Source organism: Lepeophtheirus salmonis, chromosome Z, assembly GCF_016086655.4.
Source record: "Lepeophtheirus salmonis chromosome Z, UVic_Lsal_1.4, whole genome shotgun sequence".
Taxonomy (NCBI): domain Eukaryota; kingdom Metazoa; phylum Arthropoda; class Copepoda; order Siphonostomatoida; family Caligidae; genus Lepeophtheirus; species Lepeophtheirus salmonis.
The window spans coordinates 23,924,115-23,996,203 of record NC_092584.1 but is presented as its reverse complement, the minus strand read 5'-3'; the positions used below and the strand labels follow the sequence as shown (position 1 = coordinate 23,996,203).

The window sequence follows — 72,089 nt, the reverse complement described above, 5'->3', positions numbered from 1 at the left end:
TGTTGTGAGGGTTGTAATATGGATTATCAATGTATTTAAGTGTCCTTATAGTAAGGCCATTTTCTAGATAGTGAGTATGTACACGACCAAGGGTACTTTTGGATATTCTCATCAAAAAATAAAAAGTAATTTGGCACACATGCTTCCCTTTAATATAAAGCTTCATCTTTACGTCTTTCTTCATCATTGAAGAAAAATGTCCAAGAACATACATTTCGAGAGAATCTTTGGGAATTGTTGCCATTTCCAAGGACTGATCCCTACGAAATGTAACTTTTTGCGGAGAAAACCACTTAGAGCATGGACCTCTCTTTCCACAGGATTCTTGAAGCACTATATTACAATTTCATCCCATTTCGCAAAAGTTGCGAACCATTTCGTTGTCTTCCTCATCCACAGAACGAGTTGTCGCGTCACAATCGAATGTCGAATATTGAAATAGGAGGCGGAAAAAATGTTGTCGGACATGATTTATAATGTTTGGAAAATTAATAATAATGGCGTCTAATCGTATAATAGTGTATAAATTAGTTATAAAGAACATTGCAAGAGATAATATTGTTCGTTGTCGATTAAAACTAGATCAGATCAACTCGTCTTAATATACATTAACAAATTTTGGAGGCTATGAATATGATAAATTATATTGAAAAGGTCATAACAAAGCCAATTAGAGTCACATTAACTAATGGATGGCTTTAAATTATAGCTAATTTTCTTGAGTATCTCATCCCATCCCTCAAATTTGTCTATAAACTATTTGGGCGTATATATTTATTAAGTAAATAAATAAAAGTAGAATTTCTCAAAACTTGATTTTTACTCAAGCGTCATTTCTAGTTCACTTACAACAATAAAATACATTCAGGCTTGTAGACACAAGCTAGTTGTTTTAAGTTCCCCCATATATTGTGCGTGTACACGTACCACTGGTAACCCGCCTTCAGTGAAATAAAATATATATATATATTTTATGAAATGAATGTTAAGTACATTTTGAAACATTTATTAGAAATGATATTCATATTATTCTTAGGTATGTAACATGCGTCAAAAGTTATACTTTTGGCAAGAGGTTTGCAAAAAATTACGCCCAATATACAAAGAAATAACACCTTAACAGCTAATGTGGATAAATTAGTAAATACTTTTAAGAATGAGATGTCCAATCGATTTCACGGAATTGAGTCGAATTTTTACTTTCTGAGGCAGCTGCCTGCAAAGTCGAACGAATTTTATGATAGACTTTATAAATTAATGGAAAAATGACCATTGCTACATCTGTCCCATCAAAACGTTTGTCCAGCAAGACAGGGAAAGTAATTTCAGAAGAAGAAATTGTTTAACCCCATCTAAAGTTAGTCAGCTTGTATTCCTTAAGACTAATTGGAATTACACACAGTGCGATCAGAATGAATACTTTAATGCAGTAATAAATGATGCGGCATATTTTTTAAATGTATTAAATAAATTTACGTATATCTAATAGTTTACTATTTAATCTAAAAATTTTTTGCTATATTGATTGAATATAGGTAATTTAAATATAGCCAGCCGTGGGGGATTTATTATTACAACATTAAATTCAAATCATTCTCTAAAACTATAATTCGCAGTTGTAAGTCTTTGAGTACATAGTTTTAGTCGATTTTATAGCTTTATCTTCGAGTTAGTTAGATTTGTGGGCCACAGGCAAAGCCAGTTGCAAAATCAAAAAAAGCCGAACATTTGAAGCTTCTCCCTACTCTTGCTTCTTGTATTTAAATTTAATTCATATGGTATTGTGATCAACCATTCAATCGAACAGGGTCAATCCGAATCAATTTGACGCTCTATGCGAAATATTAGCCGATAATATGTATATTCAATATTATAGTGTTACTCAAAGTTGACAATATTAATTGCTTTAGACATTTATTATATTCTGAGAAAATTTAAATACTTCTAATAATATAATAAATAATTAAAAAAATTACTTATTGCTTGCGTATGAAGGTACGTGGGCCATCCATCCAATATTAGTATGTACATGAATCTGTTTTAATTTAAAATTATTTATAAAAATAATAGATTTATATGGTATATCTTTAGTAAATTATTTATTTATTCTCCCTCAACTTTTTTTTTTAAAAATAGGCTCGAGTTTGTATATTCGGTATTGAAGTGCGCTCTCCGTTTCTCTGGTACTCCTTAGTATGAGTCACATTCAAATGTAATTCGTGGGAAACTATTGACTAAAATCGTGTGGTCCATTAAAATCTGAACACTTTGTATTTTCAACTTGAACAAGATATACTTTATTGATTAACAATAGAATTTCAACAAAATTAATACCATATATAGATGTGTGTCTGAGTTTTTTATTAATTATTAATTTTATTCGTTAAATAATGTAATTATTTAGAATCAAAAGTAATTATATTTCTTTTACATTATTAATTATCTATCGACATTCCCTTAAAAAATAAACACAGCCATAATACCTTAAGTGAGTTCTTACATTGAATAACGCAGGGGAACAATTAGGTGGGAAATTTTGTACAAATGAATTGAACTTAATAATCGAATTTATCTATGAGTTAAGAAACCAAAAAGTTAACACAGCTTTCTATCACTCATTTGAATTCTGAAATATCTGGGATGATAGTAATTTGGGACTATTATTGTTCAGAGTCTTTTTCTATCCTTTTACCAAAAGTAGAATGAATAAATTTATATAAAAAAGTTTTTATGATTTAAAAGTGTTATTATTGATTCTGTATCCTGTTTTAAATACAATATATTTCCATTTTTAGGCTGAAAAATAATGAAAAACAACAGTCTTCTTTAGACCCTTATAACTTATTCATAATATGTAGTGATGAGGAATATCATAGCTAATTTTGTAGAAAGATATTCAATGAATAATTAAAAAAAAAAGATCTTATTTAAAAAATATGCATCTCCAAGGGTTTTGATATTTTTCTGCAAAGTTTCCTCAAATATCAAACTCTTTTTCTACGACTTTCTCTTTATTTATTGGCAGCTGAACATGATGACATCTGGCAAAGTAAATTATTTCTTTGAGTTTGCATGAAATTGCTTCTACTTTTAAAGCTTTTAGAGAATTTGGACTGGTTCCTATGACACAGTCAAATTCTGTTATTCTGACTTTAAAGCTTTTCTCTACTTCCAAATTAGAGAGTTATACTAATAACGTTACTTTAAGACAGAGATACAGTACGATTACCAAAGTTTAAATACTCGTTTGGCAGAAGGAGCAAGTTTTTATTCATTCCTCAGTGCATGATTTGTTAGTGGATAGAGCTGATGCTGGAATTTGATACCGAAGTCCTGTATTATTGTTGTAAATTGATTTCGAATATCAAAACTGACCTGGTTTTTTTTCTTTTTTAAATACCTGGTCTAATCAAACAAGAATTTACACACAGTTATTTTTTTGCTACTTTAAGCGGTACATCCAGAGGGTATATAAAAATAATTTGTTGATAGATATTGACAATAATTTGTAGAAGAATACAAATTTAATTCCCACTCAATTTTGGGAAAAAAATAAATCATTTCAGCTTATCTTTGTGTTGACCGGCTACATATCTAAGGAATTTTATTAATGCAGTCAAAAATAGCTTTACTCCGAGGATTAGATGATTTGAAATATTTATTTTGAGTTTGTGTAATTTGGGTGAATAATTGACGATAAATGCCTCGAAGTACGTTCATATTAAGTTTCAATTTACTTCAAAAACTATTATTCTATATTTTTCTGAAAGAAGTCATTCAATCATTTCTGCTTTTTGCATGTAGATCCAATACTTAAACTGATGTAACGAGTGGTCCATTAAAATTTGACAACTTTTGAACTTCAATATGATATAGTTTATTTATTCAAAATTGAATTTTAACAAAATTAATATTATATTTAGAATTGTGTCTGAGCTTAATTAATCATTAATGTAGCCGCAATAATGGCTTCGAATCGGCAACAAAAGGCCTGGGACCACCTGTAGATGCTATCTTCTGTCATAATGTTCTAGTGTTAGCTCACAGTGGCTTTGAAGACATTGGTGTTTGGACACTGCAAGCCTTGTCATCATGGCTTTAGAGAAACCAAAAATGTCAAAAAAGAGTTCAAAAGAGTATTGTAACAGAGGAGATGAGTTTCCTTCATTGCTGGTATCAAAGGGGGTCTCTCTACCCTCACAAGGCTCTTTCCAACCACTTCTTTGATAACTCTCTGGACAGTCTGGTATGAAAGACCGAGATCTCTTGCATGGCCCCTCATGGGCTTGGGGAGATTGGCCATGATTGTTTTCTTTAACTCCTCCGGATAAGTTTAGCCTTTTTAACAGAGCCCTTCTTTCTCTCCAACGTTTCGTACTTGCTGAAGTCGTAGACGGTGGTCAAGTTTACTAACGAATTACTTATGCTTTAATATATCAGAATATTAATGAATTTAATCATTAATTATTGAATTAGTAAGTGTTCAGACTTCAATGGACCACTCGGTATACAGCTATTCAAATAAATTATACAAGGCACTACGTGATAAAAGCACATTTATTATACAATGTACATATTATGTTCATGTCAACTGGAGACTTTAAGGCAACTGAAGAGCTTGCAGGAAGGACAAAATATCTGAAGTTAATAACATGAGCTGGGATTTATCCGTGTTGGCTTTCGATTTGAATATCTTAGACCGGTCTGGTTTTTATCATACCGAACAAATTCGATAAATTAACAGAGTACAGTTTAATTCGCCCTCAAAGCAAAATGAGCTAAATCGCTCTTATAAGTGAAGAAGGAATCTGTGTAAAGAAAAAAACTAAGTTTACCGATTAGAAAATGAAAAGTGTGTGGTCTTTACTTATTTTTTTTACATTATTTATTAGGTCGTGGGGGGAGGGGGGATAATATCTCCCTACAAAAGAAGATTTTTTCCCATCTTCGGTGTAAATGGATTGTAAAATGCAAAATAATATATATATATATATATGAATTTAAATATCATTATAATATCAGGGGTGTCTGCAATTAGGGGCTGGAGGAGCTGTACACCCGCCCCTCCCCCAAATGAATAAATACTAGTTGTGTATTTGGAACCATTATCACTCCAGAGGAAAAAAATTAACGGGAAAACAGATGTAAAAAAAATTCTAAAAGATAAGGTCATTCGACAAAATTTTTGGACATTTTTTTTTTAAACTACATAGGTTTATAAAAAATTTAATTTTTTGAACAAAAAATTTCAAAAATTCACGTTTCAATATGTAATTTTTTAAAAATTTGCATACATTAAATTTTTAGAATAAAAATTTCAAAAATCTATAGCTATCTACAGAAAATAAATTTTTTTTTTGAAAAAATTTGGGAAATTAAATTTCAAATATTGTTTTTTTTTTTTGGAAAAAAACAACAATAATTCCTTAATTTGGAGGGGGGATACAACCCAAGCATGGGACACCCACCATAATAATAAGTAAATATTCCATCATATTAATAAGGTTAATTTTGTCAAATGAAGAATAATAATTGCAAAATATTGATACTTAATTATAATAATCACTTCTTATTTCTTGTTTATACACCTAATTAATGTTGGTTCAATCGATTTACAAAAATAATGTATTTTTGTCATTTTCTTTAACTCAATCAAGTATTTTTAGAATTTAATTGAAATTTACTTTTGCAAAATGAATGAAATAGTTGAAAAACATTGCTCTTTAAAGTTGATTAACTTGGAGTGTTTGTCGACTCTGTATCATGTTCGTTTAATATTCGGGGTAATGTTTTACCTATGTTCATAAACTACGTAAAAAAGAATTTTGTTACATAAAATCAACAAAAGGTAAATTTTTTTATTTTATTTCTTTTAAAATATGACCCATTATTTCATAGATATTTGTGTCAATTGTATAATAATGTTTAATGTGCGATTCCAACTCTTATTTATTATAATTTATTAGTGGTATTTAGCTATTTATTACTTTTCTAAGTGATAAAAAAAATATGGTCTCTCCCTCCAATTGAGGAATTTTTCATTTTTACAAGAAAACTTAATATTTGACTTGTTTTTTGAAAAAATGAAACATTTGAAATTTTTTTTATAAAGTTAATATTTAAAATTTAGTTTCATTTTTCCAATTTTTTTTTTGTATAACTTTGTATTTTTGAAATATTTCTCCAACAAACTTAATATTTCCATTTTGTTTCAAAACAATTTATATAAGAAATTTAGTTTTTTAGATTTGTTTTTGAAAAATGTATTATGTTGGGGACAGCTGCGGATTTTTGAATATTTTTTTACAAAAATTTAATTTTTTGTAAATAACTGTGGATATTGGAATTTTTTTTAAACATATAATTATTAATTAACAAATGAATTTCAATAAAAATAATACTAAAAAAAGATGTATGTCTGAGCTCTCGTAATCATTAATGTAGCCAACATTAGGGGCAATGATGGCTTCCAGATGGCGGTGAAATTCCTGGGACCCACTGAGGATATAGTAATCTGTCATGCGTTCCAGACTCTCCCCATAGAGATCCCTTCTTTATTTCAAACGTTTTGTACTTGCTGACGTCGTAGACTGGTGTCCTGGAGACGCCAAACTACTTGAATTACGGGAAAGGAAATACGTAGGTCACGTTCAAGTGCAATTTTCTCAACTTGTGTGTAGGCTAGAGAGCTCAAATTTGTCTTGTTTTGTAACTAATTGTTTATGCTTTTATATATTAGATTATAAATTAATTTCAATTACTCTAGCTGCATTAATTATTGAATTAGACTTCAATGGACCCCCCTGTATATAGGCACTTAAATAAATTATACAAGCCACTACGTGATAAAAGCACATTTATTATGTAATGTAGATATTATTTTCATGTCAACTGGAGACTCAAAGATAACATAAGGTCCTTAAAGAGCGAGAAAATATCTGTAGTTGATAACATGACATGGCATTTATTAGTGTTGCCCTTCGATCTGAACGTACAAGACCAGTCTGAGAAGGTTCTCCTCTTTATAACATTAATTCATTTTCTCCAGCCGAAATCATATAACAGGCAGCTGATATTAACAACCATATTCTTTGCTCCTGCCTTCCCCTCACGTTCTTACAAAAACCATCTTTACTTATCAGAAAATTGGTCTCATTTAAAATTCACTTCTATAGCTGAATAATTTAAATTTATTAAAACAACGTCATATTAAGTTAAATATTTTGAATAAATCATATTTGTACAATTCGTACAAATATCGGTCCATAGATTCAGACAGAAAAAATTAGGTGTTTATATTTAGGTTCAAAAAATTAATCTACAATTTGAAAACGATTAAATTTTGGTCGGATGTCTGGACCGAAATATCGATTACCAAAAAAATATAAAAAGTTATGTCTTGGAACGAGTCTCCACTAAAGATAGGACCCAGATCCGAAGTACCTATGTATGGTATAAGTAAATTTGTATTTTCTCGAAAAGTTCCAAGATATGAGACACTAACCTGCTACGGGTATTCTAATTTTTTTTATTTATAGAAAAAATCCAAGTTGTATTATGGGTGCCTTTATATTTTATCCTATAATCAGTATATTATTGCTCCCAAATGCAAATATACTTCTAAAAATAAATACTTATACTTGAGTTGAAAACTTGGAATGACAAAAAAGTAAAATACATTCACTAAAACCCAAAGTATGTAGCCTGAAACATCAAGTAATTATAACACTGTATTAAGATATTTTTTGTAGCAATAATCTTTTATTTCTTTAACTATTTAAACCAAAAGTGCCTGAGATTCATGAATCCTATTTGTCTGCTGATTCGAGAAAAGTTCAAGGACACAAAACTATTGGAAATATGGTTTTATTCAGTTCGTAACACTCCACTAAAAGTTTACTTACTTCTTATAACATATCTTTTGCTGATTGTTAAATCTGGTAAGGATTATACGATTGCACAGTAAGGAAGATTATACAGACAGTTGCACATAAGTCACGAGAGCAAATTATGATGTATATGCCTCTCACTAATAATTCAGTCGAAGGAAGAATAGATTAAATGGCTAAAAACATAGGGGATAAATTGTCTAGCAATCTTGCTGCAACATAATTTAGTTTGGAGTTAGATGAGTCCATTTTACTGGGAAATGAATATTTTGTTCCATTTTGTTGTAATCCAATTTTTTATGGGGGTTGTTTTAGCAAATATTATTATATTATCATCATATTTCTTTCCAATTCCAAATGACGTCATGCCTCGTAAAAGGAAGATCGAGGCATTTGAAGGAAGACACTTCCTACTTGATCATCCATATCAAGGGATGTTCGAATAAGGATTCTGAATTCCACGAGGGGCGAAGAGAGGAGAATTCATCCAAGGAAAAATAGCAGATCTCATAAGAGAGTAAAATGAGTTACTTCTTTGGGAATGAGATACTAGGATCGTAACAATAAGGCGATCCCTTGACGATGAGTAAAGAAGTTTAATATTTCAAAATGAGATGACTTAAAAAATACAAAAGAGAGCAAAACTCCTTGGAAGTGAATATCTTTTAAATAAATCTTTTTTTAAATGATACATGAAATATCAAAACCCTTGGAGATGCATATTTTTTAAATAAGATCTTTTTTTTTTTAATTATTCATTGAATATCTTTCTAAAAAATTAGCTATGATATTCCTCATCACTATGTATTATGAATAAGTTATACGGGTATGAAGAAAATTGTCGTTTCCATCATTTTTCAGCCTAAAAATGGAAATATATCGAATTCAAAACGAGATACTGAATCAATAAAAACACTTTTTAATCCTAAAAACAATATAAGTTTAATTTTTCCTACTTTATATTTTGGGATTGTTTTAAGGGTAAAAAAATTCTGAGCGATAATAGTCCAAATTTACTTTAATCCCAAATATTTCAGAATTCAGATGACTGAGAGAAAAACTGGGATAAGTATTGGATTCTTTGCAAAAGCCTAAATTCCTTTTTTGGCTTGAGTTCATTTGTTGAAAATGAGAATTCCCCTGTAAGAGAAACAACCCACTTGTATTTTTGCACCATCCATGATATGTAGTCATCGTTGCTTCCTCAGTTTCTTGAAAAGCCGTACCTGGAGTAATTGCAGTGCTTTTGTGCAATCCCCAAGCAGCATCTGGTAGTATACAATTCATAGTGGTCGACTTCAAAAATCAATTAATACGGTTATCATAGCAGTAAATAAGATCCAGGCATATTCCTTGATTCCAGACTGTTTAAACAGCTTGGCATTTATAATGATCAACAGTTTCAACGTTTACTCTTATACACAAAAGTTATATGATTATCATTGGGAAAGTTCCTGAAACTTTTCTGTTCTTTTTTCGGATCTAAAACTGAGCTTTGCCATTATTTAAAAAAAATCAAGGATACCATTACTTATTGTAAGATATATTCACAAAATTCAATTAAATAACTTTCCTGTTGCAAAGAAGTTATACCAATCATTTCAAAGTTAGATCTGTTATCTCTACCTTCCTATCTAAGTGTAAGTTATTCAAACAAAATTAGCCCGCCATGAAATTTACCAGTTTCCAATCCACTGTGAATTGGATAAAGAAAATAAAATATCAGATTATCCCCTTCAAGTGTATTGTGCTCTCCTGGAAGAGTTGCAAAGATACATGACTAAACATAATAAGGATTTTTATAGCAAATTGTACCAGACTGGGTTGTTAATCCATTCTTAGAAGTCAGCAGTGAGGAAACTAGAATTGTAGAGCAAGATTTATTTTTAATCAAGAACAAGTGGTATAAGTTTGCCCATGAACCATCACGGTATAATTACAGAATGAATATAATTGGTACTATGAAGAGGAACTATAAATAGAAATATACAATGCAAACTCTAATTATTTTCTAATCCTAAGTGGAAACTTATTTGAGCAATTATGATCGATTGAGTCGAAATCCCCCTTCTCTTACTCAAACAATATATTCTTCGTTTTAAAGTTATATAACTATTATTAAAAGCCTGCAATAATTGATTTTAGAGCATCCGATTGTCGTTGTCTCCCATTTCGAAAGAGAAAGTATGACACGCAGGCAAACTTAACCAATCCACCTAAAAACTACATTCAGCTAAACCCAAAGGTGAGGATATCATACTAAGATTTTTGGCTTACGTATCTGACCTCCATCCAGTGTTATGAAAGAAGGTGAAAGTATATTGTATTGCTTTTCGATCATCAAATAATTACACAGAAGGTGCCTTTAGTGTAATTGCCTTGGGGGTTTTCGATCAAAAGAGCATGCTTAGAATCAACGAACGCGGGGATCTACGTCTTCTTATTAGTAAGCTTAAGCCTGATATTGAGGAACTAATATATCTTTCCCTACATTAAATACACCATTATTTTCATTTTGGAAGAAAAATGTGTTACAATGTGTTTAGGGGGGGGGGGCGATAGAAGTTTAAACGGAAGCCAAGGGAGCACTAGCTTGAAAAAGTTTGTGATACACCTTCTATCCAATACATGCTAGTCAAATAAGTTTTCCTATTCCTCAACTCTCCTTTTGTGGCTCTTTAGGTCTTATAACGTCTTACCTTCAAAGGTTCTAATCATAGGGGATTCAATGTCGGATTTTCATTTTTATCCGTCTCTTCTAGTACTCGTAGTAATAGGTGAAGTAAAAAGTAAGTTCTGAATGTTTTTTCGCTTTATTTTGACAAAAAAATTAACATAGTAATGATGATCAAAATAATAGTTTCAAACGGTTTTCTAGGTAATCCTCATCAGCTCCTGGGTAATTGAATAAGATTTCACATGCCAGTCCAACTGGACAATTTCTATGATTTTATTGACAATTTCGACTTACATATTCCCATAATGGAATAGTTGGACCCCCTGCTTTGCTATTGCATTTGATACTTTATTGGATTTATAAACAGGAAAGGATTTTTTTTGGCGGGCTGCTTTGCCTTTTTACCTTGGTCCTAGAGTTACTGAAGAATGTATCAAATATTCTATTTTATTCTTTCATTTTTGTTACGTTCTAACACAAAACTGGTTTCACAAAACACAAAGTGTAAATGAAGTTGTAATAAATCTCATCAAAAATGATTAAATCGATTAAACTTTATTGATCCTTTAAAAAAATTTGTTTTTTTTTTTGTGTGTTGGTTAAGTCGAGTCCATATTCTCCAAATTTTATTTTAGATGAAGGAATTTAAGTGTGTAAGAATATATGAAGTTGGAGTGTTTATAGCAGACTTCTTAGTATTAATTTATGAACATAAACAGAGAAGTATCTGTCCCACAGCACTCATAATAAAAATATTAAAAATCCTATTTGACTATGATGACCCTTCCTTGATGACCTTTGACTAATCTTATATTATTTATGTTGTACACACGTGCTGGCTTTGATGTGATTTACATGTTTTTTCTTTCTTATTAATTTTTTTTAGTTATTTCACATAAGAGTCTTGAAGTTTAAAATACATTAAATTATCGTGTTTTCCTTTTTTAAATTAATTAGAAATGGTCTATTCTTTCTTGATAATTGTTTGTTTATTATTATTATTCTGCATCAAGATAAAGTTGTATCTAAAAATTAGTACTTGAAAAAAAGAAGACTAGGCCTAGCCACACCACCATGACCAGGACAATGGAGGAAAGAAACATGAATGATGATAATTCAATATAATGCTTGATTGAAAATTTTTAAATATTTATTTTACCAGATTTAATTAAATTTTTGGTTTTTTTTGCATTTGGATTTTAGAGTTTTTTTATTACCCTTTTCATTTGCATATTCAACTTCCTTTTGATGCATTATTTGGACATCCTTAATAATAAAAATTATGAAACTTTAGCTGAAAAATTCAATGATGGAAACATTACCGTACCTAACTGTGTAAAAACAGAGTAATTGCAATTTATCTATGCAAAAAATTAAAACTTTTTATCACCCACAATCGTCACACTTTAAAAAAAATATATTTGTTTGTTTAATCTATTTGAATACTAGATGGCGCTTCGAATTTGAAAACATTGTTAAAACAACACAAAATAACAACGCATACCTGTCCATACTAAATAATTTGTCTTGTACTTGAAATAGTGACTATTGCCATTAGGTAGATCATGATAAAATTTTGGTACTTAAATCATAAAAGACTTTAGTTTTCATCAGTTATATTCAAATATTACTTAAATGAACTAGTGAGATTCGGAAGTTGAAAAATATGAAATATATTGGGTACAAAAATGTGAAAAAAATTATTAATGACGAAATAATTTAGTTATAACTCACAAAGCTTATTTATTTGCTAGACAGCAATGTACCTGGGATCATTCAGAATACGTACAATATATTATACATTAACTTTAAATTTATAGAAACTCTTTGAAAATTGAATAAACTAATAGTATTCAAATCAATGATAAACAATGTTTTAAATATTTAAAAAATCGCTGAATAACTAGTTTTTAAAAGGAATTATATACTACTTAGTCAATTTGTGAAATATTTTTAGAGCCGCCTTCTATATTTTTCTCTATTTTAGAAAAACAATCATATATTTTTATCTAGTGATTGCCTCACCTATATACTTTTCCTCTAGATTTATTCTCAAGAGAGTTCAGGCTTCCTTACTTATCGAGTCATAATTAATATATTGTTTATTCATGAGTAAAATTGCTTGCGAGCATAGTTGTAATAACTCACTAGTTACCACATATATTTATGAATAATAATTATGACATTTCAGGTGGGATTTTTATGCAAGTTACAGGGAAGGAAGAGAGTGTAATAATTTCAAAATATATTAAATCGTCATTTGTTAGTAGTCATTCAAGCTCTTTGGATCTTTATACTCTTGAGTGGAAAGTGAGCTACTGAAGACTTTTTCATCTTAATATACTCGTGTTCAATGATAAAAATGTGGAATAGGTATATTAAAAATAAAGACGCCAAAAAGCAACATAGTAACCCTAAGAAGTTAATTTCAAGAACCTACTCTTTTCAAGAAATAAGAAACGTATGTATTAAGTCATTCTCAGTTCTCGCTAGTAGTCCTTGAATTACAATATGGATTTAAATCCATTACAACTAGTCCATCTATGTTACTATTACAAGATTAGGCACCAAGAGAATGCCTTTTTTTTCTTCGGAAAGAGTTTCTAGATTAGTATAGACTGCCTCTCCTCATTTTGAAGCAAATCTCAAATAAGTTCATTCCTCGGAATCTGTTTCTTTAGTGAACAAGATTGACTGACTAAGATAATGAAGAGCTGTTATCCTAGAAGATCCGCTCTTTCAAGATAATATGAATATAGACAATTCCTCATTCTTATGAAGTTGAGGAAAGGGACCAACTTTTCTTTTCATGAATGTCAAGATAATTTTTATTGAGGAATGATTACTTTCTCGCTCCTTTAAATAAAGACAACAACAGTCAACATCTATAAAGAATTTATCTTCATACAATTTATATAAATCTAAATACTATTATGTTTTTACAATGGAGAAAATAACTATGTTTTAATATTTTGTTGTAAATTTTCTAGCATTTTTGAATTATATACTCAGGACTGATACTTATCACTTAGACTTGTCTTCTTAATGTTAATATTTAATGCGTACATGATGATATTCAATATCCATATGTTCCTTTTAAATGTTTGTGCTCTGAAGTTAATTGCTTTTTATTTATATAGTATTTACCTTATAATTGTTATTATTAAAAGGGGAGTTTAAATGCAATTATTTATTTTAGAATCCATCGGTTGTGGCCAATATATAATATTATTGACAATTAGTAAAAACAATTATTTCTACACTGCACATACAATTTCATAATTTAGGAAGAAGTGCATCAGGAAAGTGATTATGAATATTGCAACAGCTCTTATAAATATTCGATTAAAAATCGATAAGATCCAAGATCATTCTGGTATTTAGGGATTTCGATACTACGTTAACTCTTCATCAATTGTGCGCTCAAAAACTTCTTATCCTGGCGTCATGATGACTCTTCTTGGACTTGAGGCTATAACTTATCCCTGAAAGTATAAAGATACTACGATAACTCCCTAAATTATGTGATACGAGAACTTATGTTTGACTTACTACCATGAGGACTCCAATCGAAGTTGATTTTATTATAACTCTTCCAAAACTGTTATGTATTGTCTTTTATTTACTTTTAAATCATGACGTAGGGATTTGTTTTAAATAGATAGGTAGGTACCTTGTGTTTTACGAGTTTGTATATTTTAATACTCAAATGTATGTACGTCCTTTTAAATGTAATCCCTTACAGAATATATGTTTTAGTGTATGATTGTACCCCCAATCCAAAGGTGTTCTTATTGACTTTACTCCGGTCCGTTGCTTCCGTCTGTAAGTGGTGTTCGTGGAACATTACAAAAACTCAGGGACATAATTATTCGTCCTAGTCGATGAAGAGTTGCCCACCCGTGCTCGTGATTACATTTACTTACTCAAATAAATAAATACAATTTTTCCTTCAGATTCAAATACATTTTTTATTAGAACAAATTATTTTTTATTGTATTTAAACATTAATACAATAAAAATTATTTGAAGCATTGAAGATATTCTGATAATAAAGGCTTCCTCCTTACTCACTCTTAAGTTTTTTGTTAATTCTTTTGATTTATTATATTGATATCCAATTCTTTTCTTGTTCTCATGAATTTTATAATTTACCTCAAAGAAGTATTTTCTCCCATAAAGTTGAAAATTTTCTATGCTATACTTAAACATATTGGGTAAAAGTATGATTCTCCTCACATTCTACTTCGGCAATGCCTGAAGCATAAGGATCATGTTAAAAAATACTTTATTTGATTAAATATTGCAGGGTATTTTTAAATTTGAAAAACATAGCAGCAAGTTAGTTAGGGTAACTCCATCAAAAATGATGGACATTGACCTCATCCAGTAATTTTTGAGACAGTTGATGTTTGTTTAGCTTCTAAAAACGTATCATTAATGAAACTTACTACTTTGTCTCTGAGTCTTTCCAATCATCAAGCCAACATGACATCACGTTTAAAAAGTGAAGCTGAGAGCAGTCCATGGTAATTGGTTTTTTCCATTCATTTCTCTAGGTAACTTCCAATTCGTTCGGATCGTCTATATACAATCATCCACCACGTACAAAATATTTTCAATAAGGCCGTCGTGATAAGCCAATTTTTTTCACCATTTCATTCTCCATATTGTCTCAGTGCACCAATCGTTGACTAATGAAACAAACTAAGGCCTTCTTTGAGGAGCTCTCTGTATAAAGCTGTTGAAAAACTTTTCCATAACATAGACAAAGCATACATCTTCTGTGAAGAATCTTGAAGAAAGTAGGGGAAATTTTGAAATGAGGATTGAGGTTTTGGAGAGGCTTGATAACTGATTCTATTTCATCTTCAACATTGGTTATAGTTGAACTTTCAAAAACAAAATCGGAAGTATACAAGGAATTCAAACAGTCCATTATGTTCAATAAAATATCCCACTCATTAATATGATTATTGTCAATGATGTTTTTCAGTAGTTGAAATGAAAGTTCCTTTTTCCTGTACCTGAAAAATTGAAAATACATGATCATTAATACATGTATATTTTAACAGACTAAAATACTAACTACGTTCCTATTGATAAGTCTAAATTAATTTTAGGACAAAATCCGAAGAAAAATCAATGTGAATTTAAAAATTTAAGATTATGAAATAATCAATGGAGCCAAAGCGCCCATAAAACCCATAGGGTAAGCGAGCTCTGCCCAGTTTTAAATTTAGTATTGATATCAAAGAAATAGTATCGTCCATTTCGAATACATTAATTTCATTCATAATATTTTCTTTTTCTTTTAAGATCCGAGTCGAAGAGGGAGATGCCTTGCTCCTCACTATTTTGGCTAGCTTGGAAAAATATGTGATATTTGGAAACTGTATAGTTGTATCATCCTTGTTTAATATTTCTATAGAGATATCCAATAGTTGTTTGTATCCTCAGATACATTATAGTTTAAAATTAATTTCCTATTTAATTACCTAAATTTGTTGGCATTGTCTATCATATATTATCATTAAATCATATTTTATATATCTAAACAAATTCGGAACCAAAAAAAAAAAAAAAAACGATTCAAAATTATTAAAATATTCAAGTTTATAATAAAATAAAATAAACTATTCCAGGACCTCTTACCTTTTGACATGCTTCTTGTAATAGGTGATAACATGTTTTAACATTTTCAAATGCCTAGCAGAAGTTGATGATAAGTATTTATTAATCCAATGTAATATGCATTGTTAGTTAGGTTCGGTATCCTCAGTTTAAATGCAGTATATCTTGCTGCAGCATATGCCATAATTGCTCTAATATGAGTAGTGTCAATTGGTTCCTCTTCCATATTCTGTTGGCCAATATAGCTTGGACATTTTAAATACTAGCATTAAAAGCTTTTTCTTCTGTACTGTAAAATTTTCTAGATGTCATACCAAATATTTCGTATGCCTTTACAAAATTTTGGCTAAAATTCTGAATTAATTCTTGATTTACAATGATAAAAGACTATACGATGTTTAAAACAGGACAATCACTAAAAGTATTAATTATATGATTAAAAGTTATCCCACAATCCTTGCAGGGACGATAAAATCGGATAAGATTATTACATATTTGAAATTGTTCCTTGAATTTTTGGCTATCATTGATCCTCACTACAGAATAGGCAATCACCGTACCCCAAGATGGAGGATTACTTTAACCTCGGGGTATTCCTTAATTTCAATTTCATATACCCTGGATTGAGAGGCACGTGTTTTAGAGCTGATCGCTTCTGAGGGAATATACATCTTCCGGTATTAAAAATAGAATTTCTATTAGTGTCATGAATAGCATTATTTTCGATGGCAGTCTGTTCCAACATTTTTGGCGATAAAAGATTTTTAAAGAAGGCTCTCTTTTTGAGTTTTTATGCACTATATCGATGATATTATTTGAATCATAAAGAGGTTCCAATTTCCATATGCTTCTCCCACTCGCCTCCATTCCTTTGAAAAACAATTAATAACATCATTCGAGAGATCTGTACCAAACATAAAAAACTTAAAAACATGCGATTCATATATAAAATTCCTCCATTCCACACAAAGTTTAGTAATTATATCAACAAAAACTTTAATCTATATTCTAGGTCAAATATTTTCCAAAAATGTCAAGCCTCAACCTGACCACGAACGAGGTCTTTTCAGCGCTGTAAGATATTTACGACTAAATAAAGTGTTAAGCCAGTTTTCTTCTCCCTCGATAGCTCTCTCCACGATTGGAGTGCAGCTGTGATAAATACCATTTGAGATATTAGTTTAGTAGTGTATAGGTCTACCCTTTTCTGAAGCCTTAGCGTTCTCCAGGTTTTACACTATTTTCGTGCATGCCAGAGCAGAATATTCCAATTGGTATCTGGAGTTCCATTACTCTGCCACTCAATACCCAAAATATTTATCCTCTCCACGACGCTACGACCATTTATTTTAGTTGAAGGAATCAAAGGAGACCAATCACCTAAGGTTAAAATAAACGTTTTTTCTAAATTAATTTTCATTCTAGAAATTTTATGGAATCTGTTAAAAAAAGCTAGTGAGTCATTTATCTGACCAATTAAATTTCCTTCCACCATAAAAGTGATGTTGTCAGCATATAGATCCAACAGGCGTTTCTTTCCAGTAAAGCAAATGCCAAATCCCCCATACTTCCATAACCTTACACGACTCATTTTCTCCATAGTAGCCAAAAAAACAACAAAGAATGCAGAAACGGGCATCCCTGTCGGCAACTTATCCCAAATAAGATGGGGTCACTATTAAATCCCTCTATGGAAAGGGTGGAGGATTTGTTATAAAGAAGAGCTCAAATTTGGTTAAACAGCCGTCTTGGGAGATATTTCTTAACGGCTTCTAAGATAAAATTGTGATGGATGGAGTCAAATGCTTTACAGAAATCCACTGCTATTATACCAACTTCAAACTTCTTCCTTTTCCTAGTTGACTATTGCGGTCGGAATATTCCTAGAAATATCTGAGATACGTTTCCCTCTTAAAAAACCTTTTTGCTCTGTAGATAAACGTTTATTTAAAATTGGTTCCAATTGCCTAGCCAAGACACCCGTCAATATTCGATAGGCTTCGTTTAATATAGTTAAAGGTCTCCAATGACCTAAGCTCATTCCATCACCCTTCTTTATCAATGAAATGCCTCCACGAGTTAGGGCGGGGGAATTTTTCCTTTTAAGTTCCATCCCCTCCCCGAATTTCAAAAGATACGGGACTAAAGCGTCAGAACATAAGGTAAATTTTTTCTTTAATGTGGTCGGGGGCAGATGCTTTATTATCTTTAAAAGAAATGGTTCATGTAATGTCAAATATTTTTATACAAGAACACAGAGTAAGACTCTACTTTTTTATATCTAGGAAAATAATTAATGTGGCATCCAACGATATTCTGGAAATTATTATAAAATAGTTTTATAATTGATTTGGATTCTGTTATACTATTGCCGTCAATACATAATAAGTTTCTTAATCCTTTTAGCCGATATGTCGTTCCTAGGCAGCACGTTTTTTAATCACTTGAAAGGATTTTGTTCAATTTCAAACTTTCATCTCATTTCTTCTTCTGAAATCTCTGAAATTGTTAAGTCTTTGGCAATGTTCGATGTCAAATGGCGAGTGAAGAAAGAACCTTTTTTCATTATTTTCTGTATGTCATCATCGCTTTCTTTCTCTTTTTTAATAAAAAGGATAGTAGTGTCACAAATGATTGAGACTAAAATTAGATATAATTTTTTACACGAAAAGGAAGAATCCAAAGATATTTTTAATATATCTCTCAGAGAGGCTATAAAAATTTATGGTTGGATAACTCAGTAAAGTATTTTAAAACTCTTCTTAGTGAAGCAGGTAAAAAGTTATACAATAATAACTTATGATCAAAAAAACTTGACGATTTATGATTAACACACCAAGAAAAATTTAGTTATAAATCAAACATTTTAAATACATCGATTATGTTGAGTTGACGTATCAATTTAAACAAAATAGAAGCCTTCGGATAAGATTCGATTTTTGTATTCAGACTAACATTAAGATCTCCAATTAGCATTATTGGATCCGAATCACTTTTGAGATTGTTAATGATCGATTGATAAAACGCAGAAGACTTTACGTTTGGACCGTATACATTAATGACATTAAAACATGACGATTTGGAAGTTACCATTTACCAGTGCCGCCAATCACTTTTAGAAGAATAATTCTTGATACATTATGATTTCCCAAAAGATTTGGAAACGAATGTGATTATAGCCCCACAAAGGTTGGTTCCAGTATAGTGATAAGACTATTTTTTTGGAATACAAAAGGAACAAGAAATAGTACAAGAGGACGTGACTCTTGAACGTACGTCCTGTAGACAAATAATATCAGGTTTCATGGTTAACGTTGTCTTCATAATAGCATGCCTGGATTTACGTTCTCTTCCACCTCTGGTATTCAGTGAAAGGATTTTGTTCATGCCCATGTTTCTCCTGATATCATCTTACTCTGATGTTTGTGAATATTGCTACAGAGACATTTTGGAAAAAATACTATTATTTTGCAGAGCGGGATACATCAAGATAAAAAAAAAATGACATCGGTTGCATGGTACTCTCTTGTAGATACAAGTACGGGTATCCCTTATGTCCCCAACGAATTGTACTGATTTTATTCGTGTGCAAATGTCACCTATCTTGTGTTATGGAGGGACTCCAGTATCAGTTCTCGGTACTAAAACACTAAGGGTACAAAATAAAAAACTTAGAGCTTTCCAAAAGAAATTTATCGTTGTATCCAGAGGTTGTCCTACTTAAGGGGCATATTTTCTTAATTTCTACAGGATTAATATTAATCTGTTCAAGAAGAAAATGTAGTTTACCGATCCATACGCCATTTTAGATTTATGAGAAGCCCAAAGGGTTCAATCTAAATAATCTGAAGTTTTCGAAGATAAAAGATTCGCTGAATCTAATCAAAACTAAGGCCCTCTCTGCTTTGCAAAATCCAGCAAGCTGGAAGGTGTAAAACTCCATTTTGTTAAAAACGAAATTTATGGACCTCTGGATAAGGCAATAATTCGTCCATTCTTCAAACTTTTCATCAGCGATTCATGTAGTACCTAAATTCAAAGGAGACTGGTGAGTGTTTGGTGATTATCATCAATTATATAGCATGACGGATCTAGATAGATATACTCTTCCAAATTTTTATAACCAAATGACCATGAGACTCCATTATTAAAACAGCTATCATTACGCAATTTGGAGTGTATGAGTACTGGTGAATGCCGTTTAGGCTTCAAAAAGTAGCCCAGATATACCAACGACTAATCGATTTGGTTTTGAAGGGAATTAAAAATGTATTCGTGTATTTTGATGATATATTGATTGTTTCTCGAACAAGTAATGCACATCGGCAGTCCATAAACGGTGTTTTGGACTGGCTTAAAACTTCCTGCGTGGTACTTTCTCTCGAAAAATGATAGTTTTTCAGGGACTCAGTTGAATTCTGGGATGTTCTATTAACCGGAGGGTTTTAAATCGAAAATTGAAGTTATTGAAATAATGTGATCTCCAAAAATCAAAAAATGATTTAAATTAGATTTTTAGGCATGTTCCAATTTTATTCATAATTTATCAAAAATTTGTCAAATGGACAGTGATGTTATATCCACATTTAAAGAAAAAAAAAATCATATCAAATGATGAATGTCAAAGAGATTTTCAAGGTATTAAATATCCTCAAGTATTCAACTTTCATTCTGGAACCACTCGTTACCTTTAGCCCTTACAACAGATGCGTCTGATATTGGAATGGGAGCTGTTCTGGAACAGAAAGTGAATGGGCGATGTTAACCACGTAATTTTTGGTGTAAAGCCTTATCTGACACGCAAAAGAAATATTCAACTTTTGAAACAGTATTACTAAGTATTAAGGAAATTATTAAATATCTTCTGTGGGCATTGGATGGAATTTTTTTTACAGTTTCGCAGATCATAAGCCTTTTGTGTAGCTAATGGGCATCCACGTTCCCTCCTGGACTCTAAGACAATTTTGGTCATTTGCATTTGTAGCTGAATATTATTGCAGGTAAGAACATGCTTCAGGAAAATTAAACCACACTGAAGATATTCTTTCGAGAAATATCAATAACATCCCAATTATCTTCAAGATATCATGGAAGATTAAAGACTCCATCCCCCTAAATTGTTAAATTTTAACCTTACCTCAAGTGTGTTTCAGTAACTTTACTTGCAGGCTTTAGCAACGAAGACTCATTTCGTATCGTATTGCCCTCACCAGAACTTCTCTGACGAATTATTCATTCAAGCCACAAAGATCATTATCCAGGATTCAATGAGACATTAAGGAGGAGATCACTTTTTAGGCCTGGCTTAAGATACCTTTTGAGATTTAAAAAATCACTGGAGGATGCATAGCACGTCATCTAACGAATACGTTCATAACATCCAACACCACTTGCTCCTTTGATCCAACATCAGCGAGACTTGTCTTCATCCACGTTGATATAATTAGCCCGTTCACACTCGTCCAAGGACAGGGCAATGTCCTCATTATTATAGATCAATATAAATGATGGGTGAAAGTGATCCCAATTCCAAATATTGACTTGAGCTTTCTTGGACGGTTGCATATAAAGATTTGGAGTACCTTATATCATTGTTTCAGAAAGGTGGACACAATTCACAAGTGCAATGTGGACCCGCGTTTGCAAGACATCTGGAATCGTGAACAGGACAACCACATCATATCAACCTGGTTAAGACGGGCTTATTGAACGGTTTTACAGATCCCTAAAAACTTGGCCAGCTTCATGGATACTAGACCAAAAAGGAAAATTGGATGAATGCTCTACCTGCTGTTTTCTGGGGACTCAGGAATTCAGTACCAATGGATCAAATATCCAAATATTACCCCTTCCAATTATTCAATGGTCGCTCGGAATTTTTGGCTTCCGGCTTTTTCGATTCTTTTCGTATTCTTAAGGCAGATGCTAATGTGGGGCGATGCTACGAAACGATGGAGGTGATTCATGTTCCCCTACGAGTAATTCAGAGATAAATGTTGGACAATCGTTTGAGCAAGGCTGACTACCTTTTTGGTCAAATCTGGAGAATCTCTTTCTTCAACTTTGTTGGGTTCTTTTAAAATACTGGAGAGACACTAGCGTTACTTTAAATTGGACTCGGGTACTAAAGTTGACAATGTCTCCAAAGATAGACTCTGTTTCGCTTTTGGAATTGCCAAAACCTTTCCAGAAACTCCAACTGTACGCTGTACAAGATCCATTTCATAATTACTGTTTTTTATATTAATTAATTCTCTTTTTTCTTTCTTTTGTATAAGTCCTTTGAAATGACGCTCTCCAATGAAGAATCCGTGGAATAACAGTTGACAAGAAAGTAAGAGTTTTTGTAACTCAAATATGTAGTTACATACTAATTAAATACTAAATCTGGGAGCTGAATTAGAATATCACGGAGGAATGAAACGGTTTTGCCTTATTGGAAAAAAATACCGTATGATGTACATATACTATTATTAAATTTCGGAATATGAGTTCGGAATAGGATTGTGAGTTCAGTGAAGACCTAATAATGTAGTTGTTTGTGGATCACATATCATTTGATGATAGAGGATTGAATGTCAAAATGTTTTGATCTCACTAATTTATTCATAAAACGCCATTTCAACTGTAAAATTTAAAGTAAATCGCGTTTAACGTCTCATATAGAAATTTAATCATTCCTTCAATTTACCTTATATGCTTGTCTGTGAATATTTCAATTAAAGTCGAATTGTTTTTCATATTTTACCAATTTTGAATATACGACTATTTTTTTTTAATTTCAACCTTTGATTTCCTAGAAAAAAATACCTATTTTGCTCATCAATTTTATTGATCTTTCTTTATTAAAAAAGTATGAATGATTGGAAAATGTTATTTATGAACTTCAAAATAATTTTATGTTGGACGGGTCACGTATTGAAGCAGGTGACTTCACCTTGATACTCGATTGCTGATGAATTAGCAAGGAATTGAGTGATATTGTGTAATAAAATATTTATACAATGAGTCATGACTATCTCTCGTTATTATCTAACAAATCCTCTGTGCTACTCAATATTTTTCTTGGAATTAATTTATACTCTCTTTATTCTCTCCTCTAAATAATAAATAAATACTAACAAAAAGTATAATAAATAAATACTCTTTAAATAAGTATATTTATTTAGATTTATGTAAAATAATTATGTCTCTTTTTAAGTGGATTATTTGCAATGTATTCAATCAAATCTCTGAGAAAGCTTATTAAGTATTGAATAGTCTTTCTATTAATATCGGGAATCCTATTCTGATCTAGTAATGGCAGAGAATCCCTTGAAAAGTAAAGACATTTTTGTATATATTCAACACTGTTTACTATTAAGTATGTGAACAATTCTGAAATAAAATAAAATAGATTTGAAGTCAATAATTAACTTTCTTTGATGTAACCTTTCATTTGACTTCAGTGATGCCAATAAATCTTATCTTTTTTCAAAAGTGACGGAGAAATTTGATATTTAAGTGGAAAATTCGACTTCCTCCTTGTATTTCCAATATGAAATCCTATGAAATTTAGCAAATTGATTTGATAAAATCCCCCGTTGTAGTCTTCTTGTATATGAAATAGTCCTTATATTAGAAAAAGATATTAAATAAGAATCTTATCAATAATTATAATATGTCATTTTTATTATATTTTAACTAAATACTTTAAATTTGACAGACAAATACTTCAAGAAAGAAACAAAGTCTTGAAAAACCGAAATATATATTATAATAATTTTGAATACTATGTATGACATGAAAAATATTATTATTTTAATGTAATATTAATTATTATTTTTGTTTTTTCAATTCATTTTTTTAATAATAGAACAATAAAATAAGTACATTTATTAGCATTATGCTTTAGAAATGAAGGTTTGAAAATTTAATATCAGCGAATAAAGAAAAAAAAACACGGAAGAATTAATCATTTGAACCACTCAACCTACGAAAGTGTATTTAAAACTTGAAATGTTTGGTGTGTTATTTTGCCATATAAAAGTGAGGCAATTTTTGGTTCAGCATGACTAAAGTTGGTTCATATAACTACATAATGAGTTGAAATGTATTGTTATAAATTATCAATATAATATATGAAAATTTATGAGGCTCTCCCAATCGAGTATTTTTACTAATGTTATAAAATGCGTCATAATTGAAAGGCTTCATAGTTGGTATTTTTAATACCGAAAAAGGACAAATTTCCATTAAATATGGATTATACTCCATTAAATGTCTTTAAATATAAAAAAAAACCTAACACCTGTATTAAATACTACTTGATGTCAATGATAAACACTGATATTTGAATTAAATCTAAGAATTATGTACTAGAAATCCCTAAAAATGTGCAAATTTGTACCATTTATTTTTTAATCGATTAGAGAAAAGAAAAGTAGGATAGAGAAAGATAACTTTCGTGATGTAAATGGTGTATATTTTGGGCTTGTTAAAAAACAAAGAACAACGAAAATCAACATAGTAAGCCTGAAAATTTGAAAAATAATTTGTAGGAGAGCAGCTTAACTATCTTGATGTTCCATTAGAGCAGCTACCATCAGTTGTGGCAATGGAGAAAGTGTAGAAGGAAATAAACAATTACTTTGGCAAGAATTACTCGGATGTCGATCTTACATTCATCTCTGATTCCAACAAGGAATAACTCCGCAACAAATACTCAAAGTTATTCACAACTTTTAAGAGCACACACGAATGTTCAATCAAATTTTGAATATAATTGAATGCTGAAAAGTCACTGCTCTAACACTGAGTCCCTCAAAGCCCCTGAGTCCTCATTGCTGGTAAAACTGTTTACATTAATGATTAAAGGAGCTCGGATAGAACACACGTTTGATTATATGTAAACATATGAAATAACAATGGACTGGTATTAATGAAATATTGCAGGCGTGTTCATATAGAAATGAAATGGTATACAGGATGCACTGTATAAAGTGCTCCCTTATATATATTGATATTTGAAATAATAAGGAAGAGAGTGGCAACGAACCATACACACATATATGGATTACTAAAGATATAAGTCCATTCGGGGGGGGGGGAATGAAGCAATGAATGGGAATTAGCTGATAAAGTTTGCGATGGAAAGGAATGACAGGAACCAGTTTCAGAAAATATGAAATTGGCATATATATCGGATACGTAAATCAAGTAAAATATATCGTTCTTGGGAGAGGCAATTAATACAAATGAGATTTTGGAAAGAGAGACAATTGGTTAAAGAGAAGATAAACTGGCCCAAGGGATAGTTTTTTTAATTGTATGAAACAGATAGGCGATAATAGGCAGAGAATGCTTGTAGTAGGTAAATCAAAAAGAAGTCGATTTTAAAATCAGATAAAAAAGAGCAAGATAGAGTTACATTTAATGCCTCGATCGGGGAGATAATTAGAGGGATTAATAGGATTACAGACTATTCCTTATTTTGGATGAAGTACAGAGTTGTTACCAAACATCTTCCGATGGAACATGTTTCTTTTTTTTCAACAATCACTAGAGACATCCCAACATTTTTTGTTCGAGTGAACTATTTAATGGACTAAATAAATTAATATATTTTTTTAAATTTTAAATTGAGTCTTGTGCTGAACGATTTGTCATATTTTTATATAGGCCCATATCAAGAGGAAATAAATTATTTAATTACAAAGGTACAATTTTTGATATATATCAATTTAAATGCATAAAAACTACTTAAGTATTGCAAAATATTGGATTTAATATGTACAAAAAATAGAATTAATGTTTTAATTATATTAAAAGTGGAAATATAATTGTACTGAGGTACAAACAAAATTATAATATAAATGTAGTCGTATTTATGAAGGTTCTAGGACATTTTTGCCTTGAACGTGTACATATTTGCCTTGTAATGCTTTCACCTTGAGATTTTTTTGCTTTGGATAATAGTTGAGGGAGTACTAATTCTTCGTAGTTATAAATATTAAATATATATATTTTAGTTGAATTTTTACCATTGTATTCCAACTTTGAGAAATTAGAAAAAAAGGTAAACAAACACAATTCTTCAAAGCATTCGGAAGGCATCACAAAATGCAATTTAGGTGCAATAAATCCGGAATTTGGCACCAATTAATTACTGTAGAAGAAACTTGAATTATAGCCCCAAAATACTGTCCAAATATGGCCTTAAAATAGCATTTTCCTTAAAAAGAAATTTTTGACAAACAAATCTTGAAGACAGAACATACCATAAAAATTAATATAAGTATTTAGTAGTTACGTGTGAGTGTGCTTATGAATTTTAGGATTTTTTGGGACTAATTTTTTATACTATTAGAGAAAAACTTATCGTATAGCCAACGCCAAATTATCCCGGATAATGCCGGGTACTACAGCAAGTACATAATAGGCTATCGTAATAAAATCATTTCATTTGCCCATACTAGTCGAACTGGTTGAACAAATTTTTCATCTATCGCTTTTTGACAGCCAGCCACTCTACCCGTGTATATTCTCCAAACTACTTAATCCAGAAAAATTGAACAATAACTTTTTTTTCAGGGTAAAACCATTCTCGAAAATTGAAAGAAAACATATATTTTTATTATAAATTCTACAAAAATGACACCTAAACTTGGGCCATAATTTTTTAATAAAAACATAATTCTAGCTCCTTATTTTAATTTTAGAGGAAATGTCTGTATTAGGCTCTTACTTAAAGTAAGTTTTATTATTTGAAAATATTTGCTTATCATTTGAAAAAGATGGTTGTGTTGGAAGGGGCACTTATTGAAGCAGGTGAATAGTCTTTGATACTCGATTGCTGATGGAGTAGCAAGGAATTGAGGGATATTGTGTAATAAAAGATTTATAGAATGAGTCATGCAAGGACTTTCTCTTGTCATTACCTAACAAATCCTTGGTGTTACTCATCATCTTTCAGGTATTAGTAATTAGTTTATATTCTCTTTATTATCTCTTCTAAATAATAAGTAAATACTCTCTAAATATTGAGCATTGAATACCTGCAATGAGTCTTTCTTTTTCTCTGAAGATCTTGGATAATACTCCAACAAAGTGATGGCAGATAATCTTTTGAAAAGCACGAACATTTTTTTATATATTCCACACTGTTTACTATTAAGTATGAGAACAATTCCAAGAAAATAGACTTGAAGTCAATAATTAACTTTCTTTGATGTAACTTTTCTTTTGATTTCAGTGATGCTAATAAATCTTATATTTTTTTCGACAAATGACAGAGTAATTTTGATATTTAAGCAAAAAATTCTACTTTCTCCTTGTATTTCCAATTTGAAATCTTATGAAATTTCGCAAATTGATTGGATAAAATCCCCTAATGGTCTTCTTGTATATCTAATAGTCCTTCTACTTGCAATCGACTTAATATTTTATACAGATATGACTCGAAATCATCTCATTGTGATTGAGTCGCGACTGGGTATATACTAAATCATATATGTATATAAATTTAATCTCCTAAATCTAGAAATAGGTCTTCTTAAATATCCATTCTAATATAATACGAAGTAACTACTCAAAAAAATTAAAAATTATAAGTTGTAGAAAATGAAATGAAAAAAATAAATAAATATTCAATTTTTGAATATTTTCAGTTGTTAGAGGCAGACAAGCTCTTTAAATAACTTTGCTCTGAATGGATTGTGTGCTCCTTAAGACTTTTTCTTTAATCTGCTCTCTTTAGTGAGGTCTCTTAATAGACTCTAGTTCAATTGAAATAATTTTTTACTGGGCCTTCCCTACTTCACATTGCAAGTGAAAGAAGTGAGTCATGGGTCTTGTAAAATAAGTTCCAAACAAATTAATTTTTTTGTGAATAGGTATCGATATTTGAAAAAAAAAACCCAATAGGATATTTGAAATGTTTTCCAAAAAATTGAATTTTAGAATTTTTTTTTCAAAAAAATCATGTCCAAAAAAATTCCAAATACCGACTCCCTCCATAAAATACAATTCTGTGGAGGCTCCTGCTAGCACAATGGTATTTTTTAACTATTATTTAAAATATGAAAAAAAATTATAAAACACACATCTATTTATAGTATTAATTTTGTTGAAAATTCTATTGTTAATTAATAAATGATATCCTGTTCAAGTGTAAAATTCAATGTGTTTAGATTTTAATGGACCACTTGGTACTTTAAACATTTTTTAGTATACAGGACGTTAAGATTATATCGCCATTTGTTATGATGTAGTTATCGAAGGGCGTTTCCTTTCTTGACAGTAGAAAAGTTGTTGTATCAAAAACTTTAGTCCAGATTAGGGGGTCATAGCAACAGCTGCTCCAGATATAAAGAACAGTAAAAATTATAGAGGAAGAACCGCGTTGCTTGATGACGTTGATTTTTGTACATAACAACATGGAGATTTCAAATGTGATGCTGGAGATCGACCTGGAGTCTGGAAAACAAGATTCGGAACCTTGCAATGTTACAGACAGTTGCTCAGTTGTGTTCATCGCTAGGAACTATGATCTTAATCCAGTGAATTATTTTGTCTGGAGCTACATTGAATCTAAAGCAAATTGAACATCTTATACTTTCAAGAACTCTCTTATTTCCTTGAGCAAGACCAACATACCAAGTTACTACATTGGCAATGCCTATTACTCCTTCGGGGCCAGATCCAGGGTATGATTGATGATGGAGGCATATACATCAAATTATCACTTTCTCAATATTTTTTTTTCTTAATATAGATAAATATATCTCATACTTTTAATGATAATTAACATTTTATATTATACCACAATTATTATCATATTGTTTTATTTTCCATTAAGGACCGATAAGGACCAATACTTGGGGGGACAGATTTCATTGGGACAGGACTATTAGGATTGCAGTCTTACTATTTTTTTTAAAGACATCCAACACTACTCATGACCTTAATTATTTGCATTTCTCCCTCGTCCCAGCTGCTTGTAGCTGACCTAATGAAACGTCATGACAGCGAACCCGCTCTCCTCCAAAATATTCTTCAAATCTTCTTCAGGATTACCATATTGATATTCAGTTTCTTTTCTTTTAACGTGTCTTAAATGCTACAAATTAGCATCAACGGAGATCTTTGTCAGCGGATATGTCCTTTCTTAAAGGTACCACCAAAGTATCACAATCTCTCAGCGTTGATTTTTTGACATAGCCCAATTTTGCTGATACTCACAACCCTACATAATATATGATACTCTAAGCATTCGTGAACAAAGTGAATACTTGTTCATCCTTGTATATTTTATGTCTGCAAACTCATAATCAAAATAGTAGATGAAGAAAATAAAAGCAGTTTAGGATCCGAAATGAGGGTATTATTTGAGGCCAACGGAGAGCTACATTGTATGAGATGTATTTTTAATGATTGTATCTACTGTTTAATTATTATTCTTTTTTTTTAAATAAACCTTATAAAATGATTATTTTGCTGTTAATTTTAAGTAAATATATCAAAATTGCGGGATTTTGTTGTTATACCGTGTACTGTGGATGCAAAACAAAAAACCAAAATATAATCTGGTAATCCTCACAAAAATATATTGCATACCTGGGGCATTACTAGCCTTCATCATTTGGTAGGGACTTAGCCCAAAAAATTATTAATACTGTGATATAATTACTCATATAAAAAAGTGTATTTTATGTATATATATACTATCAGAGGGAAATAGAAAAGCAGACGAAGAAAAAAATACCAATAACAATATCCTCACTACCATTACGTCATTTTATCCAAGAATAATATTCCAATGTTCAAATGATTAATAAAATGATATAGGTAAGTGTATCTACTTGAAGTAAGTACTTTAAGGTTTTTCCAATTACGTATGTAGAAACAACAAGTGTACCTATGCATACGACTATGTAAGCTAAGCAATATGGAGAAAGAAAGCAGTCACATGGAAGACTTTTTGATGACAAATATAAAAAGACGTACTTAGCACATAATAATGATCGTATAATATACTTTAAAAAATGTATCACATATTTTCAAAAAGTATATATTATACAGTAGGAAAGGTGGGAATTTAGTTCAATAAATCATGGGGACAGAAGTTAAATAATGCATTTGCTGTTTTCTAAATAAAATATAAAAACTTATCCCTCTTATTATATAAGAATACACACCAACTTTCAGTCATAATTTTTTTAGTATGATAATATAATTGAAGTTTAATCACGCTTTAGGTATAAAGCTAAATGAACCTAAATTAAATACTCAATCAGCATTAATTATTCACATCTATGTATTGTTATATTCTTGGATTTAAATAAAAAAATAAAAAATACTCATCAATTTAAAAATAAACAAAATGATACTACTAAGAAATAAGTTCATATTTAGTTTATTATTAATAGCAACTAAATAGAATATTCATTTTGTAAAGGATAAATAACATAAATATGTACAGAAACTTTTGTATTGTTTCCATCAGAATAAAAATAACAGGGGAAAAATTAATAGTAGAATTATTCTTCATCTAAAATGAAATATACCACAATTCCTAAGATTTCTTTAAAATTAATATCTTCAAATACTCACTTTGCAAATCGTACCCCTCAAATGAAAAACCCTTTTCTTTATTTTTCAATGTGATTCAAAGAAATCAGTTGCAGATTCATATCAAAGTCCTTGTCTTGGATTAAAACTGCATGCTGAGTCTGATAATAGAAAAAAGGTGTATTACAAATTAATAAAAATTAAACGACCTAATGTTGAATGACAAAAACATGTAATAGTTCCTAGATATCACTGTAGGCAGTTTCAAACTTAGTGGCAATTAGTTATGACACTTCGCCATTCCTAACGCCCAATCCTGAGCATTGGTGTCGTCGACTTGAAATCGAATTAGAGCTCAGAGGAATAAGGTCTACGAGGACAAAGTTTGCACCTTTACCACAGAAATTCCTCCTGAATCATTCGATCTTATTGCAGATCTTGAGACAAAGAACGATTACGCCGTAACAAAAAGTTTACTCCTCAAAAAGTATGGATCGTAATAAGAAGAAAGAATTCAAAGGCCCGGTGATTTATTTTCAAGAGAACCTCACAGTATCTCTGACATTCAAGTAACGTCATTGGCAAGGTCAAAATTAGATAATAAAGTTATCAAGGTTCCAATTGGATCAATTATTCCTGAAATTACGGTTCGCACTGTTCATCCTTCTAAAAGGGCTCTAGCTAGGGCGATTCATATTCAAGATGATGATGATTTCTTCATGTTTTGTGACATCCTCGCTTCCTCTTCCCCAACTTTCTTGTCTCATAAGTGGAGGACACTTGCACGATCTTGAAGTCAATGGAGTGACTAAAAAATATCTAATGATCACCGTTCAAAAAAGAAAAAAAAACTTTTATTTGTGAAAATCATATTACGGTTGGATCCAAGACGACAAACTGTATCTCTGCACGATGTCAAAAAACTCATAATTCCTCACTTTTTTACGGCTGAGGTAAATTTATTAGAAAATAAACTGCTCTACATATGTGAAAGACTATTTAAATGGCATTAATTTTTTGGTTTATTCAGAAGCTCAAGTGTTTGGGGTACCTATAAGCCAAATTAAGAGAGTCAAGTGAGGTGAATTACCCCAAGGTCCTTCATTGGTAGGTTTTGGAGGAAACAAAAGGAAAAGCTTAAGAAAAATATATCAGACAATTGATTTAATTGGGTACAATTCAATAGTTTGTTCATTTTATGTAGCGGAGACACAAAAACCAATTCTTAGCCCTGATTTTTCGGAGCATTTTGGATATTCCATTAACATGAAGACGAATGCTCTAATGATCAACTACCATCATGTTTTGGAAAACGACAGGCCCCATGTTTCATATTTTTAAATAAAATTCCCAAGTCTTTTCAGCGAAAAGTATGACTTTATGCCATTGTGTGAGGCAAAAAATAAAGTCTTACACTATTGTTACCACAGGAATGCTATGCTTTACGCGAGTCAGTCTTACAAAATAGACTCAGGGTGTTTATATAATGAATATATGTACATGCTTCATATATTAATCCTTCCTTGGATAATTTTTTTTTTCCATAGATTTGAAGAATAGTTCTTTCTATTCATTATAAATGAGCAAACGAATTCCATAAAATATTCCATTCTTACCTCTGTTAAGTTTTATTTCTTTAGAATATACTCTTCAGGAATCGAGAAAGTACAATCACTGAACAAAATTCGATGTTTTAATCTTACAGCAACAGTTTCCATTCTAAATTATTTGAATTAGTACAAAAGGATCAAAAATTGATAACAATATTACAAGGTGTATACTATGGGTATATTTTTTAAAACATTTTTAAACTGGGCCCAGTTTAAAAAAATATTTTAAATACGTAATTTCATTTAATTGCACTATTCGTTGTAAAATAAGTCATCTCAAGATCGTCTTCCAAATCACAAATAAATAGTAAAGTGGACGTTACCCCATTTATTAATTCAGGGTTTTGTCAAGTTTTCATTCAATTTGTTTGTGTCAAATACATAAATTTTAATATACCAAAAATCATTTTCCTAATTCCTTTTTTTAATAAGTATTCAATATATGTTTTACCTTTTTCTGATAGTTCAATAATTCATTTTTTGGATACTTAATTTTTTTTTCTGCATTTTTGAATCGACAGTCAATACTTTTATTTTATAGCTAAACTATATATTCTTCTCCTATTTTGAGATATCATAAATAATAATATAAAGATTGACATGAAATCTTTGAAATTATGTCAAGTATGTTTATTTTTTTAAATTCAAAACAAATGAGAATAGTTAAAGAATTATCTATCAAAGCGGATTCGAACAAAGCGTAAAATAATTTTCTGAATTATCCCCGCCAGAAAAGAAACAGGAATGAGAAAGCAACAATAGAAAAGCCGAGGGTCTACTATATCACAAACCATAAGAGAAGACTCACACACTCTTTTAAAAAAAATAAACAATTTTTATTTTAAAAATAGTAGTGTTTCGAGAGCCAAAGCGTTTGGTTGTTCTATGTAATTTACATTGCATTTACGTAAAGAATTTGATTTTCTTGGATCATCCAAAGTTCATTGTTTTTTTATAAAACAAAAAACATCTAAATTCAAGGTGAGTTTTTAACATATCGACTGCTTTATTTTGAAATACAAAGGTATCGTATACACATGAGTCATTCTATGGGATATATACAATTAAAAGTCATATTTCGACATTAAATAACTATATATATTTGAAAATTAAATGTAAAAACAATTGATAAAAAATATAAAAGCTTTTAAACTAAATTATTTATTAAGTTGTCTTGAATAATATTATTACTAAAAGTGTCTAATTATACAATTTATAAGTAAAAATAAGGATTTTGTTGGGAAGTTAATTATTTCTCTAGCTAAAACTAAATAATAAATCTTATAGTACAACTTCAAAGATTTCCAGTCAAAAATTAAGGTGGATTATTATTAATTATTTCAGTTTAATTTTCAATTTTCTGTTGAATTTGTTATTAAATAGTAAGGTTGCATTATAAAATAGACGAATGTTTTCGTTTGGACCGGCCCGATATTTTTGCTTTTTTTTTTAAGTGACAAAAAATTTGAAAAATTAAGAATTAAGTATATTTAGGCTGGGAAGTAATAAAGAGGGATAAAGTACGAATATTTTGAAAATCATACAACCTCGTTTTTGCTGTGCTGAAACCTTCCATAAATACATCTTTGATGTTTGACTTGATTTGGAGACAAGTCAAGGAACAAAGTGAAGTAAGTCGATATACCTACATCGAGATTATGTATTTAGAACAAGTATAGGACATCTATAATGTAGAAAATGTTTTAAAACCCTATCAAAACCAAAAATAATACATTCAAGTCTCCAGTTTAATAAAATATATATACATATAATTTTTTTAAATGCCCTCACATAAAAAAATTGAGTGCTGTTAAAAATAATATTTCATACTGAATATATAAATGACAAGCACATTTACTTACTATTGTAATATTATAGATAGAATTATAATATTAAATAGGATATTTTTTGGATTGAGGCACGTACAATGAATTGAATATCTCTTGTATTTCCTATTTTCTTGTACATTAACAGAGGCACCATAGCTTTTAACTATGAAATAATACGTTTTCTATGCTATCACTTCAATCCGTCTTCAATCCGTGTCAGGAGCATTCCTCTTGGACATTATTGCCTTGAACGTTTTTACTTTGTCCTTTAACCCCTGACCAACTACCCCTTGTACCCTTTACCCCCCAATGAGAAGTGCGGTTAGTAATTTATTTATAGAATGCCAAAGTAACAAATGAATGTTATGGTTGTTTTAAGTGGTTGTTGAGCAATAAAACTTTCAAGTTCGAATCGGAAAGTAACTATGAGTTCTATAAACAATCAAAATTTTAATACTAAAATATACAAACATTTCAATTAAAATAGATAATTAGCCTGATTATTTAACCATAGGCATGATATATAAGATGCAATAAATATTTTTAGTAATGCCTAATCTAATTTCCTTAATCCCATGGGAAAAAGTTGGCCAAACATTGAGTTTTAGTAGATTATTTCTACGATGAATTTAGGGATGGATTTTATTGAACGAGTATACACATGATATTATAATAAATGTCTGAGAAGGATTTTCGGATAACTCCTTAAATACTGTGAAATAGAGACAAGTATATCCAAAATAAATAGGTTAATTATATCTAATTTTTAATATATGTCTTTTAAAATCGCAAAAATCAAATAGAATCATCCAAAATCTTCTCAAGTAATATCAACGCCATATTTTTAATGGAAAGATTCAAAATACTGACTTCGATGCATATAATTATTATCTCGTATTTGATGAGAAATATCTATTAATAATAATACTTATCACTAATATGTACGCCATTAAATTAAATCAAGAACTTCTTGGTTAAATTAATAATTACGTTTGTAAGGTTATTAAAAAGTTGAATGTTTGGTCGTATAGTTATTATTTATTGTAATAGGGGGTGACATGCTGTGGGTAGATTACCAGGGGGTGAAAGGCTACGGGGTAAAAGGACGTAATTGATTGGGTGTTAAATGTCAGGGGGTAATTGGTCAAGGGGGTAAGAGCCCTAAAACCAAACAAGCTAGACAATCCCAATTCTTCAAACCTTATTACGTAGGGTTCAAAGCATTGGGAAGGAATTACAGAATGCTACTGCTATAGTCCTTTCCAAAGAATTATTGGCATTGATAATCAGTCCATTTCTTCATCAAAATAGATCAGAATTGGAACCTCGTCCATGGAAATTCTTCATGAATTTATGAATATGATATATAAATATATTATACAGTTCTAAAGAACTTAAACAAATTGTGCAATTGCTCGACTAATCTTCCTAAGACATCAATAGAATCTGCTCCACAGAATGCTGAAACCGGAGATATCTTTGATGTGCAAGAATTTATCAACTTGTTTCGGACGATGTCATCTTTCATCAAAGTTCCTTTCCTCAAGGGATACAGAAGAATTAGATCATCAATTTCTATCTCACTACAGAAAAGTATAACTCACTCCCAGGGAGAAAACGTTATTTTTTTAGCCTTCTTAGATTTAATTCAATGTTAGCGGTATAAAATCATGTCAGTGGCCCAAAAGGGCATTTATAATTTACTGCTTACCTTGACAAAAGATCTACTGTCGTAATGGCGGCCCAAGGACTCCAAAGATGTTGGAAAAAGATCGTCACGAAGAAGGGTCAATATACTTATAAGAAAAAGAATGATCAGGAATAGAGGAGAAGACGGATTAATACACGAGCAAAAGGGTATGACTAATTTTTGATTGTGAAATATTTTAAATTATGGAGCAATAGATGTTAAAAATGTCCATGAAACATTAGAAAAAATTGATAAGCAAAAAAAACTGTCTTAAGATCAAATGTTTTGACGAGAAAAAGAATGGAAGGGAGGTCGTTTCTCGAGTGAAAATTATGAGCTCATCAAGGCTACAACAGGATTGAAGAAAAGAACATTTATAATTCCAAATGCAGCAAGGATCAGTCCGGATGAAGTATCTTTAGGTATGGAGTCTCTGGGTAAAGAAGTTGAGGCTTACTATCAAGCACCAAAATCGGAAGGACATAAAGGCGAATTTGCCAAAAATGTATTCAATGAGCCATTAAGGTCCATGAATACGGTTGTAAAAATGATGACTTAGATAGATATCCCTCAATTCATTACAAAAGATTAGTGAAACTAGAGAGTAGTCTTATTGAAAAACAATGGTAAAATTACATAGAGATAGGTCATAAGTATATTGGCTGTCTACTGAGGAAAAATGGATTGTCAAGGCCTTCCCCAAGTAAATATTTTGAAAAACTGAAATTGATGTACAAAACCAAGGAAGTAAATTGTCACTCAACGCTAAAGGGTGCCCAGTTATGAATATCAAACTTTTCTGAAGATGAAGGTTAGGAATCTGAGAAAGATGTTCAGTCACTGGAATTCAATCAAAATGACAATAGATAATAGGGAATCATATATTTCAAAGGAAATACCAGGCCCACCTGAAGAAATGGTAGGGAGTTTGAAGACAAATAACGTAGATATCAGAGATACCAAATTATTTACAGAGAATGATGGAGGGTCAAAAGACAAAGGCGCCAGTAAGGATTCAGATCAAGGAAGGGAATTGAGAGAAGACTGGCAAATGGTGCTTAGAAACAAAGGTAACGCTCTCAAAAAGCCAATGAAGATTGATGGTCCCGCATAAAAGACATATAAGGATCATGTGGAGGAGGATACAACGAGAAAGAAGGAAACCAGTAGCTAGTAATACGGTAAAACTTCAATAGATCATTTTTCTCATATACAGAAATCCCGATATGATATCTCAGAATGGAAGTTCCGCAAAAATAAAAATAACACAAAGATACTAAAACTCAAGCAAGGCAAGATATCTTTAGAGCTCACAAACAAAACAAATATTCGCTATATTTTCCCAGGATGTAAGATCTCTCAGAAATGATCAAAGAAGATGAAGATGTTTTTTTTTGCCTGAAGGCCCAAAAAAGTAGACGAGGAAAATTTTAAATGTTTTGAAGATTGTACAAAATGTGACACAAAAGTGTTTATACACTATAGAAACTGTATTGATAATAAAAGAGGCTTTGAGTAGAAAATGGCCTGGCATGCAATCAAGAAGACTGTAAGTTAAAAGTTTCACTTATGGTTCATTTAACATAATAGAGGTTACACTCCATTAAGAAAAAAAATTTTGTAGCAAACATTTATGGTCCAAATGAAGACATAGCGGAATTTTACGAAGAAATATACAACATACTAAGGAAACTTGGGAACATAAAAAAAATAATTATGGGGGATTTGAATCTATGTTTTGATAAAACTCTGACTCCATCAACTATGGAGGTGAATATAATCTTAAATCTAGGAACGTTTTGGAGATTCTGATGGGAGACTTGGAAATGCTTGATGCTATTAAATACTGGCATAAGGGCAGCTTTGTTGATATGTGGTGAACTAAAACCAAAGAAAGTCGCATAGATGATATGATTACTAGTCGGGAGTTGACCAATAAAATAAAAAGTATCAAAATAGTGAATAACGGACGTTCGGACCATAAAACGCTCACTTTAAGACTCTCACTTATTCGACAAAAAAGGAGATGGGGGCTTTATAAGAAGGTTTTGAACAACAGAAAATTCTTAAAGAGGACTTCCTTAGAATTGGATAAGGCTATAGATAGACTAAAAAATAATCCAAACAACAAACATATCAAATCCTTGTTAAATTGGCCCAAAATAATTTCAAAAGGAGAAATGGAGTGCGAAAGAAACAAACAGGGAGGCAAGATTAGAAAATTAGAAATTCGGCTTCAATCCACAGAATCATATAATTAACAAATTTAGCTGACACAATAAATCATATGTGAATATCGGAGACTCTTTTTTACAAAAGCTTATACATCGCCTTGGACAGATAAGTGAAGATTTATATCTTGTGGAAAAGCTTCTGAAAAATCTAAAAAAAAAAAAAAACACTCGAATGATTTCTTGGAAAAATTAACATGGAAGAAGCTGAGAAGTTATCTATACGAAGAACCTCACTGGAAAACGACATGGTATGAGAAAGAAAATAGTAAAAGAGGGTAGTTGATTTTTTTTCTCAGATATATTTCAAGAAGTATATCAAAAGGCATTTAAGTGAAGATAGTTCTCCGGGTGTTAGTGGGATTACGGCGCCTTTTTTAAGCTGTATTGTAACCAAATAGCACAGTTGACCTACCTAATCGGGAAAACAGGAATTATGCCCCCTCTATCTTGAATCACGGAATTATTACACTTATACCAAAACCTGATAGCTCCACTTCTGATCCAACAAGCTTGCGTCCAATAACTCTAACAGAAGTGTTATACAAAATAGTAACTGGTACAATTACTCAAAAGATAATGCCTACTCTAATCAGCATCATTCCTGGGGAACAAATTGGAGTCATGCCCAAAAGGTATATATATAAATATGACATAACTTTAAATACAGTCGGAAATATTAAAAATTCCATGAAAAGAGAAAATTTTAATACAATAATGACAATAGATTTTCCTAAACCCTTTGATAAAATAAATAACAAATTGAATCAAATTTTTGATTTCAAACAAAATAGGCAGCCTTTCTTATATAGATTTGGAGTTTTCTCCAAAGCAAAAAAGTGCAAAAGAAATTGATCATCCAGGACCCCTTAATCTCCATATCTTTTTCATTTGCCACTTTTACCTTGGATGGATAAAGTAAATAATAATAAACTGATAGGAATTGAATTTGGTGGGGGAAAAAATTGTAGTCAATTCTACGGTGACGACAACCATATCTTCATAGAGGTTGAATCAGAGGATGAAATAAAGAAGAAGGCTAGATATTCTTTACGACTCTATGAGCGGTTCAGGAAGAAATCTGGCCGGGAGAAGACACAAAGTTTCAATATTGGTACAAAGGTTTTTCTCAAAATCAATGGCAGGATATGGAGCCGTATACTCCATCAAACAGTTGGGAATATTGTTCACAAAATCAGGCACGGGCACGACATATTTTGATGAAAAAAAGATCAAAATTAAGAGACATGCAAGAATTATCAAAGCTTCAAACATGAACTACACCAAAAGGGTATGTTGGTGGATTTCTATGTGTTCTTAAATTTCCTTTATTACTTAATGGGTGACTGGAAGGGAATCTCAAGAATCGGAAAAGGGTTTCCAGAATATAGAAAATTAATTATGTTTCTCAAAGAAAACATTCAACGTTTATAAGTTCCAAGGAGTATGGACGGCTTTGGTTTGAACTCACCGAAGAATATTATTTACAAAATTTTTGGAAAAATGCTTGTCAGAATTTTATTAATAATATTTCATGAATGATCCATTTGGGATATATACCTGTTTTTGGGTTGCTTTTATTTGGTTCGGAAAATGTACTTTCCTCATCTGAATGGAAGGACGTGAATATTGGAAGTTTTGGAAGGAACTTATTTATGGGGAGATGATTTGAGGATGACAATCTTCCTATATTCGTAAAAGTGGAAGCACTGCTATGAGTTAGTAGAGGAATAAAGAGCGTGATAGCAGAAGAAAGGGCTGTTGTGGAGAGGTGGGCAATATTGAAGAATATTGTGAACAATTATCACCTGATGGTGGGACCAAAGGGCAATGACCCATACCAAGGGGCTAAAGTACTGAAATAAGCTAAAGATCAACATTGACAAATGAACACAAACAACTTTTAACCTAACCCGTATGAAGAGCTATATTTCAATTCGACTTTAGGAGTACTTCTTTCAAGTTTAGCCCTGAGTTATGTCCTATTTTTAAAACGCATTGCAACAGCTTGGGTGATAAAGAGGGAAAGGAAAAGATTTTAAACATTTATAGGTCTTTAAAGAATGTTGGAGATGGAGTATGTATAAATTTGCAAACTCATATCGACAACAAGTCTTTATTGTGCAACTATTTTATAGGGAAAACGCCGGGGGGAAGATTGTGCTCCTTGAAATATGGTGGCAGCAGGACGGTGCCAGCTGCCACACTAGCAACTTTACCCAAGAGTTCCTTCACATCGAAACTCCAGCCTTCTTCGATCGGAATTCTTGACCTCCTGACTCGCCTGGTTGTTTGCCACTTGACTTCGCAGTGTTTGGGCGTTTGAAGGGGATGCTGTCGGGAGTCCAATACAAGTCCAAGGACCAGCTGAAGTCTGCCCTCAAGAATGCCTGAACCAACCTCGACCAGAGCTTCATCGCTAAGTCATTGAGCAAGTTCCAGTCCAGGCTGGAGTTGGTAGTAGAGAACATGGGAGGCCATATTGAATAGACATGTGTCTAAGACTCTCATCTTTCATGTTAAATAAATTAATTCGTCGACCACTTTAAAAATTACAAAATTATTCAACTGAAAATTTCAGAGTGTTCAGTTTTAGACGCACACACATAGATGGCACTAATATATTTTTTTTCCTTCAATCCACATTTCTTCGAAAAATTGATGTTGGAATAAATATCTGACTAACACCTATTATTAACATCCCTTCCTAAGTCTCCAAACTTCATTTTCAGCAAATATTTGTTTTGAGAAACAATTCCTTCTTTGAAAATGAATACCTTCAATTTGGTCCAAAATTCGTAAATTCAGTACTTTTCTTTAGATATAAAATAAAAGTACCATACTGGAATGGAACTATTAAGCCCTCTTATGGCCACCTACCACCTAGGAACCACCTCTAAGTATATTGTAGTGTCCTTTTCTAGCAATCGTGGAAAAGGCTACTACAAAGTTTACTTATATTTTTTAGTTTGGATTAATATAAGATCAATATTTGATAAGCATTCCTTCTCAGGATACAATTTAGTGGGAGTCAAATGAGAACACCGCTGTGATCAATGGGATAGCTATTAGGCCTACCTTAAGTTGTTGTTTTGGAGTTTAGGGTTGATAATAAGAATCACGTAGTACGTTTGCACACTGCCTTATTTATTACTTAGTTCTTCGGAGATAATCTGGCGATTGATTCCCCTACATACATCATAACATATATTTATAGACGTTTGGGGTCTAATGCTAGTTGTTCTAGAACTCTCCAATTCGCCTCATCACCTGCTCCCAGCATGTGATGTTTGGCCTTGGTGATTACCATCATATGCGTATCATATTCAGACACACAACTCAGCAATAAACCTCTCAACACATCATTTATCACCAAACATAATATTAAAATAACAATAACTCATGATAGCTTAAATCTGATAAATATATATATACAATAACAACTATCGTTCACATCATCATACATAATACATCCATCTGGTGATACTACAGATGCTCCCTCCTTGAGGAAAAGACGACCTCGTCTTTCTTTCCCGATATACGCCCCTTCAGGATTTAACTCACTCCTGTACAGCTCTTCTAGCTCGTACCTTACAGAGCAACGTCACAAAGAATCCTGAAAATATAATGATTAATAAGGTTTCAATAACCACTATACTGTATATCCAAAAACGATTCTCTTCAACCCTGGCAGTTCTTGCCATTATCCTCAACTTGTCTATAGATATTGCTTTCTGAGGTTCCGTCAATAGTTCTAGCTTGTCCTTGAGGCTTGATTGTCCATTACCATAAACCCAGCTTTCATGGAGGTTTAAATCTGCAATAACATCTTCCACCTCATCCAGAATCATCATTTCCACGACCCTCATCTTGATCTTACTTGTCACTGGTCTTTCTCCAATCAAGTAATCACCAATCTTCACATTGCAATCATTCCGCAATGTGATCATCCATTGTCCGGACCCAAGTGCTTCTCGACGTTTTGTTGTCCTACCAGAACCACTTGTACATGACGCTTTGATCATTTGTGTCTTCTGCACATCCACGAATATTTTTCCATTGTTGATTTGCGACACAAACACGTCATCCGATTTATGTAACATTATGTCACATAATCCCTTAGCCAATTTAAAGTTACCATGAATCAATGCAGGCAAACAACCATTTTGTCCAATTCTGAACAACTTTAAATGTGGACACAGACAAAAATCTTCAATATGAATACAATCCACTAATTCATCTGTTTCAATTTCCTTATAAATACCCTTTATGTCATCAATCACTAAATATTTTCCTATTGGTGATCGATATGACATCCAAACTCCTTCTTCTATTGTCGTCAGGAGTTCCCTATACTTATATAACTCGTATAGATTATCTTTGTAATATAAGGGTAATCGAACCGCCACATCTAATCCGTTTGCCGTTCTTTCCAGTTGCACAGGCAGAGAGTAAAAATTCCCAATACTCTCACTTTCAACTGGACTGATTGATCCATCATGATTCCTTTGTTTTACCATATCCAAGATCTTCCCCACATCATTGATTGATAACAAGTCTGGTGTTAATCTCCTGGTCATACCAGCCTGTATTCCCTGATCCATTTGTTGATCTGTTCTGAGATTGTTGTCAACACCATTATCATTGTTTCAACCGCTTTCTACTTCTTGTAGCTGATTGTGAAGCATCTTGTGACATTCTTAAGGATATCATACTTTGTGGCTAAGTTTCTTATTGCTCCACGGATTGCCCTTAGTTCTTCTTTTGCTGTGCCAAGGTATCCAATATCTCTGATTCATATCTTGAGTGATCATCACTTGAGAAGAACTTTGTGAACAACCCCTTAAGCATCCAGCCTCCCAATACTCCGAGGCCCACTATCACTTGCCTTTTCGTTTTTCCGTCATTCTTATACCCACATAACATCATTACTTCATTCATGTGTGTGCGGATATATTCTATTCTTTGTTGTAGAGCATTCGTCAATGACTTGGGAATACGCACAATGTATACTTAATTGTAGTATGCATACTCCCCAGGACGTTTTCAATTCTTCTGTTTGTTTTAACCATTGGTAATTCTGTCCTGACCTCTATCAATTGTACTGAAGTTCCCACTCTACCCATTTCCTCGAATAGAATTGACGAGTTCTTCCTTTCCATTATAATTTCATTTTCTGAATTAACTTGAAGAACTTCAAACACAAAAGTAAGTGATAATAATAAAATAAGTAACTTCATATTTAATTATATTTAATTCTTTTCTTTTTTAAAGTTCAAATCACAATTAAATATTTATTACTTATTCCTTTTTAAGGAAAACTATTTTCCTCGCCCTCTTTCTCCTGTGGAACATCTGTAGAAGATAAATTAATTGTATCTTCTAGTTCTCTTTCAGTCTGTTCATCTTCTTCACTCCAGTCCAGCTCGCTCTCTTCACTTGACTCTATACGCGATTCCTTTTTACCTTGTGCGTGGGGGCTGACTGGTTTCCTTTTATATGACTTAGGCGTGTTTTCCCATCTAGCAACGCAGCTAGTTCATCAAAGGCGGCACTTAATAATTTCTTTGACTTCTGTTTATATTCAGGCGTTGCTTTTCGTTTATTATTCTTCTTCTCAACAGATCCTTGCATCTTATTGGGCGATTCTTCCATATTCTTTACTTCTTTTCTTATTTCTTCCGCTCCTGCTTCACTCATATATGCCTCCTCGAGTTCATCCATATTACCATTTTCCTTTTTATCCTCTTGTTTTCCATTCTCCTCCTCATCATCCCTTTTTTTTGGAAGATCTTCTATATCTTTATTACTTATGGATGTAGAAATCTTAGGAATTGTTTGAATTTCAGGAGAATCAGGATATGAAAATTGAATTACTCGATCTAAATTATTACTTTCGTTCTCTTCCGTTAGTCTAGAGTCTGAAGGTCTATTTCTTTCTGTTCTATAGAGAGGTGTATTAAAGGGAATCAATTCTTTAGAAATATCTTTTCCCGATATTACCCGTAGTCTGTCCTTAGCTACTTTTTTAGGACCCTTGTTTGTTCTAATCTCAACCATTCTGTCGTTTATTACCTTTAGAACCTTAAATGGTCCGTTTTGATAAGTAGCCAATTTACGATTCTTGTCAGTTTGTGGTGCCCACAAAAACACCTCATCGTCAACATTAATTACCTGTTGGACTACTTTTTTATTATAAGCCTCTCTATTCTTTAAATGACTTTCAAATTGTTGGACTCTAACTTTTTCTAACGCATCAGTAACTGTATTTACCAGTTCATTAACTGATGTAGGAGCATTTTGCATATTTGAATCTAATTGAACTGCAGGAACCACTGGATGTGCTCCAGTTACTAAGAAAAATGGAGAATACCCTAACCTCGGTACAATTAGGAACCTTATTTGAGCCAAGGCTCCCCTAGGCATTTATGCCATTTATTATCAGGGATATTTTCTTGGACCATTAATGTTCTAATAGCTTGTCCAATATCCTTATTTAATCTTTCAACCGGGTTAGTATGAGGTTGATAAGCTTGAGTTTCTGCTTTAATGACTCTAACTCATCGCACACCTGTTGCATTAATTTGGAAATAAATTGTGAACCCCTGTCTGTTACTAATTTCATACCCGTTCCATACCTTGGGAAGAATTCAGTTAATAATATCTTACAAATATTTTCAACTGTAGGTTCCTTCAAGGGGAACGCTTCTGGAAATTTAGTACATATATCAGTGATTGTCATTAAATACTTAGGATCACTGGTATAACCGTTGTACATCAGACCCATCAAATCCATGTAAAATACAAGGAATCTTTCATTGATGGCTGTAGAAGTTTGTCCCATTTTTTTCCAATGGTCTTTGTCTCCTTTCCTTTGCACAAACAAAGACTTCGCAACCTTTTATTTCATCCTCAATATTTCTATCCATATTTGTCCAATAGAAATATTGTTTAGCTAATAATTTTGACTTTGTCATTCCAGGATGCGCTGATAAAGGATGTACATGTACAGTCGCAATAACTGTACGAATATCTTTTTCCGGTACACAAATTCTCATATTTCCATTTTCCTTATCCTTCATATACAATTTACCATCAATTAAATGTAATTGATTATATATTCTAAGATAAGCTTTAATTTCCCGCGACAATAATTTATTACCTTGTGCTTTAATTTCCTCAACCGTTTTGTTTTTCGTTAACAAACATTTAATATATTTCATGCAAGTATCATCACTTTGTGACCTATAAAAATCTAGTTTTATAAATTTATCTGTTGAGATATCATCAATTTCATTTTCATTGATTTCTTTTCCCTTATCTTGTACCTCAATCATCTCTTGCTCTATTACCTTGATCCTTTCTTGTTCTTGATCAAGTTGTTTTTTCCTGCGTCGAGTTGTTACCGCAGCAACATTTGCAATGGGTTTGCCTATAGCTTTCATTAGTTTAAAATCATATTCATTGGGCTTTTTACTTTCTTCCGTTACACCTTCTTCATGGTCGGGTCTTCTACTCAAAGAATCAGCATTCTGATTTCTTTTTCCAGGTTTATACTTAATTTCAAATTCATATTCCATAAGCCTCTCCTTCCATCTGTGTAACATTCCAGTAAGCGCAACTGATTTCATGAACCATTGTAAAGGTTGATGATCAGTCCTGATTTCAAACTTTCTTCCCATTATAAAATACTTAAAATGTTCTACAAACTCGACTACAGCTAGCAATTCCTTCTGCGTTGCAGAATAATTTCTTTGTGATTGATTAAGGGACTTGCTACCGTACGCAATCGGATGTTCTTTACCATCATCCCCTATTTGCGTTAACATGGCGCCAATGGCAAAATTTGAAGCATCTGTTTCTACAATAAATTCTTTTTAAAAGTCTGGGGTATTTAATAATGGTTTTACCTGCAACCTTTTCTTTAATTCATTAAATGCTTCATCTTGGCTCTTAGCCCACTGCCATTCTACATCTTTGCGGAGAAGTTTTGCAATTGTTTCAGCTATTTTAGCATATGATGCTATAAATTTACGATAATAAGAGGTCTTGCCCAAGAAGGTTTGGAGATCCCTCTTGTAGCAGGAATAGGCCAATGCTGAACAGCTTCTACTAGTCTATCAGCCGGAGCAACATGTCCTCCCCATATCTCGTGCCCTAACCAATTCGTCATAGGCGTAAACAAATCTGTTTTCGTAGCCTTTACCCTGAGATTAGCCTTCTCAGTCCTGAGCATAAATTCAGCAAATCTACATAGTGTTTGCATGAACGTACATCCTAAGATGAGATTGTCATCAAAGAATCCGAGGAGTCCTCGCCGGTCTAGTTGTGGACCATAAACTTGACGCATTAATCGTGCATATGTCCCGCACGCATTCTTGGGTCCAAAAGGCATCCCAAAGGAATTTATAAGTCCCAAATGGGGAAACAATTGTTAACTTGTTCTGATCCTCATTCACTTATGGTCGGTTCAATTATTCCTTCCTCAATCCATTGTTGAAGTTGTCCTTTAAAACTTTCTTCCACAGCTGGATTCCTAGGTCTAACCTTCGCCTTCACCGGTTCATTTTCACTAGTATCCACCACAACTTTAATATTTCCGTGCAGCCTACATTGGAGGAGTCTTTTGATAATATACCATAAAATCTATATAATAACTCTTCTACTAGTGCCCGTTCATTACCGCTCAGATAATCATTCTTTCGAACTCTCCCCCCAAACATAATATTAATTTCATTTTTAATTTTCTCTGCCTCACTAGCTACTCTTTTAATAGGTTTTCCAATATATTGAAACAATTTATCTAGTACTAGTGAATAATTAATATTAGGGTCTAATTTTTCAAGTTCTTCAGATGGAGGGCAGATTTTCTCCATCTCCATTGAAGCTAACAAATTTTTATGAGTTGGCGTGTAACGCTTCAATCGTCGGATAGTTCCTATTTTTCTTCCTGGAGCTTTCCGCCGGGGTTCTTCTTCAACAGTCGAAATGACTAATTTTACTCGACTATCGCCCCGCCTCGTCATCCTCACTTCTGTTAATTGTGACTCAAGATTTATTTTCCAATCTTCTTCAGTTGCTGTAAACCATACAATATTTGATGTGCCATCATCAGTTACCTTGTACCCTTTGGCTGTAGCCTCAATTATTACCGTCTTCTCTACGGGAATTACCGTCTTCTCAGTAATAATTACCTCAGCAACTTCTTCATAGTCAATTAACATTAAAGTGGAGACAAGTTCCATTGCCTTGTCGGAACCCAGATATTCTGTTAACCGAATTTCTGTCCCGCTAGTCCCAACCCTAGCAATGATATCCTCACCTAATTCTAATGATATGGACAGCTGTCTCATAGTTTTCAGTGATAGTATAAATGGCACCCTAGCCCACGAACTACTAGGGGTTTATCTTCCATGGTTCTTCTAAATTTTCCACTATGATTACAACCGGTTCAGTAGGAATACCAATAATATCTAACCTATTATCTCCTACTGAACCCACTACAATGTCCGCCTTTTTCAGGTCCTTGCAAGTATTTGACCTCCTCTATAATGCCTCGTCAATAAGATCGAGTGCCCGGTTTCCAGTGTCTGCTAATCCCTGAAACTGCATACCACCCAACTTGGCCCAGAACCAAATTGGCTGACTACCTGGCAGATTTAAGCTTGCTAAACTCGATTCAGCAAATTTGCTCATTGTAGTTTCTTCCCCAAAGTCTTTTGGATGCGTCATATCCCCTTTGGGATTTGTGCTGTCCGCGATGGCGTCGCTTTGGGAAATAATACCTCAGGGGTTCTTCCCCCTTAGGAGTTTCCCGGCTTATTTTTAGCCAAGGGGCAATTTCTTTTAATATGCCCCTCCTTTTGACAGATAAAACACTTTGGTTTCTGTTTAAACCTCGGTGCCGCAGTAGCGCCCTGTCTTTCTTCTTCCTCCCTTTTATACTTCTTTACTATGAAGCAATCCTTCATTTTGTGACGACCCTGAGGGTGGATCAAGCAATGGTCTCCTTGCGTGGGAAGACTTATTGCATCTACCTCCATGGGTTCAACCATGGCGTAATGGGGCTTTGGGGCATTTACATTGGGTGCTTTACTTGGCACAGCTCGTCCCCAATCCCTCTTATATACCTTTTGGTCGACATAATCGACCTGATCCGCCCTCTCATAGTGCTCTATATGTCGAAGCACTTCTTCTGCCGTCATCTCAGGATGGTCATAATTTATTTTCCTAGTAGCTTTTGCAATTACCCTATTTAACAGGCCCTGCAAAAACTGCTTCTTAATCTCATTTGGAAGGCCGCCATCGCCTCTTCTTTCCCCCAACACTATTAATGGCGGTGTCTAACCGCTCCATTAAATGTGTTCCGCCCTTGACTATCTCCAGGGGGACCCCTAAACTCTCGTCAAAGGTAAAATATGTGTCCATGACTATGTGCCGGACTGTCTGTTCCACGGGACCACATGGCCTCTGCTGTCCATTTACACATGAGAATCTCATCCACCCCTGTATCTTTCAGCTGGGACAAAGCACCGATTTTCCAGTAATGGAAGTCAGTACTACCATCATACGCCTTCAGGGGGTTCTTTTGGTTCCCCTGAAATTGTTTTGATGCTTCATTGACCTGTTGGCCAATATACAATATTAGCTGCTCCCTGGTTAAGGTATGTGACCTCGATGGATTGAGATTGTCGCCTGATGCCTGCATTTTCTGTCCTTTAAATTGTTAAAACTAATAGGTCAGTAATTTTATAAAAACTTAATTTGGCAAGACAGCGATTTACTATTTATCCTGACCTCAAAGCGTAATCAAAACTTATTTCAGAATCAAAACGCGAATCAAATGGGCGTATCACTATTCGTCTCACCCCAGCTTAGTCTAAAGAAACATATATAGATACATGAGTCTACTAATTATCTCTACCCCCTTGTGTTCTTTTTCTTTTACTTTCCTTATATTATGTGTAAAGACTTCCTTTGCATTTATGAATTTAGGTAGTTTTATTCCCTCCCGTCTTAATAATATAACCTTCAATTTAATTATTCATCTCCAAATATATATCTGCTATAGATGCCCCACACGGAGTGAACATGTATGTCAGATTATATTCTTCGATCCCACATACATAAATATATACATGTAAAATTGAATACATAAACACAAAATAATTATACAAAAGAGATAACATATATAAATTTGTCTATATACTCCCACTCATCCCATTCCCCTTAAGTCACATGATAATTCAATAATTTTTAACCGACATTAAATTTTATCATTGACTTAAATTTATATTTTGGGTTACTAATTACATATTTCTTTAAGAAATCTACAGTCAGATCTAATAACTACCCTCCGTAAATTTACTGCACTAAACTGTAGGGTGGACAGTGATTTTGCGCATTGATTCTACTTTAAAGGAATACTGAGAAACTTTTCCTGCCCTGTCCTCTACTGCATTAAGATTACGTCACTACCGTTCTCCTCGGGAGGCTTTTCAAATATTAGGTCCTATACCGTACTTACATCTTGAGAGATGTTTACAAAATCTACTTTTACATTACTTTACATTTGCGATTTTCGGCCGATAACAAAAATAAACTAAAGCAAGAGCAAAAGTTGCTCAAGACTGACAGCATCCTACCGACTGCGCCAATTTGTAGTGTCCTTTTCTAGCAATCGTGGAAAAGGCTACTACAAAGTTTACTTATATTTTTTGTTTGGATTAATATAAGATCAATATTTGATAAGCATTCCTTCTCAGGATACAATTTAGTGGGAGTCAAATGAGAACGCCGCTGTGATCAATGGGATAACTATTAGGCCTACCTTAAGTTGTTGTTTTGGAGTTTAGGGTTGATAATAAGAATCACGTAGTACGTTTGCACACTGCGTTATTTATTACTTAGTTCTTCGGAGATAATCTGGCGATTGATTCCCCTACATACATCATAACATATATTTATAGACGTTTGGGGTCTAATGCTAGTTGTTCTAGAACTCTCCAATTCGCCTCATCACCTGCTCCCAGCATGTGATGTTTGGCCTTGGTGATTACCATCATACGCGTATCATATTCAGACACACAACTCAGCAATAAACCTCTCAACACATCATTTATCACCAAACATAATATTAAAATAACAATAACTCATGATAGCTTAAATCTGATAAATATATATATACAATAACAACTATCGTTCACATCATCATACATAATACATCCATCTGGTGATACTACAATATTTGGACTGAGAATCAATAAATGACAATGCTTAAGAGAACAGTTCAACAGTTTGGACATCAAAATGCGATGTAGAAGGTATACAAAACCAGAAATATGAAATGTACCGTAGCAAATACTGAATGTAAAAAGCTGTGTTATTTCATTTTTGAAACAATTGAACAAGTAGCCAGATAAAAGAAAGTATCATATGGCTGTAGTGAAAAGGAAAATACATGGAAGACTTATTTGGTTCAATGATAATTTATTGATGAAATCTTTCAAATGTGCAAACAGTATTTTCATAATCTTTGTCTGAGATCTTGTAATAACGAGTAGTGAAACTAGACATGGTAGGAGGGGAAATGTATATTGGTACATGATCAAAGCATTTGTCGACATTTCTTGGCCGGTGAAACAATCTTCTCAGCCCATGTGGATGGAGGACTTTCACTTCAAAATCACCCTTTTCGTCACTAACACTCTCTACCAATCCAACCCCCCAGTGAGTGTCGTATATGCATGTGATGTATGATGCAACTGTGGGGTTGACGATGCTTGCTTCAGGGGTGCTGTTGAAACTGAACACTGCAACAGTCTTTGTATCTTCACTGGTCAGAGAGGGAGTGATGGTGAAAGTTGATGTTGGTACAAAATGATAACTGCTTCGTGTTCCCGGGATAGTTCTACCAAAGTTAAAACGTTCAACGAAACTTTTACAGACATGTTCATTCGCTCTTTGCTGATGTCAAAGAAACGAATGTTGGTGAGTTCCTCCCTACACTCCTCATAGCTACATGTCTCTTCACAAATCGCCCAACTACGCCACAGGGGGATTTACGATGACTGGTAGCGAAGAAAGTCCGGAGAGCTTCAATCCCGAAGTCTTGCTTGTGACGACAAAGGTTGATGAAGTTTTTGTAATTTTGTACTGCCCCACACAACCATCGGAAAAGTAGTGAAACTTGTTGATGTGGGGATATATGTCTTTAATGTACTGTGTCATCATCGTCGGTACTTCGTTTACAAATGCCGTGTCGTTTTTATTGTCGTTGGAGACGAAGCACAAAGAATCATGTTTCAGATTTCCCTCATCGTCCAGAATTTAGATGGCAATAGGATGAAGAGTGTAGTAAATCTTACTCAAATGAGTCCTGGACAATAAACTGATATTTCTCAGCGAAGTCACCAAGTACCAAAGCTTCTGTACTGCCCGGGATTTCCTTTCTGGATTTCAGGTACTAACCTGACATTGACTAGATAGGAATATTTTGTCAGGTCGTCAATAAGTTCAATGAGCAAATGTTTGATACTGGTCACATGTTGTGATCGGGGGTTGGCATTGGGAATAGTTGGGTAGTGGAACTCTGGTTCAGTAATTCAAAGGTAATCAGCTCCGGTTCAGTGAATTCACATCATGGAAATGCAATTGTCTGTGCTACAGACAAGTTTCTCCATGAGATTCTTATAAGTGATTATCCATCAGAAGTTTGACATCATGGAAATGTACATATACAAACAGAGTTGTCTTGCCCTAGCTATAATGCTCGCAAAGAACCAAACTATCCATAGTTTCTGGAGACACAGTCTCACCTCGTTCAGAATTTGGCATTGCCAGAATTCCCTTCTCCTGTTTGAGATCCCTGGCTTTTCGGATGAGGTACTCGGACACACGGAACTGGTGTGCATCATAAGATTACAACAAGCTGTCAGGAACGAGAGTCAACAGTTGGACATTCCAGGGGCGTCTGCAGGATTATACTTTGGAGATGGGGGAACTTGGTTTTTAGATTTTTTTTGAAAAAAAAATCTAAAAATTCAATTTTTTTTTTAAATTTCAAGTCATACATTTATTTTTTTCAAAAAATTTCATAAATCCACAGATGTTAACAAAAAAAAATCCAATATTAAATTTATAGAAGAAAAAAAAATCTTTATTTTTTTTTTTTTTTTGGGGGGGGCTCTTGAGTCCAACAAGGACTCATGCTTATAACTCGCCGACAAATCATCAATGTGACTCTCAAGAATATAATAGCAAGAGTAACAGCATTAAAAATTAAAATCACTGTTCAGGTTGCAACCACAAAAAACTATACAGCTTATCTGAGTCATATTTTCTCAAATTCCATATGAGTTGGCTTGTTCATCTTAAGCATTTTTAGTTTGCAATTTTTCTTGTTTTTTTTGACAACCAAAACAGTACTTTTTCATCATTATTACTGAATTCTAAAGAAGAGAACATCCCTAAGGGGCGTCCGCTTCTCAGCTGTAATGAATACATTTTCGATGACTTCCTTAATACAGCGGCCTAAAGATTGACCGATAAAATATTTCAGATTAAGGGGTTTTGAATATTGGCCTATGATCACTAGTATCCAAAATAACAAAACTAAGACACCCCGAACAAACAGACTGATATGTCTTAGTTTGTTTTAAAATATAGGCAGCAATATGATATAAAATGTCAGTTTGTTGTTCAGACAACAAAGTATCTTCTTGTAGCTAAGGAGTTAGTTCTTGAAGAAAAGATGAATTATCTGCTTACTCTGATTTATTTCTTCCTTCTTTTAAATCATCTAATAAATTAATTAGATATTCACCTTCATCATATTGATAATTGGAAGATCCCTTTTCCTTCATGAACTGACTTGACGCGATTATTCTAAGATTATTTTTGAGTCTCTTATGATGTTGGAGTTGTGCTCTTTTACCGAATAATGCTGAATGAATTTTCCACGGAATCTTGAGCAAATCTTCCAGTCAAAATGAATCAAAATCCTTCATCAATTCAATTATGTCTTTAGGAAAATTAAATATTTTCCTAGGCAATTACTAGAAGTTGATCCATTATTACAATACACTGCACTACACGTTACCATTATCTAAAATATATTGCTATTAATAAATATTGGGTAATTATGATATATAATTAAATAAATCCCACAATAAAGAACCCTAAATTGCTTTCAATACCTTTAAATTGTACCTAAAAGCAACAGACAATTTTAAGCCAATCGGCAAAGAGAAAACATGATCTTCTTTACTGAGTGTCTACTCTTTCCCTTGAGTACTTTAGTTTAGATGTCGATACTCAATTGTACAATGAGCCTAACAAAGGACTTAGAATTATAGCTCCACAACAGGTCCTCAAATTACTCTCCTACTTTTATGTGCACACACGAATGTTCAATTAGGTTTTGAATATAATTGAATGAAGTAGAGAGGGTAGTTCCCTAATCAGAAGAAAAAAATAATGATAAGAGATGAGGAAAAGAAAATTCATTCTTCAGATCACCAATTCTTAAAAAACATGCCAGCTAAAAAATACAAAATATTAATTACAAAGATCAAGGAAATGTTGTTTTTACTTGTATTTTATCACTTCCATATTCAATCCTAGTGGTTACTGGTGCACTAATGACGAATCTGTAATTAGTTTTTTCATATCTAATCTGGTTTTGGAGTATTTCTAATTTGAATTTGTAGAATATTTGGATTGAGAAGGCTGTCTTTTCTGCTTATATCATTCCTAGAAAAGGAGTTGTATTTTTATTAATTGAACAATCAATAACCATTTTCAATCGCATTCGATTTTTGCTCATCATTCGACGAACTTGCATGTGAACTTTAGAACTTATATCGTGATTAAAAGCAATGTCCTTCTCATCGACAGCCTGTCGACTTCAAATATTAAATTTCCTTAAAAAAAATCCTTAATTTTGGAGGGGGCTACTACCTGTGGAAGCCCCTCGTATTAAGCAATTATATAGGTCTGAATGACTACGATGTCTATCCTCAATTCTACTCCGAGTCCAACAAGGACATAACCTTATAACTACTGTTGTGTCAGTCCCGTGTCTTAAGACCGGGCCTTAAGACTGTGAGTACTGGCACTGATTAAGGAATAAGAAATAAAGTTGTGTCTCGTCATCGAGGGCCGAACTTTATAAGTTCTTATCACCACCGATATGGGTCAGTGAACGAAACCCGACCGAAACTGATCTTGACTGGGCTGTAGTCTTCAATCCTTGATAAATATGAGACATATCGATATTAACAACGGATTATATTATTATATAATTTTATTATTTATCACAAATACTCTTTATCAAAGTATCAAAAACATAATACAATTTCATATTTTTATATTACTCGGATTAATTTAGTCCAGCATTGATTTAAGTGTATGGATAATAACCATCATCATATAATAACTATCGGCATCAATGTGCTAGTTTAAGACCTGTAAGAGAGCATTTCAATCCAGTTTTACATGTCAATTCCAAACAAAATTTCGTTCTATCAAATCTTTGACAATATAGCTCAAATTAAAGGACATTTTATGATGTTTTCATTGTCTACTGAAAAACGAAAAAAAATTGAGTGTTTTTTATATAAGTTTATAGGTTAAAACTTTTCTTGAGCCCAGAATATGCTAGCTTTGGAGTTCAAGTGGAGTTGCAAGACATGGCTATGGAGCCCAAATCAAGTCTCGTGTCTTTGATTATGAGGTTGTCTTCAAAATATGCACTCAAGTTCCCATCTTTCACAATAATTGACCATTGTATCTTAAATTATACATTTGCTATTATATTATTCATTATTCTAAAAAAATTAATAACTCATAAATGAATAATTAAAAAATCCTCTTATCCTGGGTGCAGTTTCTAAAAAGGAAAATATTCAATAATAAATATAATTTCTTCTTTCCCAAGAGCAGTGTGAGGTGTGCTTCATCCTCTTCATTGTATCCCAGATTTACTTCAATTATTGAATTAAGTGTAATGAACAATTAAAATTTTATAGGCAAGAACGTTGACCTTAATAATTTCATACACAATTTACTCGGTGATTATTTATTACAGATTAATTCATCTAATCTTCTTATTTATATTCAAGTTCAAAACTTTTTATTTCACATTTTATTTAGAATTTAAAAATGCCTTTTCCACCAGCAAAAATCAAGGACTGCATTTCAATGGGTAGTAGGTCAAAGCGTCGTGCAACAGAACGTCGACCGACAAAATGTCCAATGGACAAAATTCGAAGTTTAGTCTATTCGACATTTTGTCCATTCCACTTTTTGTCGGTCGACGTTTTGTCAGTCTACTTTTTGACGGTCGACGTTTTGTCCACGCACTGTTTCATTGGGCTGAGCTTTTAATACAGTCAAGCCTTCTTAAAAAATGTCGATTATGATTGATTATTTCTGTTTAACTTTTAATTTGGGATGGATTATTTAATAAAAAGGAATGTTTTTTGGGTCAAGTTTGTTCAAAAATTAAATAAAATATAATTAAGGGTTTTGAAAAAGGAAATTTGATTCAAATCAAATTAAAAACATACATAATATATAATATAATTAGATATAATATTCTAAGGGAGTTGCAAACTAAGCTATAATTAAAAAAAAAAGAAATAAGACAATTTAACGAAGGTTGAAACTTTGTAATATATACTTATGACTAGTTAAGGGTGGGTCCTTATTTATTAGGTCTAGTCCAGTCCAGTCTTATGATCGGTCCTTAGGACTGTCAACTGATTAAAAAGAAGACAAAATAAACTTGTGTGAAGTCATCAAAGAAATAACTTTATTAGTTTTTAGGAACGATATGCAGGAAGACCAACACAGCCCTAGATATTAACATCCTGTGAAAATCGACTTAGGTTGCCACTGTCACAAGTCACAATATTTTAAGCTGTCATGTAAAAAAAAAAAAAAAAATAGCCAATACTTTTTAAGCTTTTCCTCTATTTTTTTTTTTTTTTGTTCAAAGTGAATGATAATTTTTTTTATATCTTTTCCAGATGGACTGGGTAGCTATTTCTCCTTCCAGCGACATGGAAGTCCTGGAGTTGGGTTACTTTATGGGGGATAAATATTATTTGTCAGATGATGCACAAGAGAAATTAGAAAACACATATCTGAAGCTTTGTGATTCTGCGTCAAGTAAAAAAACCAGACAAATGATCATGTTTAGAAACTTTATAGATACAGATATCATTCCCGTCATCAGTGCACATGTTGAAGATAATCTATTTATTTATGAGGCTATGATAAAGTGAGTAGGGCTAGCATTTTTTTTTTTTTTGACTATTATGATTAAAGAAATTGAAATTTCATTTGGTAAATAATCGTCCACTTTTTTTTAGCATAATAAAATTCATGTACATTTGTAAACACTACCTAAAAAATATCGCCATATTTATATTAGAGGGTTGCGTATATTTATTGTTCCATCTTTAAAGTTTAAATTAAACGCTTATTTATAAGAAATTCTAAGTTCGTCGGTACGACTGAATTTCTAAGTATCTCCACTTTTAAATGATATATCACTTGTAATGCGATTTGTGGTAGAGCACGAGGAACGAGCGGAGCGAGACATATGGTATTACTGAATTTTGACCATTGTTAATATCATCTGTCAGTTATATGATTTTTTTTTTGGGTGGGGGAGGGGGAGAAAAGGAAGTATTACTATAAAGAAGAGAACCTTCTATATTTAAAATAGTGCAGTGATAATATTTCAATTAATATATATTTATTTAATTGTACATTTTTCAATCATTTTACACCAAGGATACGCAATGATTCTTCTTTGATAAAATACCCATGACTTATTAAATGACAGACAAAAAAGACAAATCAATCGTTTTTCCTTTTCTAATCGGTGTAATTAGTTTTTCTTTACACTGATTCCTTCTGTATGGCACACATGTTCCAGTCGGAGTAAAAAATATCGATACAAAGACATCTGGGACAACGAATAGTAGATTAGATCGTAGCACAAAGGTCCAATTAGAAGATTGCCGACATTGCATGAAGTAAATATGCAGACTGTCCAGCTCAGTGCTGCAAATCATTGCTGGTCACTGATCAATGATCAGAGTAAATTCACCCGTGATCCGCCATAGCCTTTATACCTTGATCATCATTTTTTTATATTAAGTAACCTAACACAGTGCGCAACATAAAGTTAGCTCACATTCATTTAAGGTGTAATGGCAAATAACAGCCTTATCCACAGGTGATGTTACTGGTATTCCTGTCATTTTTTTATGTTCCTTTATTTGTCGGATGTAATATACATTAAGCATATTTTCTTCTCTTGGATCACAACTCACGTACATTGAGTTCAAAAGATTAATTTCTACCTAGTGCGTTGTCGATGTCTTTAATTCCTATTTAATTTAAGTCAAGTAGGTTTAAAGAGTTTAAAAATCAAATTTATATTTCTAAAATTTTTACTTTAGCCTGAATAAAAGATGCATAAAAAAGTCATTAAAATCGATATTAGAACCGTTAGAACCATTTGATATATTTATAAGCACACATTTTTACAAAATATTTTACTATATTGACAGAGTATTATCTGAGCTCACAATACCATTTGAGGACTACATTGATGTTTTCATTAAATCCAACGATTCTCGTCTATATCGCTATGAATTGATAAACTTTTTGGATGAAGTTAAAAATAGGTTCACGAACACTCTTTTACTACGCAAAATAATAACTCCTGCCCAATATATTCTAAAAGAGGTACGCATTTTATGCAAAAATGATAACTTTGATGGTTATCAATACATGTTTCTAATTTCTATATATAGGATTTGCCATTTCGCAAAAAGGAGTCAAATATAATAGAACATTTATTTCGATTAGTTGCTAATATTTTGAGTATACCAGAGCCTTCAAATGCTATATCTGCTCAATCCGTTTCATCCATCTCCCATTCCACAACAACAGTTTCATCCTCCCAAAGTCAACGTCAGAATCAAATAATTTGGAACTTTTTCGCTGCGGATCTAGATAAGTTCATTTTATTAGCTATTGAAGAAGACATTGACTCAAATCAATGGTAGGCATTCAAAGATTTAGTATTCAGTATGAACCATATTTTACTTTACAACAGGAGTACTCAAATTTTGGAGGTCATTACTCTGATATTCAAGGATCAAAGTGTGAGTCAGCTTGAACGTATTCTTAGAGAATTGTTGGGAAATCCTGATTTGGATGACAGCTATGAAGACAATGAGAGTAATTTGTCTTCTTCACTGGAAGATATCTCTATGAACGAGGACTCTTCGGACAGTTATACTCAAGAGAAAAACGGAAGTAAAACAATATTTAACAATTGCATCCTTCCTTTTAGGAAGTTTTTGCAAAATAATGAAGGAGTATTTAAAAAAAAAAAATGAAATTTATTTTCTTAGAAAATGTCATATATAAAAAAAAATTAAGAAAATGTAATTTAAAATAAAAATCTTAAAGGGTGTCAAAAATAAAATTTGAAATTCATTTTCTATTTGGAATTTTTTTCTTTAAATCCATAGCTATACACAGATAAATTTTTTGGATAAAAAATTTTAAATATTTAATTTTTTTTTCAAAAAAATTATATCTTAAATTTTGCCGATATTTTTTTAAATCAACTACTATTTACTAAAAATTAAAGTTCAGTTTTGTTTTTTCAAAAATCTACATCTGTTCACAAAATGTTAAGTTTTTTTGGAAAAAAAATTCAAAAATCAACTGCTGTTCACAAAAATTAATTATTTATTCTGCTCCATAATTTGCCCAAATTACCTTTTCTTAAAGAAAATTAATCTTAAAAAAAAATTTTACACTTATGTCCGGTCTAAAAAATTTTCATCCTAATCAAAACAAAAATTTAGAAAAAAGTAAAAATTCTTTAATTTGGGCAACCCCTCAGGTGTTACTCTACATTATTCATATGTATATTCTCACGTAGTTACTCAATACTACGATGTTATCTTCTCAAGAATATAAGAAAAATAATTGCACTTTTGAAAAAAATAAAATATGACATGATCAAGGTTAATAGACCATCATGTAATAGGGCTTGCTAGAATTTTCAATCTGACGTATTGTACCGACTGCTGGGGAAGACAGGCAGATTTTGATAAAACACGCAACCACTTTTAGTTTATGACGTCACTTTTGCTAGAATTTTTAATTCAATGTATCCAGTATCGTTACGACAGCTGAGCAAGAAAAACAGATTCTGACAAAACACGCAACCACTCATCTACTTTGACATAAATATTAAAAGCGTAGTGGAAGTCAAACATATGTTGTACACGCGTTATGGTATAGCCTTGGGCATGATGTGCCTGAGAGTCCTTTCGATTGTTGCTAAGTCTTATCTAAAGTCACATTCACTTTTTAAGACAAAGTATTTTTTTTTCTATTTTCAGATGACTTGATCTTAACGTTTGAGAGATTTCATTCATTTTTACGTACCGTTTTTATTCTTCTCTCAATTCTATACAAATACTCATACTCAGAAAAGAACCCTGCACATTTATCTTTGCCCAAAGCTCCCCTCACTCTAAAACCAGCCCTGATCCTAACATATAAGTTTTCTATGAATTACCTTAATTATATTTATTCAAAATTAGATGCGAACCACCTAAAGAATTACAATGATGACGCCATGGCTTGCCAGTCTTCTGACTCTGACTTGAAAGAAGTAAGTGGGTAAAAAAAAAAATAATATATCATAATCTGATTTATAGGCTTCAAGCAACAAAATTTGTGGTCATAACAAACACTCAACCTCAATTAATAAAACATCCAGCGCCGAATTAGAAGAGACTGTGAAAGAAATGGTTAATTATTGGATAACAACTCTCCCTGGAGATACTAAGATGGATACCGAAGTCTCAACTGAGTCATCATCCAATGACAATGATCAATGGTATAATGAAATTCATCATTCTTTCTTCTTTTGTCAAAATATGTAGGATATGTTATTCGTGATTAACAAAATATTTTATAGTACAAGTATACCACAAAATAAAAGAATACCTATTGGTCCTGATGTATCAGCTTCAGAAAAGCGGGAAATTCGAAGGAAGAAGATCTTGAAAATGGTGGATGATTTAATGAAGAAACGTAGAGAACAGGTTAGTCAAAATTCATTGAACCCTCTTTGTTTATTTTTTAATAGCTTGTATAAATCATTTTGTTTGTTCTTAGTCAACGGTTGATGATGAAGGCGTCTCAAGACTTTTAACAGAGTTTACTATTTGTTTCATTATGCGTGGCTATGGAAATCTCATTCAAAATTTAAGATTAAAATTAATGACTGAACAACCAACATCCACATTTACAAACATGCATTCTCGTTTCCTATGGTTAATAACTTTCTTTATGAGCTTTGTAGAAGATTTGGAAGTAGAATTACCAGTGATAGAGTATGTACTTTTTCAATGATTTTTTTCGCTTGATGGCTTGGTGCTATTTACATTTCATTTCAGACCAGTGTTTTCTCCAGAAATCATGTCAAATATTGTATTTGAAGGCTTACATACATTGGAAAATCTTGAGATTGAATCAAATTCAGATATGCATTACGATACTCTTTTCAAAATGCGTCGGCTTCACCTAGTTGTTTCTGCAATAAAGCAGATTTTAATCACCATTAATTTGATGGAAAATAAGGCAGAGAACTCTGAAACGCGTTATAAAATACATAAAATCATTTGTTTATTTATGGAAATGAGAAATTTGAGACAATTTCATCTTTTATTGATTTGGAAATTCAATTCATCTCATCAAACAAGGGCCTTCATCAATGATGCCATCATGTCCAACCATCAGCTCCTTGTAATGTTTGAAAAAGTTGAGTCATCTGACAAATTTATAAATGAACACTTGGATCAGTGAGTATAGCTACTTAATTATGAATTTAGTCTATAATTAAAAACTGCATGTTTTTAAATGACAGATTTGCCACGGTAGAAGTCATGAGACAATATGGTTATTGCCTAGTAACATTTGAAAGTAATACAGTCTCATTAAACGAAGCTATTTTTAAAATCATGCACTATGTTTCCGTTGATTTAAATTCACCTGAAGCTCTTTGTATACTTCAAATTCTAAATGTATTCTCCGATGTATTGGAAAAGGATCTCTTTGTCGGGGATAAATGGTCAGATTTAATTGAATATGTGACCGAGAGGTTCATGAATACCATACCAGAGGATCCAATCAACGCACTTCTATGTTTTCTAAAAAACATATCTCAATATATCAAAAAAGCTCAAGTAAAGCCGACTTTGGCTAAAAACTATACATCAAGCGATGCAACACGGTGTTTTATTGCTGAGCTTGACTCAAAAAGAGGAGAGTCTGAGAGTGGTCAAGATAATTTGCCTATCACGGATGAAGACATTGAGTTGTCTTCTCCATCATCCTCAGAAACAGTATATGTGGATGAGATTGAAGGACTCAAGGATTTATTATTAATCCTGGGGGAAGAATATCTTATCCATTGCCTTCAAGAGGAGATTATAAATGTTATAGATGTCGATATTAATGAAATATCCAATAGTTTGGTTCAATGCAAAAAAGGAATTTTAGAGCCCATTGCTTACTACTCATTTTGTAAGTATTCATTCTTGATCTTATTTGATGGGAAAAAAAGAACTTGTGGCATATATATATTTTTGCCTGTTTAGTTTGGAATGAGAGCATTCCAATTGTTCCTTGGACCATAAACCAAGAATCTCGACTACAAAAAAATTATTTCTTAATGCTTCTCAAGAAAATTGGGATCTATCTACTTGCAATGAGACATACACGTATCCCTATGATACTGAAAGACTGGCCAATTGATCATCTGCTAACTATTCACAAAAAACTTGATTGTAGTCATGATGTAACCACAGAGTGGAATTTTGCACATGCCAACTAACAAATTGCAAATTTTGAAAAGTAATAATATTTTGGCTTAGGCCTTCCTGAATATTAACACATTCTTATTCATTCTATTTCTAGGCCTAACTTCAAAATATAAAAATACGGAACAAAGGTCGTCTATAAACTTAATTTATTTGTGTTTTTTAAATGTTTATTGTTCGTAGAAAGTTTATGTACAGATGCTTATGCTAATATCTCAAATTCACTAAATGTTATTTGTCTATAATTTTGATCAAGAGATGCAACACGGTCTTTTAGTGCTGAGCTTGGCTCACAAGGAGGAGAGTCTGAGAGTGGTCATGATAATTTGAAAATATGGGATTTTTCTCCACCATCCTCAGAAAAAGTATATGTTGAAGAAATTGAAGGTCTCAAGATTTATCATTGATTCAGGGGAAGGCATATCTTATCCATTGCGTTCAAGAGGAGATTGTACATGTTATACGTGTCAAAACTCATGAAAAATCCAAAAGTTCTGTCGAATGGAAGAAATGAGTTTTGGAGCCCATTGCTTACTACTCATTTTGTAAGTATTCATTCTTGACCTTATTTGATTATAAAATAGACATGTGTCATATTTATTTTTTGTCTGTTTAGTTTGTAATGAGAGTATACCAATGGTACCTTGGAGCATAAACCTAGAATTTGGAACGCAAAAAAATTGTTTTTTAATGCTTCTCAAGAAAATTGAGACCTATCTACCAACAGATAGAAGTACACGTATCCTTCGGATACCAAAGGACTTGTCAATTGATCATATACTAATTGTTCATAAAAAAATTGCTTCTAGTCATGATGTAACCTCAGAGGGAAAATTTGTACATGCTAACAGACAAATTGCAAATTTTGCAAAGTAATATTATTTTGACTTGTGTCTTCCTGGATATTAACACATTCTTATTTATTCTATTTCTAGGCTTAACTTCAAAATATAAAAATATGGAACAAAGGTCGTCTATAAACGTAATTTATTTGTGTTTTTAAATGTTTATTGTTCGTAGAAAGTTAGTGTGCACATGCTTATGCTAACCTCTCAAATTCACTAAATGTTATTTGTCTATAATTTGCATCAAGAAATGCAAAACGGGTTCTTATTGCTGAGATTGGCTCACAAAGAGGAGATTCAGAGAATATTGAAGATAATTCGCATATTGCGGATGAAAACATGGATTTTTCTTCTCTACCATCCTCAGAAAAAGTATATGTGGAAGAAATTGAAGGTTCCAAAGATTTATTATTGATTCAGGGGAAATAATATCTTATCCATTGGCTTCAAGAGGAGATTATAAATAAAACTTGTCAAAACTTATGAAAAATCCAAAAGTTTCTGTCAAATCGAAAAAAGAAGTTTTAGAGCCCATTGCTTACTACTCATTGTGTAAGTATTCATTGATGACCTTATATTGATGAAAAAAAAGAACACGTGTCATATTTATTTTTATCTGTTTAGTTTGGAATGAGGTTCTTTAGAGCATAACAGACGAATTTGGACTACAAAAAATTGTTTTTTTAATGCTTCTCAAGAAAAATGGGATCCATCTACCCACATATAGAAGTACACGTTTCCCTAAGATACCAAAGGACTAGTCAATTGATCATCCGCTAACTATTCATAAAAAACTTGCTTGTAGTCATGATGTAACCACAGAGGGGAATTTTGCACATGCCAACAAACAAATTACAAATTTTGCAAAGTAATAATGTTTTGACTTAGGTCTTCCTGGATATTAATAAATTATTTTTCATTCTGTTTCTAGGCCCAAACTTCAAAATAGAAAAAAATATGGCACGAAGCTCATCTATCAACTTAATTTATTGTGTTTTTTAAATGTTTATTGTTCATGTAAAGTTAATGTGCACAAGCCTATGTTAATATCTCAAATTCACTATTTGTTATTTGTTTATAATTTGATCTTTTTGTGAATCAGTTCTTTTGATGATTCGCTCTTTTAAAGATTCGGTCTTTTGATGATTCAGTTCGTTTGTGTCCACGAACGTGGCCAGAAGTTATCCCCTGTGTAGTTTCGCCCTAGGCAGTTCCGCCCTGCAGAAGTTTCGCCCTCATATACAAATTTTATACCATAAATTGTATCTTCCACATACGATTTAAGGTTTTCCTTTACTCTAACTTGAAGTCCTTTGTATTTAATTATTAAATTATGGCATTTGAGTAATTAATATGAAATCATTGTTGTTTCTGATTATAATGAATTCTAATCATTATATATTTTCTATTTTAAATATATTAAAATTGAATTAAATGCACTCATTTTACAATACTGAATGCTAAAATGCATGACAAATGACTTTAAATGGGGGGAGACCAATTTTTTCCTGGGCAAGACTATCTGGGGCGTAACATTCTAGAACCGTCTGCTAATTATAAAGCACTGAAATATGAAGAAATGAACTACCGTTTTATATTTGAATATATTCATATATAATAATCATTTAAAAAAAATTCAGAGTGAATATAAATATTTTTATTGAAGTTGAGTGATATATTTTATATATTTAGAAATTACGGTATAAACGAACGAATTACTCATGATGCCACTGAATCTGCTTAGTATACTATTTTTTCATTGTCTTAATTTAAAAACTACTGTATTTCAAATATGCATAAAAATAATTTATAACATATAAATATACTTATTGTAATATATTCGTTTATAATTAGGATAAAGTTTTTTCATTGATTTCTTTCGTTCTAAAAAATTAATTGAATTATTTCTTAGTTTCAATTTTTAGCTGTTTTTTTTTTAATAATTGAATGTTGATAAAATATAGCAATGTCTCTGACTGTAGCTGAATCAAAATCCTAGTGAGATATATGATCAACATATATTTTCCTAAAAAATAGCTATAATATAAAATGACATAATAATAATTAACTAATTGAAACAGATACACTTACAAATATCAAAAATTACATAATGACTGAATGAACAGTTCTCTATTCATTATTTAAAATACAAGATATTGTCTCATACAATGTTTCTAATTTATCGTCATGCAACCTTTGATATTTCTTCATCCCTTCACTGATACTGTATGATCGTTGTATAAGATATATTATACAATATTAGACCTATTTTCAAGAAATGGGATCGTGTATTCCCGCGGTTTTTTTTGGGGTTTTTTTTTTTGCTGGACGATTTTCTTTAATCTTGAAAAGTTGATATTCTTGCATTTCCATGGGATCCTTGTTTATATCGAACAATATCTTCATTTTCGTTATTCAAAGTCTTCAATGGACCATAAGATGTACAGAGGAAACGTTTATCCCTTAAAGTCAATCATCTACTATATCCATCTACCTTCACCGTGTATTGGCCATTATCCCTGACTTCCATTAAAGTCCCCATCCTATCCTATCTTTTAGCATGAAGTCCATATTGATTTTGTTTTATTACACTATCACCAACTTACAACACCCTTCTGTTTTTAGAACCAATACCCAGAGTATTATAAACAGTATCTTACCTCTAATGTCTTTTTTCTAATTTTCTATGCATTTCATCATTTTGGATCAATTTGTAGGTTAAAAAACTTCTGATCACATAAGTTCAGGCTAGGTACACAGTCCGTCATATGTGTCTCAAAGATCATCATAGCTTGCAATATTTTAGTTCAAGTGTCTAAAGTATTTATCATATTAAGCATTGTCCCTAGGAATGCGTTCGTATTTAGGGTTTCATTTCGACCCCTTTTTTGTTGCATTCTTTTTACTTTTTAACAGCTACTTAAGCTCTTCCGAAATATGTAGACAAAGTACGGTGTTTGATGCCCCATTTTCCTAAAAAAACTCTTTTGTTCCATGGGAAGTAAATTCCAGTCCATTGTTATTCAATATTTCTTCTTGAAATCCGAACGTAGTAAAAAACTTTCTTAAGTATGTCAAAATGCATTTTGACACAATGCATTCATTATTTTCTGTCCACTCTGATAATTTATCCGCAACTATGAGATCCCTACCTCCCTTAATATAGCAATAATCAGCCACTATGGTTTCAAATTGAGAGCTTAGAATACTAGACATAACGGGAGGACATTTAGCTTGTGATGGAGCAGTTGAATCATTCGGGCGGCGTCCCTACTTAGTTTTCTCAATATCTTTAGTTACACCTGGCCAGAATATACATACGGAAGCATGGGTAATCATAGTGGATACACCTTGATGGAGCTTTTCAGGTAGAACAAGTCTGTTATGGTACATAATTACACCACTCACTTATTTAACTTTTCCATCTTTGATTATAGCCAATAATACCTCTGATGCATAATGGGCTAATTTCGCTGATGTAATTATCCTTAGTTGAGATCTATGATTCAGCAACGTCATTACCATATATCTTTCTCTTCTGTTGCTGTGGTATCCTCTATTTCTCCATTAGGATATTGAAATACTGCTTCGGCAATTGTATTTGTTTTATCTGGGAGTACTTATCTATGAGACTGTGTTTCATTCTGATCAGACCAGATTCATAGGCTCTGAAGAACAAGTTTTTTTCTCCTCTAATATGGGATTTTTTTTCTAAAGTCAGGATCTCAAAAAAACTCAATTTTAACATAAACAAAAATAAATTAAAATCCAAAATCGAATTATTGTACAACGGAAAAAGGGAGAAAGTAGATTGAATGTGAATTACAGAGATGAATTAGGAAGAGGATTTGGGGTTCAATGTAATAAGAGTAGGCATGTTACAAAAGAGGGAGTATTCAAATCTTTTTTCTTCTCCACGTATTAAGTTGCTCGAACAACTTAATCTTTAGGAAGTTTAGTGACACATAAAATGCCAAGAATATATACATTTTTTATATCATAAATTTGATGACTTTTTCTTAAAGACATTACAAAAACTTACCATTATAATGCTCTGGAGGGGTTCAACTATATTGGGATTGCAAAAATTCGATATATTTTTTTCGATAGACAGCTTTTTATGAAATAAAGCAGTTCGTAGTCCTTAATAAATAGAGAATGTAAAAAACTGTAGATTTGTGTGGCCGTTTGGGGCAAAAAATAAAACTTTCCAGTTGACAGAGAAAATTTTAAAAATACATAAGGAACCTTGAATATTTTTCTATTAATTGGTGAAAAAAATATATAAGTTGATTGACGGAATCAGTTTTTACGAGATTAAGAAGTTTGTAATAAATAACAGGACTATTTTTTTCTGTTTGAATTGGCTTCTACGTTTTGGGCCAAAAATGTCCCTCCTAATAAATAGATTTTTTTTTTTTTAAATCTAGGTAAGCTGGAATATTTTTCTATTCATTTGTGAAAAAAAACATAAAAATTGATGAACAAAATCAGTTTTTCAGAGATGTAGAAGTTTGTAGGTGTTAATAAATTATGAGACGATTGTCATGTTTGTGTGACTCCTATTTCTTTTCCCGTCATTAAACCTTGTATATTTCCCATCTAAGAAAGTGTAAGTTCCGTGATTGACACATCGACAGTCCTAAATGAAGAGGTACATTATTTGTCTGCTATGATATTTAACGAACTCTGTACGTCATATTTAATAAGCCAGTCTTAAGAACCCAGTGCGATTCAAGGAGAAGAAGGATTTAATTTTCTACCACGAATATCCAGATTTCTAAGTAAATAGCCAATGTATTGTAATCATTGAAGTATTTATGGAAAGAGACACTCCAATTACAACGTAAGAGCCCAGTTTCCAATTCATATTTTGACATTTTTAAGACTTTGTAATATATTTAATAAGAGAGGAATAAATATTTATGGTTTCAAATAAAACTATTCAATTATAATAGCAAATTTAAAATTAAACAATAATGATTGACAGCCTTAAAACTAATAAATATACATTATACAATACATTTGTTAAAGGGTTTGAATGGTTATACTATAGGAACTTATATTTATTTCTGTGTAAATAGGAATTTATAAATATATTATTTTCATTAATTCTTCATTTTGATACAAGATTGTATTTAAAAAAAAAAGAATTCTTCATATTTTTTTATAAAGAGCTCTTAAAACTCTAATAATGGTAAGTTTTACAATTAAATGATTAATGGAACGAGATGATTAAGTCAAAAATTTAAAATTACGAGTATTTGCCGCAATAAAAAAATTAATATTCAAACTCCTTGTAAATAGATTTATTAACCCAAAATGGGTCCGTTATCCTTGAATAAGTAAATAAAGTTCATGCCACATTTGATTTAACCCAAACAATAAGTAGACAAGTAGCGAAACGAGGAAAAAAACAATAAATATATGAAAATGTCTTGGTAAGAATTCAGGCCATCACTCCTTTTCAAATTGTTGTACCGTACCGCCCGCCAGTCATTATAAATGGAAGGATTGCTTTTGTAACGTCAGAGTCGATCATAATATGTTGTTTAGTCATCGTTCTAACACTAATTAGTCATTACTATTATTATATTAAATTCATAAATTTATATTGTGGCTGATGATGGAGTCCCGCAATAAAACATGGAGCTGTGTAGTTACAATTTGTGGCTCACCTAATAATGTGATTGACCCCGATTTCTCTAAGGATTGCTTAAGGAGAAAGAATTAGAAAAGAGTCCGCCATCAAAAGGGTCGCCTTGGAAAGACACCTAGAATTTGTGAAAGTCATTTTGAGGAAAACAACTATTAGAGAGATTTAAGGAATGAACTATTGGGCTTGCCTTGAAAAAGAAAATTAAAATCTGATGCTATTTTTCCAAAAATATTGTACCGGGAAAAAAACCTCTGCTGACCTCAAACGAAAGGGAGCAAAGGGAAGCAAAGAAGAAAAGAAAGGATTTTGTTGATTCCATTTTGAAGGCAATTGAAGAAACAGCATCAATTCCCAATTATTTAGCACGGGCTGTTGTTCCTGATGTTGTTGAGCTTAAATTTGTAGGAGCCTCCGTTCAAACACCCTTGGAACTAGCTGACATATCGTATCGTAGCAAAGTAAATATACCACTTGGCCACTCAAACTTATACAACGAAAACGACCGATTTATGCAGCCAAGGTAGTTTCGCTGTATAAGTTTGAGTCCGGATCTCTGACTTTAAAAATAACTAGATCAACCATGACTAAAGAAGATCTCCTGATTCAAGAACTCAAGTCACTTAGGGAAAAAAATCAGCAACTTCAGGAAACTGTTAAGATCCTCCAATCGGAGAACAAGGAGCTAAAATCTAGATCATATTTTCAAGAGTCAATGAAAGGAGGCCTTGATTTTTTTTTACAAAGGTTCAAAGTAAACTTATTGTCAAAACTTACCTGATTAACATCAGAATCGATCGTAGATCTCAACTATCAGAGGCTATTGCATAAACTATATAACCTAACACACGTTTTTTGTTAGTATTCTACAAGTGAATTTATACATTGATATATGATCATGCTTTGCAGCTACGTCCAGTTGAGGATGTGGACAAATAGGAAGTTCCATTTTATAACTCCAGGAATTCATTTTTTTATCAGTGTGATTCAATCATCAACTCATGAACATTTAGATAACCAACAAAACAGTTATCATTTCATGACATATATTAAAAACGCGAGGAAACTTCTACATTTATATTGATTTATTTGGTATATATGATATTCCAATCAGTTAGATCTATGTATAGTATTGAATGCCTTGCATAAACTGGGTTAATAAAGTCGTATTAGTATTATTTTGATATATTTACTTACAAAATTATTTCATATTGTGGCAGAATGTATGTGGAACTCTTCATAGCGGAACACAAATTGAGCTAACAAATTCAACATTTTTTGAAATTGAGTCCAAAAAGTGGTTAAGTCTGTGGTTGTTTTTTTCATTTTGCTGTCGTGTCGTGTTAGCTCATGAATTACTAAAGTAATCCATGAGCTAACTATAAGTTACAATACATAAATATGTACTAGTTTTTTTTGTTTTTTTAAATATTTGCTTCAATGACGTTCAGTAACAATTAATCAATACAAATTATAGTCTAGTAGTACAATATATTTGCTGGTATTATTACCATTTTAAAAATATATCATTTTTATCATAATTAGTTATAAATTCAATCGTCTATTCATTAAAAAAATCCGATGATCTTTCCAGATATCATGAAAATCTATATTGATACTATTTCGATAATATATTTTATTTTCGCAGATAAATAATATTACTTTTATTTTATGTGTCGAATTCAGGTTATTTTCATTCGAGGTTCGAGATAAGTCCTTGATTGTCCGGTAACAAAGAACCTACTTTTCAATGTTATTTTAGAATTGGAAAATAATGGGATTCATTTTATTGAAATGGTTTCTGATATAAGACCCAAAAATATCCGCCTTTGGACAAAATTAAGATAATCTACTGATAAAACATATTTTTTTAATCCATTAAACACGGAAAAACGTATATATGCGTTTGCGAATGTCCCTCACTTACTGTAGTTAATCAGAAATTAGTTCGTTGATCAGGACTTTCAATTAGAGGGTGGAACTCTCATTTTAATCGAGACAATAAGAAAACTATTAGATAATGATAATGAGAAGCTTCGAATATGCCATAAATTAAGTTCTGATCATTTTAATGTAGAATTCTTCTTTCAATGATAAATGTAATAGGAAAAATGAAACAAATTAAAAGGAGTGCCAATAATGAAATTATCCTATCCAAATCATCTATCTTAAAGCCTACCAAAAAGCCATAATTATTTCAACAAAGTCGATGATGGCGTTGTATGAAGATTTAAAAAAATGAAATTCAGCTTCCCTATGTATTGACATCTCGCCTAAATCAGGATTGCCTTGAAAACTTTTTTCCAGAATTAGATATATTGGTCGAACTAACTTTCATCCTAATGTTGTAGAATCAATAGATCGATTTCTTATTATTGTAATCATTGGCTCTGAGAAGATTAATCTTGAAAATGCTCCAATTAATTTTCAAAATGACGATCATTCCATGATTCAACAAGCCACGATGAGTGTATTATATGAAAAATATTTAAGAGAAAATCATTAATCTATAACAGAGGAAATGTTCGAAGACATTGAAGATTTTGATTTATATATAAATATATTTTTTTTTGATAAACAAGAAGAACACGAGGACAAAGAATCTGGTTGTGAAGATGAAAATATAAACTACAATGTAAGATATTTTGCAAGTATTCCCAACCAAAATCAACTCTCAAGAAGAGGGATTTATATACGTTGTGAGGTATGGGGCATAAAATCTCCTCCACAAATTCCCAAAATTACGCATCCATACTTCATATATTAATGTTCCACCTAGTCCATGATTACAAACTTTATCAAGAGGGGGATTAATTCAACCATCTAAATAATTTTTAAACTTTTCAAAGAAAGTGGAAGATCAATTTAATCAATTCCACGGCGACTAAGTCGATACTAAACCATTTGTTATGGATAGAAGTACTCGAACACTTATTCGACTAAAATATTCTAATAAATTAAATAGGAACCGAATAAATTAGTTAGGAAAATAAGAAGGATGACAACTTTGTCTGTTATAATTTAAATTAATTAAATAAGAAATTTTTATCCTATTCTAATTTATTTTTATTGCGAGTTTTGAAGTAATTCAAGTATTTTTTTTTTTTAATGTTTTCAATATATAAATAATTTCCCTTAATAATATTTTATTTTTAAGGTACATTTTAGTAGTAACAACTGTATAACATTTTATTCTTAATTATTACTTAATAATTATGCATGACTTAAATCAATGAATTTAATAATATATTGACTAATACATTGGGCTGGACTATGAACAAGTCTGTGTAAAACGCGGGAGGGAGACATATGGTACTATTGATAAAAAGCTACGGTTTTGGAAGATAGAATATCACGTGATGCTGCTATAAAAATGGGAATTTTCTATGTTTCATATTACACTAGAAGGGTTAATATAAAAAGTAGTTGAAATTTTAAATTCAGGAATACCTGACTTACTTCGTGAAAATCATGAAAAAACTTCCAAACTTCCATATCACAGATTTATTAACAAATATTAATAAAAGTCGCTAATATCATAT

The 72,089-nt window shown here is 32.0% G+C and overlaps 1 protein-coding gene and 2 long non-coding RNA genes across 3 annotated transcripts in view; 1 reads left to right on the top strand and 2 right to left on the bottom strand.

Moving 5' to 3' along the window:
• Positions 1–521, bottom strand: part of LOC139907331 (uncharacterized) — a 2,355-nt gene extending 1,834 nt beyond the window's left edge. Inside the window, exon 1 of the long non-coding RNA XR_011783865.1 lies at positions 1–521. This exon is cut by the window's left edge and continues 564 nt beyond it. This is a non-coding gene — a long non-coding RNA (uncharacterized lncRNA).
• A 12,304-nt stretch (positions 522–12,825) lies between these two features.
• LOC121130584 (uncharacterized) lies at positions 12,826–14,536 on the bottom strand. Its single transcript, XR_005868762.2, has 2 exons — positions 14,119–14,536; positions 12,826–14,051 (listed from the first exon to the last, which is right to left on the bottom strand). It is a non-coding gene; the product is annotated as an uncharacterized lncRNA (long non-coding RNA).
• An 18,673-nt stretch (positions 14,537–33,209) lies between these two features.
• Positions 33,210–64,745, top strand: LOC121130540 (protein timeless-like). The gene is made up of 17 exons (XM_040726277.2): positions 33,210–33,341; positions 56,143–56,396; positions 57,700–57,877; positions 57,946–58,196; positions 58,251–58,453; positions 59,761–59,831; positions 59,878–60,059; positions 60,141–60,267; positions 60,341–60,558; positions 60,622–61,026; positions 61,092–61,750; positions 61,825–62,080; positions 62,144–62,591; positions 62,663–62,918; positions 62,982–63,443; positions 63,516–63,759; positions 63,823–64,745. Exons 2-12 carry the CDS (start codon positions 56,143–56,145, stop codon positions 62,058–62,060), a joined length of 2,784 nt encoding a protein of 927 aa, XP_040582211.2. The 5' UTR covers positions 33,210–33,341; the 3' UTR covers positions 62,061–62,080; positions 62,144–62,591; positions 62,663–62,918; positions 62,982–63,443; positions 63,516–63,759; positions 63,823–64,745.
• The last annotated feature ends 7,344 nt before the right edge of the window (positions 64,746–72,089 follow it).

Coding starts and splice junctions, on each gene's coding strand:
- LOC121130540 (XM_040726277.2), top strand. CDS start 56,143: ATGGACTGGGTAGCTATTTCTCCTTCCAGCGACATGGAAGTCCTGGAG. Junction 56,397..57,699: donor ATTTATGAGGCTATGATAAA/GTGAGTAGGGCT, acceptor CTATATTGACAG/AGTATTATCTGAGCTCACAA. Junction 57,878..57,945: donor CCCAATATATTCTAAAAGAG/GTACGCATTTTA, acceptor TTCTATATATAG/GATTTGCCATTTCGCAAAAA.